Genomic DNA, 67,863 nt, shown 5'->3' with positions numbered 1-67,863 from the left:
ACATTCTTCCAAGTGATGAAATCAAACCTTTCGATGACTGAAAGCTTGCGTAATTTCATTATTAGTTCCTTCTTGCCACTGAATATGTCCCCAGACTTAATGGTTTCACTCTTCCGCAGCTGTGATGGCCTCATAGTCTCAAGTGATGGCTTCATAGTCTCCTGTGATGGCTTCATAGTATCATGTGATGGCTTCATAGTCTCGTACTGAACATTTCCAAAAACTACCAAAATCTGCAGCATCATTCTCTCTGACAACACGCTCTTGATTTTTGTTCACATCGTGACGACCTTTGTTTGCAGTCAATGAGACATAAATACACATTATGTCTTTCTTGAACAATGTGATAAAGCTTGCAAGTTGTCTGTCGTTACTCAAGAAAATCGGAGGAGTGTTGCTAGGCATTTGCTCCAATATACGTTTAGGCAACATATAAGCAAACTCGACCGCTTCCATCTCACTAATCTTGTAATCTTCACAAACCCTGCGGAGAAAATCCTCATATTTCATATCATCTTCAACAAAAAAGCATTCCCCTTCTTACTTGGATCAAGAACGAACTCCCAACCAACATCATCCATCTTCCAATGTCCAAAAAAGTAATTAAGTGCAACATTATCTGCATAATAAAACTTGTGTCAGTAGATCTGAAGACACATTGCAAAAAAAAATTAATTAGAAAGACAACAAGGTATAGTGAATCGTAGCGGCAAGAGAACATCATTATTAAGGCAACCACAAAAAAGACTTCGCTTTTGTTCATAGATCTTTTAACAATGGACTGTTTATCATATCTGGTGTCTCAGATCTGGATTCGAAGTTTTTGTCAATCAAATCGCATATAATTTGTTTGCATTCCTCCAATAAATTAACTTAATTTATCAAATATAAACGGAGATCTGAAAGCAGAAAAAGTAGTGTTGAGGCTTGAATGTATGAACAACTATATATCTAATATGGGAGAGAGCCGGTTAAAGGTTGAAAGTAAATTGTTATCTTTTATGTCTTCTGGTTGGAAAAAGGTTAAATGATAATTTAAAAAAATGGTGAATCTTTTTAACAATTTTCCTTTGGAATGGTACCATTCTCCCTTTTATTTTAGAAAGTAGGGTATTTCAACAAACCATCCTTGTTTTTTTTTCCATTATATAATATATGGAAAATTAGTATATGTAACTAATATTCATATTCATTATACACAAAGCAAATAAATGGAAGATAGCTGAAACCTCGTCTGAATAGTTATATTTTCCAATGTTTACATAATATACACTAAAAAATATTTGAATAATTCGATAAAAAGTTTAAATAAGATTGTGATGGCATAAATATAGTACACATGCATGAATGTAAAAATACGCAAATGTTGCATTGCAGCGGACATTTTCTTAATTTTTACTATAACATTCTCATATCCCAAACTTTAGGCCTCTTCTCATATTAGATTATGTAGTTATTTACTTATTTTCATAATTGACATATTAAATTTTTGAAATCCACAAGAATCAAAGCGTCTATAATTTCTCTTCCGTACATTACGTTAAACGTGATTCATTTCCCAGCTGTAAACCAATGCCACATTCGGCTATATAATTTATCTTTCCGTACACTGATTAATATCTAACACAAATAAGAAGCCTATAACGGGCCTGTCAGTAAGGTGTATCCATAAAAGCTTAAATACCCCATACCAAGTGTTTGGGTATAATTTGTTGGTTTGTTGTTACTTCTCTCCATGTAAATTTAATTTCATAAACAAATTTTACCAAATATAAGTGTGTTTCAAAAAAAAAAAAACAAATTTTACCAAAATCTGATTTCACGTATCCGATTATACAACTCATTTCTTTTCTCCCATTAAGAAGATCTACAATACTCTTATCACTTTCAAAAATGATCTTAATAGAACCGTTACCTTAACAATGCTGCATTGCGATGACAAGGATGTAGAATTTGCTTTTAGTTGCCTACCAAAATTTAACTTCTTTTGCTTGATCCATTCCAAAGTATGCTCATCTATCATTTCTAATGAAAATCTGTCTTAAGTGTGATTGGAGAAACTTCAAGTGCTATAAAGGAGAGACATGACCTTGTGAATTTTTTTTATAAAAACCTACAGAGCTTTTGATAGCGAGATTGTGTGCGATAAAGTGTTGTTTTTGTGCTTGTGGTGTTCAAGCGTATAGGTGCGCTGGAGTTGACGTACATGTTAGAGTGCTTTGGTGTCATTGTTGGATGTGTCAGTTTTGACATATGTGTTCTGTATGTGTGCGACAATGTTCCAAAGATTCTAGAGAACTGAATTAGGCTCAAGGGGAGTTTCATGAAGAGTTTATGCTATAGAATAGATCAGTGATTCAAGATGATCGTGCTAATTTACGTGTTTGCATATTGGTTGTATTTACATTTTTTTTATTATGTGAATTCAACTTCTCATATAATGTGAATTCAACTTCTGGACGTGATGTGGATAGTTGAACTTACAAAAATACTCTCTCTCTCTCTCTCTCTCTCTCTCTCTCTCTCTCTCTCTCTCTCTCTCTCTCTCTCTCTCTCTCTCTTCCCGTACACTCTCTCTCTCAACCTCAAGCGCGTCTCTGTTTCAATTCCGGCGTCTGGTGGCGAGTCCGCGCGCGTGCCGACGCCGGAGGTACCTCTCTCCCCTTTTTTTTCATCTGCTTTTTGCTCTTCTCCCGGATCCATCGTCTTCAACTGATATGCTCTCCGATCTGCGACAGAGGCTCTCTCCGGTGAAGTGCGCCGCTCGCGAGGTCCTCCGACTCCGGCGTGGTCGCTGCTTTGTGGATTCGAGGCGAGGTTCTAGTTGGTGGTTTCGACTACGGTCGGTTCCGTGGAAGGGTCGGCTTTTGGGTTTTGGAGCAGGTCTTTTTTCAGTTTCTAGATCTGCTTCGGGTTTGTCTCCGTGTCGAGAACTGCGGCTTGTCTTCTTCTTTGTCTACGGTGGCTCTGTGCTGGAGTAGGCTTGGTGGTCAATAGACTAAGGGGATCGGTTTTTGCGGTCCATTGCGGTGTCGTAACGGGCTCTCTCCTCTGCCTCTTAGTCACGTGTGTTCCAGTGATTCGTCTCGCCGGAAGCGGGTCTTGAGCGGTCGTGTGCAGGCGGAGATGGCCGACCTCTCAGTTCAGACTTGCGTTGTTTCGTCGGAGGGTTGTAATCAAGTAGTCGTCCATGGCTCTTGTGGACTTCTCGACGCAAATCCCTCACGTCCGGAGTTCTTCGTCCGTGCTCCTTCTCCGGTTTCTTTAGCAATTGCCGAGGCTTTTGCTCTTGATTGTCTCTTTGGTTTTATGTGTTTATGCCCGCTCTGTCGACACCGGAGTTGGGACCTTGCAGCTTGGTATCGTCCCTTTGGTTCTCAAAAGACGCACTTGGCGAGTCGGTTCTCGGGAGTCATTAACCGGCTCGGTGTCTCCTTGTGGTCTTTGCTTGCTGTCCCAAGACCACGCTATTTTTGTTTGAGATAATGTGGTGGCGAGCTTGTCTTCCTTGCAGGTTTTGAGACCCTCTAGATCGGGAGTGGTGGTAAACCCAACCCGCCTTTGTAGTTATGGTGGCGGCAGTGGCGAGTGCTTGCTCGGTTTGGGAGGCGTTTCAAGCATTGTGTGACGTTGTGTACAATCCCGGCTTGCTCGTGGTAAGTTCTGGAAACACTCCCCTATTGTTCGTCGAGCGCCTCATAGACGGTATCTGTTACATGTTCTGTGGAGTTCATCGGAGGCTAGCTACACCGTAGACGACATGAGAATTCCCGGCATCCGAGGAAACGAGGAGAATCTCACCTTCCCGTGACCATCGTCGAGGGTGAGAACGGCATTCGATTCCTAATGATTCCGAAGACGTCTAGCGGAATGTGCCGGGTTTAGTGGGCGGGCGAAGCTAGTTTGTATTAGGATAAATTGGGTTATTTTGTTCAAAGCGGGTCTGTAACCGAAACTGATTTCCCGGTTAAGCGGGTTTTTAATTTAAAAAAAAAAAAAAAAAAACTTCTGGACGTGGCTTTGGAGAGTAAGAAAAACTGACACTTCATTAAAAATTTGTCTTTTTCTTTTCTACACTTTATTCTTAACTCACATGCATTTTTCAATTGGTATCATAGTGGGCCTGTCCGAAAATGTTCAGTAAGGTGTATCCGTAAAGGCTTAAGTAGCCCATACCAAGTGTTTGGCTATAGTTTGTTGGTTTGTTGTTGCTTCTCTCCGTGTAAATTTAATTTCATAAACAAATTTTACCAAAAATCTGATTTCACATATCCGATTATACATTTCACTATGATGTTGTTGATCCACGCTTTATATTAAATTCTAAAAATAATAAAAGTCTCCTTTTTACTTATACTAGGATATGGACCCCCGCGAACCAATGTAACCTAAAAATACATTATATATTTAACTATTTACAATGAAATATGATGATATTTAAAATGAAAATTTCAACTTATAAAGATTAATATATTTATAGAATACACTTATAAAATAAGAAAAATAAATTGTTTCTAACACGATTGTTGAAAGGGAACCATGCTTTGTTATAAATTGTGTTTCCAATTTAAATACTTATTTTGCCAGTAAGATGATTTTAGTATAAAATCCATAATTTTGACTTGGTAACTTCGCAAATAACTAATATTCTAGAAGAATGAAACCATCACATCCCTAATGTACATGAATATCCACATGTGAATTATGAACGAGCAAACATTACTATGTAAAGAACATGAGCCTCCCCACTCATGAATCCTCATGTATTACTAAAACAGAAATCATTAACCTACTCAGACATTAGTCTTGAAAATGCATCATTAGAAGCGCAACAGCAAGAATTGGCCTGCGAGAAACGTATTGAAATGTGACACTGCGGCCAATGGACTCCACTTGTGGACACCTGAGGCAGTAGTAGTCAAGGTAAAGATCAACATGCATTTGTAGATTCCTCTGTCCATTTTGGTTCCTAATTGGGTTCACATATGGCTTTGCAATGGAGACTTCAACAACACCGAACCACAAGGGCAAGTAATTTTTTGAGGGCCATTGTTTGTCTTCTACTTTGCTGAATATTAAGCCAAGTTTAGGGATGAAGAAAAAGGGGCAAATACCAGGCTTTTTATAGATCATTAGAGGCTTTTGAAAATATCCATTTGCTAAATGTCAACATAAGAAGCAGATAATACCCGTTTGCAAATATAAATCTGTTTAGAAATTGAAGAATTGCAGGAACCTTTTCACTATGAGATTAGTTGAATATATCAGCGTAAAACCCAGAAATTTACTAATTTGACAATAACGGTGGTGTGTATGAGGAATTAAAACAACTAAACACGTCAATGTATCAATCTATTTAATATGGTGCATCGTTGTAAAATACATGTGAAAGGGTATATTGTTCATATATATTTTTTAAAAGTTTACGGTGTGTCGGAGAAAAATGTCCTTTCCTTAACAGTCATATCAACCAAATAGGAGAATGTGTCTTTTAAAAATTAAAAGGTGGGTCTGAAACAAGGTCATCTCAGAAAATTTTAAGGCCCTGTTCAAAAAAATATTAACTATATATTTAATGATATAATGAAGTATTTTTAAAACTTAATAGCTTATCTATATATATTTGAAGTTTCTCTTTAAATTATAAACTATAAGTTTAAGAATATATCTAAAATTTTAAAATTTTAAACCAAATATATGTATTTATTTTTAAAAATATCTTAATATTTTTTAGTTATAGAGTCGGGGCATGTTCGACCGCTCCAGTAGCACATGCTATTAGACGGTGCTGGTCTAAAAGGGTGTATCATTTAAAAATTAAAAAGAAACGTGCAAAAGGGTACGTTGGTGAAAGATATGTCATTTACTCAAACTTGTTACATCTGCAAATTTTGGAAGTGCAATCAGTTAAACAGCATTTCAATGTAACATACACAATCTACAAATTTAGTAAAGTAATGATTCAGAAAATTAAACAGACAGATGAGGATAATCAAATTCGGATATTCATATGTACAGCAAAAAATCATAACTTTTCGTTTGGAAAATATTGTTGACTGAAATAATTTAGGCTATTCGAGACTGCGCTTGTTACAAGACGTTCGGTTGACCCGGGGCTAGCGCTGAATCAATTAGGGTGATGTTTAATCTGAGATTAATGGAAACTACTATTTCCTGTTTCATATATATACTTCATAATTGCAACATCAAACGTATATATGTCTCTTGAACTTTTTTTTTGGCTACGCTAGTTTTTTTTTTCCGCTTTTGTGCCATGAATTTGTAATTTACCAATTGCCCACGTCTCCTACCTACTACATCATGCGATTTCCTAACCTAAATTGTTTCCTAACTTAAATTTATGCCGTCTCTGCGATTTTTTTCATTGTAACTTCTTGTTGAATATCTTTGACATTTACACAGTTTTAAAAGACACATAACCAGACACTCGATTCCAAACTACCAGAACCTAAAACATGGAAAATGGATTACATCAATATCCCCGATTTGTTGGCTGGATAAAAACGCCACGTAGCCCACCGGCCACCGGACAGGCTTCTCCCCTCAAATGGCCGTCTTAGCCGCGTTATTTTAGAACCTGTTGTAAATATAACTTCTTCTCACTGATGTTTTGACGGCCATTCAGTCTGGACAGATACATTTTCTATTTGGAGATACACGGAAAAAAAACAAGTGGTTTTGAATAGCAGATCCTATAGGCAAAATAAGAGTTGAAGTCATCAAAAAAGAAAATGTTAGAGATAGATCAAAAGCATAGGAAAGTCAAAGGGAGTCAGAGGCAAAGAAACAACAAACTCACGACGTAGGTTTAGTAGTGGTGAAATCATAAGGAATATTCCATAATGAAAAAAATCTACCTAGAGAAATTTGAAGAAATGATGATAAAACTGAATAAAAATAAGAACAATGATAATTTGATGGGATAAAGAAACAAAATATAAGAAGTGAAGGGCTGTGTCTCAAAAGGTTGCTTAAAATCAGTTGCAAAAAAAAAGGTTGCGTCTCCTAAGAAGTGACGATTCAAAGAAATGGGAGATACCGTTTGCATGAGCATTCATGACGTAAGACTTTTAAATGAAACTATATTTTTATCCGTTAGATTGCATAGCATTAACGATCTCAACCGTATGATCTTATTTTTATTTTACTATAAAAAAAGTTGATGTCATCGGATACAGAATGTGAGTTTGCTATTATATATAGATTTTCTACAGTAAATAAACACACCAAACGACAAGTTCTTCAGCTAACTGAAATTATCTCTTTGAATAACGAGCAGTAAATTATTCGCAATTGAAAGTGAAAATTGAAATGTTTACGAAAGATTCACATGCCTAAACTTTTATTCGAATCACATTTCTAAAACGATTAAGAGTTTTTATTAATAGATAGATCGAAACAACTACAAGCAGCATTGAGGAAAACCTATATATAACAATAGAAAATACTCAGAAAGAATAAAAAAATCAAAAAACAAAATTTACTTCAACTGCAAGCCTCAAAGTCGGAGGGGATAAAAACGCAAACAGATTAAGGGAACAACAAATACAAAAAAGTTAAAAAGATACAGAAATAGACAAAGCTGTTGAAGGCAAATCAGATGTTGATGGTCGCATCCCACAGCCGGAGAACTCCATTCCGGCCACCGCTACATATCCGTTTCCTCTCAAGATCTGACGCCACACATCTCACCTGAATCACAAATCCAATTCAGTCTCATTAAAACACAAAGATACAGCAAAAAATGTAAACTTCTTCAATTAGAGTGAAGGGTGGATCGTCATCATACTACGGCGGCTGTTCTTTGAGGTACTCTATAAAGTTGCCAGCCTGAGATTTTGGTTCCGGCGTTAGAAGGACGTTGGAAAAGAGACACTGAGTTATCTGCTGCTCCAATGCCTAACCAATGTTCACCAGCATTGATTGATAGTACAGAAGAATTATGGAGGGTTATGATCTTCACGCATCTAATGCCATCTGTAGTCTGTAGACAAAGAAAACCAAAGTTTTATGAGATTTCCACCGAGCAAAGTGTCTACAGTTGCAAGTTGTAATAGCACTGCACTATAGAGTGCTACATATAAATATTAACAAAGTGAGTCAGGTTAGAGTTTATAAAGAGATCCTCACCGCCATCATTTTCCCAGAAACGGAGCAATCCATCAGCGGAACCTGCAAGAAAAAGACTACCTTTAAGCCTTGATGTTTATTTGCGAAATCACTGCTTCTCAATAGTTATTTTCAGAATTAGTCTAGTTGATATTATTGGGGACCTGTGATTGATTATTCCTTTGTCGAATGTGGAGTATTCAACAGATTGCACTCGCCCAGCATGGCATGCTAAAACAGCATCGCTCCCAGTTATCAAGGTATCTTCGACCATTCGAATTGATCTGCAGATCTTAAATATCATAATATCCTACAGCAAGTAATAACAAAGGGTTTAATTTCAATCAATTCCATAACAAGTTTAAGCAACCCAACAACCCGCAAATAGAAATCAAATCATTTAAACACTTGTAAGAAAAGAAAAAGCCATAGGTTTCATTAATTGTGTTTATATAAGACCATAACAAATGAAACATGTTGAAGAGAACATTGTGAGGCTCACCGTATCCATTTGGTATGCCCTTTCAGTTTATGCATCTGCCTTCCTGAACGAAGATCCCATATATTCGCGATCCTGATTATTTATCCAATCATTTTAGCTGAAGACGTGAGTGACATTCGATACAGTAAATCCATATATTACTTATGTGTAATATAGCATACGTAGCTATCTCTGCCAGCAGCAGCCAAGATTCCTGTGGAGTCATCACATTCAATCCAAAGAATGGCACTAGAGCATCGGCCAACAGTTGAGACACACATATCGGTTCGAACATCCCACATCTTAACTGTTCCATCATGCCCAGCAGTGACCTGAAATCATCTTGACACAACTAACCTGCAGAATATTTTTGGGAGTACATGAGGGAATAGTTAGAAAAACGTGTTAATAAAAGCTTCCTCCTTAGTGACTTATGACTGACTGATAGGTATTATCTGGTCAATGATATTAACTTCAGAAGTTTAACTTGTTATCGATCACTGTCATTAATAATACTGTGCAGATGCTAGTGGTGGAAGCTCCAACATTTTCCAAATGGGATTACAATGATTGATAGTTATCTGTTTAGTTAATTATCTCCATGTCTATATGTTGTTCTGTGTTGACCACTAATTATTTTACCCTGATGAATTGCGTCCTAATATCTGCAAAAAGCTAAGAGCGGTAGTGGAAACCTGATTATCGTGGCCTTTCAGTTCTTCTAGAAGCTGAAGTGTCTGTTTATCCCATACGATAACAGATTTGATCATCTGATCCTGAAACTATCTTTGCTCTGTCAGGGCTTATAGCACGAACGGTTCTACACCAAAAGTTGAAAATAAAAAGGAAAGGAAGCGCTGTTAAAGAAAACGCAACATATGAAAAATTAACTAAAATCCCACAACTCCTGAGAGGCATCAAGGCCAATAAGAAATATATACCCAGTATGTCTTTAAGAGTCGCTCGAAGTTCAGAACCACGTAGACTTGGATCCCAGATTTTAACCTGCTCAAAATTCAGGAAGCAATCAAAATAGGATACTAGTTGGTTGTTTCCTATTCTGAATTAGCAGAAAGCTACGGTTATTATCTGAATACCACGAAATGAAAAAATGAAAGATATCCTATTTGAGTAAGCGATCATCCTTTGACCCAAATGATCTATATATAATAGCAAATCTGAAATTTTTTAACTGCTGATGTCACTATTTTTTTATAGGAAAATAAAAACCAAATCCCACGGTGAAGATTGTTGCTATTATTAGATCCAACGGATGAGATTTTGTTAAGGATAAAACTATAATGATGTCATCGATTCACTACAATCATCGTCTTCAATCCACCGAATCGTAACTTCTCAAAGGCGCCTTTTACACAAATTGCAAAACCGTTATTATCTCAAGAGTCGTCTCTTTTCGCAAACTCATTAATATAATAAATTCTACAGGTTTGTATATTTCTTGTAGTTCATTAATCGGTTTCTCTCCTTCTTTTCTTGTCTCTTCTGTTTTTTCTTCTCTCTGTTTCCCCCACATCCAAAAATCCTGTCAAATTTTTTTTTCTCTGGACATTCATTGCCGTTGATCAATACCATATTCCTCACGCCCTCACTCCTTCCCACCAATTGCTCTTTGAAATGAAACAAACTTAAAGGAAAACAGAGAAAGAGTAAAAAGGGAATTTAAAATAATGAAACTGATTATGTTTGCCGAAAAACATATTTTGCTTACAAGGGATGACAGATCCTGATGAATGGTATGGTATAGGTTGAGGGACCATCCTTACAGACTCGTAGTCGAATCACAACAGAATAAGGTATGTTTCTATAGCAATAGGTTAAAGGTTTGATTCTTATCAGATGTTGTTTTTGCTGAGACAAGTTATTCTTGCTAAACTGGAAGAATCCTTTTCACAAATTTCAAGAAAACCTATCAGAGTAAAGAGTTCAGGCCACTAATAGTCACAATTTCAGAAAGGGCATGAAATATGTGATCAATATATCATTTGAATATTGGAATATGCTATTTGAGTTTCTGCCAATCACTTAGTCTTTTGAAGTTTTGCTGTTTTCTTTTTTTTGTTGCTTGAATGTTACATGTGAAGATTAGTTAAAGGAACTCATTCAAGAGATTGTTCTGGGATGTAAGAAGTTATTGGGTGTAGACGTGGCTTTTATGCTCGATGTATTTGTTATAACTTGGTGCTTGTCATCACCGAGAAAGCTGATGGAATCATCTACTACGTTCAGTGATTGCAACAGCAGGTTCTTTCTGCTAAGAAAATATCCCAATGACGGTAGAATTTTGAAAAAAAGAATTAGTTTGCTTGAGGTTTTGGTTCTGATGTTTTTTGTGTCAGACTGCTTCATTTTCTACAGTGTCGTTGTCTATCAAACTCAGGACGGTGAAATTCATAACTGAACATTGATAGAGACATGATTCTTGCTTAAGTGGCGAGAAGCTTTGTATCCATCCAAAAACTTGACGATGAAATAATTAATAGCTTGCAAGTTAAGAAACTATGTTAATGTTGTTTTCTCCGTTTGGCTTCTGCGCCGAAGAGATAGTAACACCCTTGTTAAATTCTTTTCACCTGTTTTCAAGGGACGGAACCGGAAATTTTTACCACCAAATCCACAATTCAATCCATTACCACATGTAAGCAACAGCAGTGAAACCTTATATCTCTGACACATTGTTTTTATCTCAACGTATAGACAACACTAGAGAAGTGCTACAAAACATCTTACCAAATTATGATGTGCTCAACTCCAGTAACCATGTCTACTACCTCACTTAAAAGTGGAAGAAAAAGGGACAAAAACTTGATTCTTTTTATCTCTTATCCTTTTTGTCTTCACTGATAACTTTCTTTTACAAATCTTCATGCGTAGCATTAGAAGTTGCCACTTGTTTAGATCCGTTCGTCTAGCTTAACTTTAAAGATTGAAATGGTGGATACCACCGTCATAACAAATTAGAGATAAGTAACCTATTCCATTTTACAACGAATTTAAAAATAGTATGTGCATGAAAACGTCGAGCATATTTGCTTACAGATAGGAGTGTACATTTAATATATAGATTTGTATATCGTATTCTCAATTGCAAATTATAGTTTCAGAATACTATCAACCTGAGATTTGATAAAAGAAATATATTATATTATGTGAAGATATTTGAAATCTATAGAATTTCAAAATAATTTAGAAATATCGAGAAAGTCTACTTTTAACCGGTTGCTGGTAGTATGAAGTTTCAAAAATATTATCTATGGTTTGTTGAATAAATGTTATTCAGATGTACAAGAACTGACACTTACTATATAATGTTTTTCTGAATATATAATTTAATTAGGAAAAAAAATAAATGTTTTGCTGAAAATTTAATTGAATCATTTACAGCAATTTAATATGTATTTTTTTATCAAATGAGACTTTTTATAAAGCTAAGCTTCACTAATGAAGGCTAAGTTTACATATTCTAAGGCTGATTATGCAAGTTTATCAGCAACCCCATTACACAACCCGGCAACGAAACAAAAGCACAGAGAATTAAAGGAAAAGCATGAAGACGAGATAGTCTCCAAAATATTACACAAGAGGAGTTGGAAGTAAGGAGAGAGAACAATTTAATTAAACCAATATAATCGTCTATTATATACTATTATATTTTTATATATAAATATTTTTAAACAATATATTGTTGAGAGTTTCAAAATAAATAAAATATATATATATAGTTATAGATATAAAAGTTTAACCTACGTCAATAAATTTATTTTTGCATATTATATAGTTTACGAATTTTAACCAATTTTAATGATGAGTGATCATTTATTTAAACGAAACAATTTAAGAAATATTTTCCTTTAATTTTCCTATTTAATATAATTTCGTCATGGTTAATTTTATATAATACAGAAATTATAAATTTATAAAAAAATATTATAGACTTTTTCTTTCTTGTTTTATAATAAAATTTTAATTAACATTGTTTTATAATAATATTATACTACTAATTACGCAATTAATTAATGTGTTAGTTTATAAAATATTTAAATTTTTGTAAGATTTTGTTTTCTTTCTCAACATATTTTGTTATAATTAAAAAATAAAATTCAAATTTATAGCTGATTTATGATTAATGTAAATAATCAAATATTTTGTAATAAATAATTCTTTAAATAGTCCTACTATAACTTGTTAATAGTAGATAAAAATAGAACCATAAATTAATAGATTAGATAGAGTAGTATATTGTTGGTTTAATTTAAGTTGTCCGGTTCTAATGTAATAGTAGCGTCTAATATAATTATATTGTAACTAACTCGATATGGTCAATAAATTAAGTAATATACTAACAAATTTGAAACAGTCTAAAGCTTAAATGACAATTTTAATGGAAAATGAAATAAGAGTCTATTTTAATAGAGTAGATTATATTATTGCAACTAATTTGGTAAACATTTGCAAATATAAATGTTCCAACTGTTGAACTGATGCAACAGATGATGATCAACCATTGCAACCCAACATTATTGACCATTTTAGCCTCGATACCATTTTAGCCTCGATACTATATAATATCTGTGGGTATTTTCAAAATCCAACACAAATATGTTTGAAATTAACATATAAAGTTTATTGAAAAATTAATTAAATTATTTATAATTTAAGCAAACCATTGTATTTGTATATGAACATTTGAATTGTTTAAATGCTCCATTGCTGTGAGATAGTTAGCCATTGGATGATCAACCATTATAACTTCTCATGATCAGCCACTATAATCCAATTAACCATAGCAAACTTCAAATTTAAATATTAAAACCTTACGTTTCAATATAAGAAATTGTGAGCATTGACAAATTCTAACATAAAATAAGGGAAAATTCTATTAAAAAAATCTCAACTAAATTTTGTTAAGTTTTTTGATACTCAGATTTCTTTACTACCCAATTTAATACCTCAACTTATTATTTTCCCATACTTTCAAAATCATGCTCATTGTAATACACAAATTGTGTTTATTTAATTGAACTTATTAATAAGTTTCAAATAAAATTTTAAAATCTCAAAAATTCATGAAACAATCTTACAAATTCTAATTTTATTTTAAGTCTTAGAAATAAAAGTAACCAAATTTTAGATAGTCTTAAATTGTGTAATAAAACTTTTAAGTTTTAAATATCAAATTTGGTTTATTTTTGGAAATAGAAAACAAATTTATTTATTTTTTTGTTAAAAATTAAGTTTTTATAAATTTAAAAATTTCTCCATAATTTAGTTAGTTTCTTTTCTATAACTTAATATAAAAGTGGGAATTTAAAAGATTTTTTCTTAGATTTTAGAGATTTTTTAATTTTTGTTTGAAAATTATTGATATTTTGATTAAAATAAAAAAATGTTGGGTATTAAAATGAGCACACTTTATAAAGTTTGTGTATTAAAATGGACAAAATATTTAATTGAGGTGTTAAAGTGGATAGCGAAAAACTTTAGATATTAAAAAGTTAAACAAAATTTAGTTGAAATATTTTTTATGGAATATTTTCCTAAAAACAATATATAAAAAAAAAATTAAAGAAGAAAATAGATAGAAATTCATCACTCTAAATTATTATAAAATGTATTTGGTGAAAATTGAAGTTCTATTTGTATTTATTGTATATTTTCCTTCTATAATAGGACATTTTTTAAGAAAATAAGAGGATATTTGGATGTTTTATTTTTAGAGATATTTCTTATAACCTAAAACTTGACCGATCTTAATTCATTACATTTATATACTTTTACATTTTTTCATATATAATTATTTTAAAAAATATTAAATTTTTTAATATAAATATTAATAATTACATTTACAAATCTTAATATTTTTAAAATACTTTTTAAATAGTTTCAAAAAACATTTTCGAATTTCAAAAATAAAATTTGAAAAAAATATTTTTAAAAAGTATAAAAACTATAAAAAAAATAGAAAAATGTTCGAATTTCAAAACATATAATTTGAAACTATATAAAACCAACTTTTTATTTTTTTATATATATATTTTTTACTTACATCTATACAACAAGAGGTAAAATAATATTTTACCTTTTTAAAGAAACTTTTTTTTGTCATTTTCTTTTTTTTTAATGTTCTTTTTGTGACAAAGTATTTTAAAATATCTATTTAAGAAAATTATTCAATTTTATATGTATCAGTATTATTTTATTTTTAATTTGAAAGCAATAAATAAATAATTATGCTATATGATTTAAAAATAAATAAATTCTATATTTATTTTACAAAAAATGATAGAAAAGAGGTAATACAAATTCATGAAAATCTATATCAATCTAAAAAAGTTATGATCAAATTTTATATGTCGATGTATATAAATTTTCACAATCCACATAATTTTTTAAAATCTATCAACTTTCAAAATTCACAAACTCTACACAAATTCATCTCCCAGTAACCCCCCCGTTATAATATTTTCTAAAAAATGTGTTTATGATATTAAAACTAAATGTGTAATTTCTTCTCTATGATATTAGCTCATCACAAATTTACAAAACCACTAAAATTGTGGAATTTTATACTGAAGACATGAAATTCTACCAAAATAAATATTTTAATTTCAGTGACAAAATTTATAACAAATGCATGGTTCCTTTCAAACATCACATATTATATATTGTATGAATATATTAAGGGTAATTCTCTCAAATATCCGTTTTTAAATTTTTGTCACATACTAGCCATCAAGAAAAAAAATGACCAAAATAACCTTTTATATTTTGAAATTTTTAATATATATTTTTTTTTAAATTTGAAACCCTATCGCAAAATCTCACCCCTTAACTCTAAACCCTAAGTCTAGATTAGTTAACCCTATGGTAAAAATACGTTTTTACCTTTTAATAAAACTTATTTTGGTCATTTTCTTCATTGAATGATTTTTTGTGACAAAAACTTAAAAATGGATATTCTAAAGAATTTCCCGTATATTAATCTTAGCCTCAATTTTAAAGATATTATAAATTTAAAAAAATTATTTTATATATCATCATTTACATTCTAAATATTTATATATATAATTAGTATTTTTAATTATATTTAAAATTAGTACCGTTTCTCCTCCGCGATTCGCGGGGGTCTATATCGTAGTAACATTAATAGCAAAGTAATACACTAATCTAGATAAATGTTTATAGCAAAAGAATGAACTACCCTTTGACCCTCAATGCAATGCTCTTTAGGCCTAACAGAGAGAGGATGCAGCCATCAACACAACACTCTTTAAGTCATCAATGTGTGTGTTCTCAACGACGAAATAAAGAACATGTAAAGGTGCAAAGAAAATTTAACTAAATAATCAAAAACTAACGAATGAAAAAAAAAAAAACATTCGTTTAATCATGCATTTTATACCGACCAGACAGTCTGTACTGCCACTGATAAAGAACCCAGCATCCTCGCGATCGCCAACAAGATCATAGACTTCCCTTCTTGTCACAGAGTGCAAGGCAGTGACAGCACCGCTGTGACCCTTCAGAACACGTACATTGGTCTGAATTTTCTTCTGTGCAGCAGCAGTTATGTCTGTTTTGCCAAGTTTAGTATACTGACTTCAGCAACAACAAGCCAGAATCGCAACTACAAAGGGAGGACCTAATCACGGATATACCTGAAGAAGCATTATCAGAAACCCACTTACGAACACGACTGAACGAGTTCGCTCTTGATGCTGTATCTCTGCTAAACATACTCTGAACCCAACTCCTTCCAGAAGCTTCTAAGGTTGCTGGGTTTCATCAGAGACATCTGCTTTTGGACGTGGTGATGGCAACCCAGAAGATATGGACTGCTGCTTAAATGAAGAAGCACTCCAATAGCCTACACGAAGTTGCTGAACATGCGAAAAGAATCTTCTGAGTTTAATCTGAAACAAAGTTCAATATGCAAAAAGATATATTATGCGTCGGTTAGTGTTTCCAAAGGCCTAGTTAAAAATCTTGAAAATTGTGATCATATGGAGTATTAAGCACGGGGAATATGAGACAAATTTCAATAGCTGCAAAATGAATTAAACAGAACCAAATTACCAGTAATTTGTATCCAAGTTTTTGCTTCTCTGCTATTGTCTCTATCATGTTCCAAGCCTCTGTATCAGGAAGTCCCAAGCCAGCCTGCAAAAGAGCATTAGATATTGTGAGGATAGAGTAAACAAGGGAACTGTAACCATCACATTACGGGGAAACGAGGTGAAGAATAAGTCAGCTCTGAAAATAAGAATTCACCATATGTGATGCCACTATGATTAGTCTGGCTGTGACCAAAGTAGCGTAGTTCACTGATCTGAGAGAGTGCAATAAAGGGTTACACGAATTAGTAATGCCAATGATGATCAAATCAATTGGCAGTATAATGTAAGACACAATGAGATGATTTATGGCTATCCGAGATTAGATTTCAAGTATGTGGACTACAATTGGCAAGTTGACGAAGCATCCTTAAGGAGAAAATTGGGGAAGACACATATGAGCCATGACATGGAAATTACTTAGAATCTATGAGCATTGCAGACAACTACAACAAATACAAAGTAAATTCCTAAATTACTTCTTTGCTCCCCCAAAATTTTCTAACCCTCTAATTTACCAAAAGAAAAACACACTGGAATTCATTATGAAGAGCTCCTTGAGCCAAATCAATAGAAAGACTGGGATGTCAGGGCTAGAAACCACAAGATCATGTATGCTACAGAACAACTTCTACCTCCACAACGAAAACCCCACCGTAAGTTTTAAAATTTGCAGTTGGCTCCATCCGCTCATTTGTTTAATATAGTTCTCAGTGTGCTAATGATCAGGAGCAAGTATACAAAGAAACAATTGATATTATCAAATGAATAGAAGATCTTAAGAAGACTCACTCATTTGCAGGCTGCTCCATGAGATACTCGAAGTAACCTTCCCAGAATCTGTCAAAAGAACTCACAATATGTCAATAACCAATTTTCTAAGCAGCATGCTCGTTGAATTTCATACCTCAGTTCCTCCCAAATGGGTATAGAGATGAGATGGCGCACATAGTCTGAGACATTATTGGCATCCTTCTTAAACATTTCTGCAGAAACTTCAAGTGCATTCTGAACTGTCGATAAATCGTTCCTTGAAGCAGCACGGCTGACAGCCATTTTGAGCTGATTTTAACAAGTAACAGCCAAGACATAAAACCTCAGCAAAGCTAATATATAGTAAGGTCCAGCCAAATTGGCTCAGTGTATATGCCGTACAGTTGCTACGCTTACCGAATTTTTCAGATGCTCTCTTATACACTCGATAAAGCCACTACCACCAATCCCCTCAGCATCAGATTCAATGAGCGCTACATAAGCAAAGTGTGTGTTCAATTTCCAATATAGACAATGAAAGCTCTTTGGTTTTTACAACAGAGAAAAAACATAATAACAATGGCCATTATTTGGGTAATATCTGGCTGATTAAGCATAACAATTTGATTCATTCCGTGGTTCAACAATTTCTTGCAGTGGAGATGTTATGTACATTGTTCACATTCCCATTGATATCAAACATACCCAATATCGTGCCGTATTCGAATGGAGAAAGAGGATCTTCATCTGAACTCAGTTTCAGAAGACGGAGCCATAATCCCTGGAAACCACAAACAAGCCAATGTAATCAGAGAGTGGCATTGGACTTGATCTCCACTGCAACCTTTTAAAATAATTTATTTACTAGGACTGGAATCATGACCAATCCGGGTTATCTACTCTATTAAAATAGAGTCATATTTTTTATCTACCATACACAAGTCTATGTTAGACAATTCTTTAGAAATTTAACTAAACATCCTAAAATTACTCATATATGATATTCTCCTAAAAAAACAATATACATCTAAACAATAACATTTCTAAGAAAAGATAAATATATTGTCATTAGTTAATTATCATTTGATTGTTTATCATATTTAATATATACCATATTTTATATATTCCAGTAACTAATTTTGAAATTAAATAGGATAGCCCAATTCTTTTTAAATTATAAAATTATTTTTTTATATAAAACATAATAAATAATATTTTATTGGTTGTAACATTTTATGTTGATATTTTTAGTAAAAATAAAAACATTAAACTGAAATATAATATATTAAATAAAAAATATTTTAAAATATAACAAAAATAATTTAATTTATTCACATAAAACATTTCGAAAATAAAAATTTCTAAACAAAGAAGCTAATAATTTTTGTTATTAATTCATATAAAACTAATGTTTAAAATTAAACTATTAATTTTGATGTTGCATTTTAAATTAATAAACAAAAATACTTCATTAATATATGATTTGTACAATATCATCAAACAAATTTCAACAAATATAAATTTTCAAAATAAAAATTATATACATAAAATTAATATTAGATATATATCTTTTATAACATATTTTATATTTCAAATATTAATTTAAAAATATAAAATATCCGCACGGATGTGCGGGTTAATATCTAGTTTAAAGTAAATCAACGACCTTTTTCTAAAGCGAAAAATTTAGTGGACGTGCTTTGGATCGTTACATATAGAAGAAAAAAAGTTATTCTGGGGCGATTTTTGATAACAGGCTTACAGTTTTAGTGTAGCTTAGATCTCCAGTAGTTTGGATTCGTTAATATTCTTAAATTTTAACCACCTCTTGCTGGCCTAGTGGTAGGCGGACACCAGCGAGCTAAGCGACCTGGGTTCAAAGGCACCCCACTACGGTTAAATCACTAGGTGGCCACCCGGGCCCACCCTGCTACTTCTGGGGTGGAAATGACGTGGCTGCTGCGGGCCTCGAGAGATGTCTGGGCCCCGGCCTGGGACCCTCGGTTAACAAAAAAAATTATTTTTAAATTTTGTGTTTTACTTGTCAAGTTTGACAGAAATCTGAGTAGTATCAGAGGCTAAGTAAGACCACCACAAGATTGACTTTTTCTCAAGTCGGGTACTAGGCCATGATTATCGGGGTCCGTTACTTGGGTCCTTATGGATTTTGGGCCGAAAAATAAATCGAAAATGGGTTTAATTTTCCGGGACGGGTCTTAACTAAGGTCAATCTTATGTCGTCCTTCCTTGCCACCTGTCGAGTGGAGATGAAGCGGAGACGTCGGTTTCGGGGAAACCCGACTTTCGTTTCCCAAATCGAACTCACCGTCTTCCAATTCTCTCTCGACGGCGACGCATGTGGCGATTTCATCGCTCATCTTTCCCGAATCTCTTCCGAATATCTCCTCTCATCTCTCCTGAATCTCTCCTCTCATCTCTCCTCTCATCTCTCCTCTCATCTCTCCTGAATCCCTCACGAATACCGCACGAGTCAAACCCGAGTCTGTCTCCAACCTCATTCTCCGCCGCTTTCAATCAAAAAGGTATGTGTTCCTCTGTCGTTGTCTATCTAGTTCCTCCGGATGTTGGGTTCGATGATTCTTTGTTGTGATGATTTGTTCGGTAGATTAGATTCATTTTCTCGATGTAGTTGCTCTGAGTCGGGTTTCGTAGATTCGCTTTTGTGATGATATGTTCGGTTGATTAAGTTCAGTTTCTCGATTGTTTCCTCGCATGTTAGTTTCGTGTGAATCTTTGTTGTGATGAAATGTTAGGTAGATTAAATTCTGTTTCTTTATTGAATGATGATGATGATCGTTGATGGTTTCTTTGATATTGTTTCCTTGTAGTTTATATGGTTTCTATAACTTGTTAGGAAACTTGATATGTTTAAGATTTGTATTGAAGTAGAGGTGATAGCTTTGTAGTAGTTGTTTTTGGTTTTTTTGAAGGAAAGTTGATAGCTTTTAAATGTGTATTGAAGTAACAAAACTTATTGGTTACTCTTCTAGCTTTTGATCACACTGTAAACGTTTTGAAAGAGACCTGAGAGCTTCTAAAAGATTAATTGAAGTTAAAAAAAAATTAATATTGATAAGGATTTGAATGTAACTGTTTTGGAACGAGATTGCCATGTTTGTATTTCGGTTTTGAAGTTAGTTTAACGAAATTGTGTTGTCTGCTTGGATTGTAGTTCCATTTGTAGCTTATAAGTTTTGTAATTGTAGTTTATTACTAGAGGTGATAGCTTTCGTACTAAAATTTAATGATCCATTAAACTAGAGCTGATATCTTTGTAGTTGTAGTTTAGTAATAACTTCTGATTAGACATAGGTAGATAATGGTTAGTTGGTTTTGGAGTTATTACTTGTTAAATTTCTCCTATTAAATCCCCTAGAAAACACTTGTGGTTTATTATCTCCAAATCGTCTATCCCTTCTCTTTGAGAACACTAAAACGTTTCCATTCGCTATAATCTCTTCTCTTCTTTTTCCTATGGATCCAAGGAATCCATATAGCCAGAATTCTGGTTATATGGGGCTTCTTAACAATGTTCACAATAATAATGTTCAGGAAAACTTTCCTTATGAAAGTTATCCTTCCACTGTCGACATTGGCGCCTCAGAAATCACTCCTTTTAGTTCCCAACAGTCTGAGGCACCATCCCAACCTCAGGACACACCTGTGGAGCATATGGTGAGAAGGAAATGGACGCCGCGTGATGACGAGGTTGTGATTAGTGCGTGGCTTAACACATCAAAGGACGCCGTTGTCGGAAATTCTATGAAGTTACAGACCTTCTGGAAACGCGTTGATGAGTACTTTGCAGCAACTCTTCATGAGAAGATAGAGAATGTTCATTGTAAGCAGAGGTGGCACAGAATCAATGATCAGACGAATAAGTTCTGTGCCGCATTCGCTGCTGCAGAGAGACAAATAACCAGCGGTCAGAGTGACAATGACGTCCTAAAGCTGGCTCATGAAATCTTCTACTCTGATCAGGGTCAGAAGTTTACCCTCGAGCACCCGTGGTGTGTCCTGCGGCACGAACAAAAGTGGATAAGCCTTAACACACCTACGCCCACCGGTTCAAAGAGAAAGAGTGGGGAGGTCAGTTCCCAAACTTCAAGCGCAGCTGTGGGTGAGGTCAGTTCCGACTCTTCAATGCGTCCTGAATGTATCAAGGCTGCGAAAGCAAACAGGAATATTAGAAAAGGAAAGGCTATTGAGGACTATAAGACCATTATGGAGGGCAAGATGGAAGAACTGGCGAGGAAGGAGAAACTGTCGAAGCTGGCGATATTAGACACTCTCCTTGCTAAGAAGGATCCACCAAGTTTGAGTGAAGAAACTGTTAAGAACAAGCTGTTGGTCGATCTGTTCTAGTTTTACAAGTTCTAAGTCTCTATCTTCTGTAATATGTTTCAAAATGTTGCTTTTGTCATCGTCTAGGTTCTAGTTTTACAAGTTCTAGGTTTGTCTCTTGTGTGATATGTTCTATGTTTGATATAATGATAATTTCCATTTCGTAAAACTCGTATCAGTTTCTGTCTTGTGTTCTAAGCTTGTGAAAAAATATATTTTTGTCTTGTGTTCTAAGCTTGTGAAAAAATATATTTTTGTTTGTGTTCTAAGCTTTTTATTATTTTCAGGACATGGGATTGGATTATAGCTACATGTGGGAACCGAAATTCGCACTGTCTATTTCTGTTTAAATAAGGAAACTAGGAAAAACTTAATTTCCCAGAGGTCTCAGATATCTGTTAATACCACACGCCAAACAATCAGAACACAACAATGACAACGATAAAGTATAAGAAATCGAAAAGAGAGCAAAGTAGATCTTATTCCGAATTCGCGTTCGAGCGTTACAACAAGGTAAGAGCCTGGGCTACGAGAGCTGTTGGCGAGATTCCTAGTTCTAAAACCATAAGACGGCAATAACCTAGTTGAGTCGCAGCTCGAATAACAAAAACGAAAATATGCCTAATTGCTCTAAGTGCTAAGTTTGCTCTGAAAAAGTCCCTCCCCATGCCTCTCGCCTAGGACCCCTTATATACTGGCTCCAAGGTCGGTTTACGCCTTTCCTCTTATGTCCTTAAGCCGCCATAACATAAAAATGGAGATATTTCATTTTTTCCGATCTTCGTAATTATCTTTGAAATTTCGTATTTATCCGCGGAAAATTGACATTTATCTTCCCTTGCGGACCAAGCGTAAACCGACATGCGGTTTACGGGCTGTTGGTTAAGAAATCGCAAGTTGGGCCTCGAGTCGTGTCTTAGGTCTCTTTGGGCCGTCTTTCGACTCGAAGCGTTTATTACGACTTCTTTCGATAAAGAATGAACTTTTCGCGGTTTTTACGGTAAAGTTTGATTGATACCTTAGAAATGGCGGGGAACGTGAGATGGGTTCGCTACGTAGCGACCGAACTTTGGTTCGAGCTCGGTCGCTACGTAGCGACCGAGCGGGATGGGCGTTTGGCCGCTATGTAGCGACTGAGCTTTGGCTCGAACTCGGTCGCTACGTAGCGAACGAGCGGAGCACGTGTTTGGTCGCTGCGTAACGATCCCTCTCGAGCTCTTGTCTGATGATTCGCGTTTCTTCCGCAAAGGTTTTTCGTAAAAAAGAATCTATTTCGAAAATATATTTGTCGAAGAATTCTCCTACGTTTTTCTTCTTCGAGGATTTGGGCGTTAACTTTGTCGTAACCGTTTTTGACCCCAACAGTTAGCCCCCCAGCACATTGGGAACATGGATCTCTAGCGAGGTCCCAATGCGTGGTATGGCGAGTTTGGACGAGATTGGTGTATTTGAGCGAAGTTCGTGTCCAAAAATCCGCAAGTAAATAATAATTTCTCTTGCCTATAAGAAGGGAGGCAACTTCTTCATAACCTTCACACTTACTTATTCTCATAGAGAGGTTTTTCTTGAAAAGTTCTTTCTCTTTCTCTCTGTCATTTCCTCCTTGATCTAAAAAACAAAAACACGAGATGTCGAGTAAGAAGAGGAGTTCGAAGAAAGGGTCTTTGCCCGCGAATGTTTCTGAAGAGCTTCAAGTGCCGAAGATGGAATTCGTTCCTCATTCGGTAGACCCCGCCAAGAACGAGGCATAGTGGGTGGCGTGTTACGGTTCGATCACGCCTCCCATAGAAAAATCGTTCCCGGCCATGAACCATCGTCCGGTGGAGGCAGGTGTGCCGAGTAGGAGCACTAGCGGATTTCTCGAGGTCATGCGGTCGTTTTACCATATTTCGGACGCGGTGGAATTCAGGATTCCTTGTCAAGGAGAGTGCGCTAGTAGTCCCCCGGAGGGCTTCTTTACTTGTTACGAGGCATTTGTAGTGCATTGCCGTTAATGGTTTCCGATCCCCGAGATCATCGTCCGTGTGTTTGATCGTTTTGGGGTGACGATAAGCCAACTGAATCCTCTTAGCATCCAGCACCTCATAGGGATCCTGGTCCTGAGCTACGAGCATGGTCTCTCTCTCACCGTTGATCATTTCGAAGCGCTTCTTTGATTACAGATCATCCGGGACACAAACACATACAGGCTAGTTCCTCGGAACTTCATGTCAGTGGTAAAGGGGTTCACTTCTAACTTCAACTCGTGGAGGAAGTTTTCTTCTTCGTTCGTGTAGACGCAGCGTCTGTTGAGGAGAGTTGTATCTCACTGTTTCGGAGGTTGCCGAACGATCGTCCTTTTATCAACCCTCTTGCTCCGTTTCCTGAGGACATTATTGCGATGAGGGATCTGCTCAGGAACGGTCCTTTTTTCTGGACTTCCTTTACGCCGAAGAGAGTTCGAAAGGCGCTGAGTTTTGCGCGTCCTGGTCCTACTTTGGGCGGAGAAGCAAGGAGTGATTCCGAACCTGAAGACCAGGGTCCCAACGCTGCTCCCACGATTGTGACAGGGCCGAAGCCTTTGAGGGGGAAAGATATTGATCTCGGCGACCTGGAGTTTTCGGTGGACGACTGCATGCTTCCAGGATGGGATCCGAACCTTGCTTTTTGCGATGGAAGTGGTACGAGCGAGGTTCCTATTCCGGACTTCGATGATTTCTTCGCTGGTCTTCCGTCGGGCTTTGACGCTCCTCAGGCCACTAGCGAGTCAGGGAGGCCAAAAGTTGTTGTGGAAGGATCTCGCATCATTAACGGGGTATAAATTTTACGAATTCTGACGGTCGTTATTATTTTTTGCTTATAACGTGTCAATCGGTTTTATAGGGTTTGAACTTGCTTGGATCAGCCATTGAGGCGAGCCATAGAGAGGCCATGATCTATCGCTTTAAAGCGGAGAAGGCGGAAAAGGATCTTGCTCGCATGCGAGACGAGATGTTGGCGCGAGACGCTCAACTCGCTCGTGATCATGCCAGAGCTGTTCGCAGGGCGGAACGGAAGGGTAAGAGGGAAATTGTCGAGGTGATGAAGACTCGCGCTTCTCAATTCCAGGTTGAGTACGGGAATCTTAAGGGTGTTTTCAACTCGCTGCGCGACTTCCTTGAGTGTCGCGGCTCCGTCGGGAGCCTTTGGAAGACGCAGGAAGATGACTATGTTTTCGAGAGGGAGATGGAGTTAATGAAAGGTGGCATGAAGGATCATGCTCACGCTGAGGCGACCATTCCTCCGATCGACGGGAAGATCCAGGGATTCTGGGATCCCATCCCGGTTTCCCCTGATACCGTAGAAACTACGACTGATTTTGCCGGTGACGATGAGGAAGTGAACTTTCCCGCGGATGCATTCGGAGATTCCTTGTCCGGGAGTTTTAACTTTGACCTGTGAGCGTTTTGATGGGAAGAAGTTTTTCCCTTTATCTAGTATTTAGCGGCCGAGTGTGGCCTTTGTTCACATATGTCTGGCCGAATGTGGCCTTCAAACTTTGTACGGGCCTTTTTTTTTTGGCCGCTTTTATCGGGACTGGACGTTGGTGGCCTTGAACCCCTACCGCTATGCGGTATATATAATGGATGTCTGTTTGGGTTACTTTGTTTAGAGTGGGTTTGAAGTGAACATGAGTTGTCGTCTCATATTTATCATCGTTGAGGCGTTCAATCTGTTAGTTCGTTCGAGACGTGAGTTTTCGTAAAAAGTATTTACGATTTTTCGGGAACGTTGAGATATGAACGAAGAGACATGTTTTAGGAATCTCGTATCGTTTAGATATCATGTCTTTGAGATGTTTGAGACCAATGCGATGGGTTTAGGGCAAGACCTAGGTTTACTCTCGGTTTTAAGGTTTATGCGGTGACTAGCCGGCTATCGGTTTTCCTGTTGCGATTTCTACCTGATCCGTACCGATTTAAAGTCCGCGATAGGTTCTCGGCTTATACGACTTGTATGGTACGAATCGAGCATCTTTCTAGAGACAATTTTTAAGCCAACTGGAAGTGCTAGACCAAAATTTCGGATTTTTTTTTGTAGCGCGCTTTCGTCCTTGTGTTGGACGTTTGAAGATCAAAAGAGTGATCAGGTTGCGTTTGTTTAAGACGGCTGATGTGTTCGTCGGGGCCAATCGACGAACGGAGTGTAAGATTTGTAGTGGTCGCGTTCGGACAATTTGTTCGTATCATCTCGATTTTTAACTTGGCGACGTCTCGCAGTTATTTCGAAGACTATACGTATATTTTTGAAGTAAGATTCTTTTGTGATTTTATCTTAAAAAGAGCGACGCATATTTCGTAAAAAATTTCAAAATCTCTGTAGAATTCGATTACAATAACGCATCTTTTCCATGTGGGAGAATACGAGTATACGCACCCACTCCCCCCCTTTTTGGAGAGGGGGATAGCTGAACTCGTCCTTCGACGAGCTGCCTTCGTACCCTTTTCGAGGATCAAGCCATCTCGAAGTTCTGTTTTACGCCGCGAGCGTTTTTACTCGGCAGTTGTCGCCGTGCTGACCGCCTTGATCGAGATGATCGTGGCAGGGTCAGTGTTCTCTTCCGGATGTTCCGGTTGAATTGCATCGTCGGCTTCGGCCTTTTGTTGAGTTTCGACACCCGAAGCGTCTTTGTCGGCAGACGATGTGAAATCGTCTTTTCTCGAAACGTTGTTGGTCGAAGATTTATCGATCTTCGTGTGTTTGTGATTTGCCGTTGCAGAGGTTGTCATCTGTCTTAACTTGTGTTCTGCAAGGAAGCACAGTCGCGACTGTTTCTGACATCCCCAGATAGCTGCGACTCCGTTTGGGGTCGGGAATTTGACGCCCAGGTGGTACGTCGATGGAACAGCTTGCATAACGTTGAGCCACGGGGTTCCCATGATCACGTTGTAGATGGCAGGATGATCGACTACCGCGAACTCTACGATTTTTGTGACCTCCTTGGCCATGACAGGTAGCTGAATCGATCCGAGGGTCATCGATACTTCGCCAGAAAAGCCTGTGAGCGGTTTCGGAGTTGGAGTTACTTCTCCGAGTTCGATGCTCATCCGATTGAGAGTGTCACGGAAGATTACATTAACCGTGCTACCCGTGTCAATGAGTACTCTTCCGACTTCCAGGTCTCGTATGACAAGGTCTATGACGAGCGGATCGCAGTGAGGCTGATCAATCCCGCTGGCTTCCTCCTTTGTGAAGGTGATTGAGCAGTTCTGATCATCTTTGGTAGGAGACCATGTAGGCCAGTTTGCGCTCGACTCCGCCTTCCGCTGGTAAGCCGTGATGGCGGAGACCGTATCGTTGCAGAATTGCGATCCTCCGATGATCATGTTGACTCTACGACGATTGTTATCGTTCCCTTTGTCGTCTGGCCTCCTGCCGCATTTATCCCCAGATTGGTTTCTTTGGAGGGGATCTCTCCGCGGGAAGATTTCTGTCCGGCTTCGGGGGGCGATCGGTCTCAAGGATGAGATCTTTCACGCTGGTCACTTCCGAGAGTTCTCCGGCTAGTAGCTTCGCGGCCAGCCTTGCTCCCAAGACCTTGCAGTTAGTTGTGGAGTGTCCTCGGGACTGGTGGAACTCGCAGAAGGTGTTTTCATCATATCCTTGATTGCGAGTCCACGTATTCCCCGTGGTTCGGCCCTGGTTCGAGCTGATCGCGTAATTGTGGCTCCTTGGAGTTCTTCCCCCTCGTGATGGACATACTTGTCGTTACGAGGGTTCTTCTTCCTAGTTTTTGGGTCTACATCTTTTGAGGACGATCTCGCCGACTTATGCTTCTGCGATAAGATTTTTTGTTTCTTCCTCGATCATGATGTAGTCCGTCGCCTTGTGGAGGGCGTCTTGGATCGTCAGCAGTTTTTTGAGGGATATCCATTTTCTGAATTTCGACTTGTACCAGAGCGCCTCTCTGAGCGCATCGATAGCCACCTTGTCGCTTATCCCGCTGACCCTGGACATTACCAACTTGAACCGGCTGATGAACTCGCGGAGGGGTTCCTCTTCCCTCTGGGACAGACTCCAGAGATCGACATCGGAAGTTTCTCTATTTATGAACATAGAGTATTGCTTGAGAAATTCCGATAGAGTTTCGTTTGAGGTGCGCGAACCATTCGAGGGCTGCTCCTTCTAGATTCTCGACGAACAGGCGGCAGTAGCCGGTGTCTCTCTCGCCGTCCTTCAGCCTTGCTCTTCCCATCGTGATGTGGAAAGCCTGAAGGTGCGCTCTCGGATCTGTCGTACCATCATACTTCGGTACTTTGATTTTTCTTGGATCGGATACCCTCATATCTGAGATGCGAGCGGTGAAAGGGGTCTTCCGAGCCCCTTCCAGCAGTCTGTCAATATCGGGGGCCGCGCTCGTAGCGTTATGGATTTAAGATTTTACGGCTCTTACTTTTGCCGCCGTCTTGGTGATGTAGTCGCGAAGATCGCGTATATCCGACGTCTCGTTAGCAGGTTTCCGCGCTTGTCGGCGTTTACTGCGAGTGAAATCGGTTTGTTTTTCAGCCAGCTCTTCCTGTTCGTTCCAATAGAGGATTTCCTCCTCTTCTGTCATTGGTTTGTCGAACGGAGAGCTTTCCCAAGTGAATCGGCTTCTGGTCCTTCTTGGATGTCTGTCGGCGTCTTCAACAATATTGTTGGAGACATCGCTGGATCAAGGCGACTTGCTCGACTCCGTTGTCCTCCGAAGCCTTCGCGGGAGGCGGAGGGCTTTCGGAGTTTCCCCTTTCGACGGGAGACTTCTCGCTAGGGTTTTGACCCAAAGGTCGTTCCTGGGCGGCTCCAGGCCTGTTGAGTGGGGTCGCAAAGTCGAGTCTTTTCCCGCGGACTTTAGTGGTTCAACGGGGGCGGATTGCTCGAGTCCTTGCCGTTAAAGTTTCAACTTGTTTGGTCAAGGTGCTCACGAGCTTATCCTGTTCTTCCGACCTTTTTTTGTAGGTGACGAACATCTTTTTAAACTCCTCGAGCGCCGCGGCGTTGGCTGGTGCGTTGGCCGCGGATACGTCCGCTGCGGGAGTATGGAGACCAGTGCCGCTGCCTCCGTTAAGAGGAGTCTGCACGTTATCCGTGTCGTCAGTTGACATGTCTGGTTGAGCGTGATGTGGTTGAGAGTTAGATTGATCCGTACCACCCCCCCTCCTTCTAGCGCCAAACTGTGGGAACTGAAATTCGCACTGTCGATTTCTGTTTAAATAAGGAAAGTAGGAAAAACTTAATTTCCCAGAGGTCCTGATGTATCGAGTTTTAACCCGATTATCTAACTGCAAGTGCACAGTAAAGTACGCAGTAGTAATGCGGGATCGAATCCACAGGGACCAATGATCACACGTAGAGTTGCAGACAAGTTAATAGCTACAGCGAACGAATATATATTTTTGATGGTTTTTATTTAATTTTCTTTAGTGTCACAAAACATAAACAAGCTGTAAAAAGATGATTTAAACGATTTGAAAACTATTTTAAAGCAAACGTTGGGCATTGGGAATTCTCAGGGATTTCTTTTTAATCAAAATACAATTAATGGCAGACACATGGATATATTAAGAACCGTCTAGAACTCAAACACGATATTAGAATTAACCTACTTCCGTAGCGCTAATTCTCTATGTTATAGAAATCTCCACACTAACTTCCGCTGAATTTCAATTTCTAAACAAGCATTAAGAACAGGTTCAATATGTTCACAAAGCGCAATAACATCAACTTCCGAGGGTTAAGGACACTTTGCTCATCTAAAGCATTTTCGGAAGTTCAAACAATCACTTTCGGTGCATCAAAAAATCTGATATCATGAACTAAGTGATCAATTCAGTTCAAGCAGTAAGAAATCCATTAGATGAAGAACCAAAACGTAATCCCTTAGTCTACACACGTTTTATGAATCAAAACATCAAGAAATCCCCTATGAGAACCCTTGAACCCAACTAGATGACTACTCACACATAACTAAGTAAGAACAACACGATTTTGATGAAGGAAACATGATAAGATTGTATTAAAACAGAGTAAAGGTTCAGAAGATCTTCTCCAAATGGTTTTGAGATGAACTCCTTTACAAATCTTCACAAATCACACAAAACAAGTTACAAAACTCTCAAATCTCTCTCAAGAACTTGTAAATCTCCTTCTTGGTCGTCTCTAATCTCTTCTGAGTCCCAAAAGTCCTCTCTCCTCGTCCATTATTGAAGGGAGTGGGTAAAAAGGAGTGAAAAGCTCATTGGTGCGTGTGGAGCCCGTAGAGCGTGGGATCGGTCGATCCTCAGTGGTCGGATCGGTCGATCTAGTGCATGAAACCGTACGGCTTTTCTTCTTAGCTCTGGATCGGTCGATCCACAGACAATGGATCGGTCGATCTATGTCATGTGCGATCAATACTTCTCATTCGGTCCATTGTTCGGTCCATCTTGCTTCTGAATAAATCCCGAATGCGTTCTTTTCTTGCAAGCTATCTAGTAACCTGCATATTACACTTAAGAACACCAAAACGCATCAAATAGACCAAAACATTAATTAAAACCGACCATTTAATTGCTCCAAAACGAGTTTAGAACCGTTAAAATCACGGAATATCAACTCCCCCAGACTTGAATCTTTGCTTGTCCTCAAGTAAAGAGGATCAAAATTTGGGAGCTCGCTAACCCTCAGTAGACCTTACCTTGTGATTTCGCTAACCACTTAAATCAGAAACTGTCAAGGCATTCATTCCAAATCCCCACCAAGACCGCGCAAACCTTTCCATATTTCAGACCTGCAAGTCTCAGTTTCAAGTAATCAACTCTTTACATTCATTAAAAAGGGCGTGACCTTTCCACCAAAGATATCTCCATCAGGTATAACGGGCTCGGTGTTTGGGAGGCTGTCTTAGTGTTTAATTAGGTGAGGCTCAAGTGTTTGTGGGTATCAGCGATAACAAAAAATGCAAAACATTATGCAAAATCGCTGGAGAAACCGAGTATATTGATAACCACGTTTTCGAACTGCTCAAGTCTCAAATGATCAAAACCCAACAAATCTCAAACTCTAACCCCAAATTTAAACAACGCATCATCTCTGGTACAAAAAATAAAAATAAATGTCTAAATCAAATCTACTGAATGAGATATAAACATGAACTCTCTTTTTTTTTTTTTAGAATCGACCGATTACTTGCAAATGTTTTGTGGTGATCAATCGATTCATATCTGATTTATTTATTTATTTATTTTTATTTTTTTTTGATATTTCAGAACGAAAACTTATACAAACCGAAATCGAATATATACACTGCGATGCAATCACACACTTTCAACACCCAATTTTTCTATTTACACCTCTAGACACACAGGTCTGTGTCTAACCACCTAAATGTTCCGATCCTACCTAAGCAGTCGGATGAACCATGTCTACACTAATCTCTCCATTGTTTTTGCACATGTATGCACATATGATCAGTGTGTAAGAATGCATGGAGATGAAATAAAAGGGTAAGGTGTAGGTGTGGTACCAAACTATTGATGAGTCTGGCCATTCAGGATTATTAAAGAGTGGTAAAATGTGGTAAAGAAAATCCTGAATGTGTATATGGTGTACCGTTTCCTGATGTTGATTCCTGGTCAAAAGAAATTAAATTCATTAATGGTCAAAAATAGTTGAGTCGATTACAATTCACCAAGACTTGATAAAAGATTTAAGGAGAGGTTGTTTGGTCAAGTGGTTCCTCGGTTTGTCTGCGCTAACAGTCCTGAAAAATGGCCAATATGAAATGTAATGCACAACACACAAGGAAATAGTCTAATAATCATCACAGGGTCTGATAAAAATGCGTAGAGAGTTTTTAAAACACAAGCAAATCCGATAAACTAAGAAAATGAAAGAAATAATGCAATATGGTACATAAGTAGCATCCTTGGTGGCTTCGCCCGGGTATATTAAGAACCGTCTAGAACTCAAACACGACATAGAGAATTAGCGCTACGGAAGTAGGTTAATTCTAATATCGTGTTTGAGTTCTAGACGGTTCTTAATATATCCCTGTGTCTGCCATTAATTGTATTTTGATTAAAAAGAAATCCCTGAGAATTTCCAATGCCCAACGTTTGCTTTAAAATAGTTTTCAAATCGTTTAAATCATCTTTTTACAGCTTGTTTATGTTCTTAATATATCCCCGGCAACGGCGCCAAAAACTTGATGTATCGAGTTTTAACCCGATTATCTAACTGCAAGTGCACAGTAAAGTACGCAGTAGTAATGCGGGATCGAATCCACAGGGACCGATGATCACACGTAGAGTTGCAGACAAGTTAATAGCTACAGCGAACGAATATATATTTTTGATGGTTTTTATTTAATTTTCTTTAGTGTCACAAAACATAAACAAGCTGTAAAAAGATGATTTAAACGATTTGAAAACTATTTTAAAGCAAACGTTGGGCATTGGGAATTCTCAGGGATTTCTTTTTAATCAAAATACAATTAATGGCAGACACAGGGATATATTAAGAACCGTCTAGAACTCAAACACGATATTAGAATTAACCTACTTCCGTAGTGCTAATTCTCTATGTTATAGAAATCTCCACACTAACTTCCGCTGAGTTTCAATTTCTAAACAAGCATTAAGAACAGGTTCAATATGTTCACAAAGCGCAATAACATCAACTTCCGAGGGTTAAGGACACTTTGCTCATCTAAAGCATTTTCGGAAGTTCAAACAATCACTTTCGGTGCATCAAACAATCTGATATCATGAACTAAGTGATCAATTCAGTTCAAGCAGTAAGAAATCCATTAGATGAAGAACCAATTAAATGGTTCTAAACTCGTTTTGGAGCAATTAAATGGTCGGTTTTAATTAATGTTTTGGTCTATTTGATGCGTTTTGGTGTTCTTAAGTGTAATATGCAGGTTACTAGATAGCTTGCAAGAAAAGAACGCATTCGGGATTTATTCAGAAGCAAGATGGACCGAACAATGGACCGAATGAGAAGTATTGATCGCACAGGACATAGATCGACCGATCCATTGTCTGTGGATCGACCGATCCAGAGCTAAGAAGAAAAGCCGTACGGTTTCATGCACTAGATCGACCGATCCGACCACTGAGGATCGACCGATCCCACGCTCTACGGGCTCCACACGCACCAATGAGCTTTTCACTCCTTTTTACCCACTCCCTTCAATAATGGACGAGGAGAGAGGACTTTTGGGACTCAGAAGAGATTAGAGACGACCAAGAAGGAGATTTACAAGTTCTTGAGAGAGATTTGAGAGTTTTGTAACTTGTTTTGTGTGATTTGTGAAGATTTGTAAAGGAGTTCATCTCAAAACCATTTGGAGAAGATCTTCTGAACCTTTACTCTGTTTTAATACAATCTTATCATGTTTTCTTCATCAAAATCGTGTTGTTCTTGCTTAGTTATGTGTGAGTAGTCATCTAGTTGGGTTTAAGGGTTCTCATAGGGGATTTCTTGATGTTTTGATTCATAAAACGTGTGTAGACTAAGGGATTACGTTTTGGTTCTTCATCTAATGGATTTCTTACTGCTTGAACTGAATTGATCACTTAGTTCATGATATCAGATTGTTTGATGCACCGAAAGTGATTGTTTGAACTTCCGAAAATACTTTAGATGAGCAAAGTGTCCTTAACCCTCGGAAGTTGATGTTATTGCGCTTTGTGAACATATTGAACCTGTTCTTAATGCTTGTTTAGAAATTGAAACTCAGCGGAAGTTAGTGTGGAGATTTCTATAACATAGAGAATTAGCGCTACGGAAGTAGGTTAATTCTAATATCGTGTTTGAGTTCTAGACGGTTCTTAATATATCCCTGTGTCTGCCATTAATTGTATCTTGATTAAAAAGAAATCCCTGAGAATTCCCAATGCCCAACGTTTGTTTTAAAATAGTTTTCAAATCGTTTAAATCATCTTTTTACAGCTTGTTTATGTTTTGTGACACTAAAGAAAATTAAATAAAAACCATCAAAAATATATTTTCGTTCGCTGTAGCCATTAACTTGTCTGCAACTCTACGTGTGATCATCGGTCCCTGTGGATTCGATCCCGCATTACTACTGCGTACTTTACTGTGCACTTGCAGTTAGGTAATCGGGTTAAAACTCGACACATCAAGTTTTTGGCGCCGTTGCCGGGGACCATTTGGTCACCCTAGAGTTAATGATCAGTTTAAGACTATAGCATTTTTATTTTGTCTAATGTTTCTGTCTTTCTCTTTCTGTTTGTGTTTTCAGGTGAATGAGCGGATTTCATACTAGAAGCAAAGGATCATCGAATTTAATACCTTTGGAGTTAGAGCTCGGCCGCCTAGAGAGACAAGTGAAAAAGAAAAGACTTGAGTCCGCTGAAGAGGTTGAAATGGCTGAACACCAAGAAGACCAGTTTCAGGACAACCCGCAAAATCCAATTCCTGTAGATGAACGAGAAGGCAACAATGCTGGTGATAATCAGCAGGCTGGTGTAGCTGCAAGACAACAGGCTGGAGACTATGGCATGCCTAGGATGACGCTTGCACATTATGATACACCAGATGCATTCTATGCCGATCGTTCTGGGATTCGCCCACCTCCCATTGAGAGAAGAGACTTTGAGATCAAGACTGGTCTCATTAATTTGGTGGAGAAAAATCCGTTTCATGGAAACCCGTCTGAGGACCCGATGTATCACTTGGAGCATTTTGAGCGAGTCTGTGACACCAGCAGACATAATGGAGTTCCTCAAGGCGCTTTGAAATGCAGGTTGTTCCCGTTTTCCTTAGCTGATAAAGCTATCAGATGGTTAAAGTCCATCCCTCCAGGATCTCTTACTACATGGGAAGAGACAAGAGCTGCTTTTCTACAGCATTTCTTCACCAAGTCAAGGTCCACATATCTGAGAAGCAGAATTGGAAGCTTTCAGCAGCTTGATTCAGAAAGCTTTCATGAGGCTTGGGAGCGTTTCAAGGAGTACACACAGGACTGCCCTCACCATGGTTACACTGATGTGAGCTTGCTGAACATTTTCTATAATGGAGTTCATGAAGAGAGTCAAGATGCCATGGACACAGCAAGTAATGGTGATTTCATGACCAAGACTGTTGAAGAAGCTTACACCTTGCTGAACAACCTGTCATCCAGCAAAGCAAACCGCAAGTCAAGGTTTGACACCAGCCAGAAGGGTGTTGGTTATGAATCCAAGAAGATAGATGAGCTGAATGCCAAGATTGAGATGCTTCTCAAGAGAGATCAGAAATCTGTGAAATTTGTGGAGGAGCAAGGCTATCGTTCCTCACAAGAAACTGTTGGTGATGATTCAGATGATATGCAAGCTGATGTGAACTACATTGGTGGTCAAGGAAACTACAACAGAGGCTACAATCAGAACCTTGGATGGAGTCAAAATCAGCAAAATAATCTGTCTTACCGGAGCAACAATGTGGAGAATCCACAACATCAGTCCTACCCTCAGGCAGGAAACAGGCAGAACCAGAATCAGAACCAGAGTGTGTTCAACCAAGGATATCAGAACAGAAATCAATATCAGGGGAACAACTCGGGCAACTCAGGATTTCAGCAAAGGCAGCAGTACAACAACTACCAGAATCAAGGGAATGCCTCTTCGTCACAGTCTTCTCAGGATAACGAAATTAAGAAGATGCTGCAAATGGTGCTAGAAGGTCAGAAGAATAGCACTGCAGAGATAAACACCAAGGTGGATAACATGTATGGAGAGCTTAATGGGAAGTTTGAAGCTTTGAACACCCATTTGAAAGTTTTGGAAAAGCAAGTTGCTCAAACCGCCTCCAGCAGCAGAACAGCACCTGGATTTCTACCAGGGAAGTCAGAGACGAATCCCAAGGAGTTTGTGAATGCTGTAACACTTAGGAGTGGAAAAACGATTGAGGGATCGAATAAGAAAGAGATCGACCGATCTCAGGAACAGATCGACCGATCCAAGGGGACGGAGATCGACCGATCCGGTCCATGTGGATCGACCGATCCCGTGTCAACGAAGCCAAATTCCTCTGAACCTGAAGAGGTGTATGTGGCGCCTCCTGCTTATGTTCCTAAGGCTCCATACCCATCCAGACCAAGGCAGAAGATCAAAGAACGTGAGTACGAGAAGCTAAAGAACCTTGTTGGGGAGTTACATGTGAGATTGCCATTCGTTGAAGCGGTGAAGATGGTACCTTCTCTTAAAAGGTACATGAAGGAGATTCTTACCGATAAGATGAGCCTAGAGCGTGGTGTGTTGATGCTCAATGAGGAATGTAGCGCAGTTCTACAAAATGTCATGCCTAAAAAGCGTGAAGATCCCGGAGCATTTGTTCTACCATGCCGCATTGGATCACTTACCTTTGAGAAGAGTCTCTGCGATCTGGGTTCAGGAGTGAGCCTAATGCCTTTCTCTGTCTCTGAGAGGCTAGGCATGACGAACTACAAACCTACAAGGATCTCCTTGGTCCTTGCTGACCGATCAGTGCGAAGACCAGTCGGTGTACTAGAAAACATCCCTGTTGGTGTTGGAAAGGGATATGTGCTTACCGATTTTGTAGTTCTGGAGCTGGAAGAGGAACCTAAAGATCCTCTCATTTTGGGCAGACCGTTTTTAGCTACTGCTGGAGCCATGATTGATGTACAGAATGGGCATATAGACTTACGTCTAGGAGACATGGCGATGAGATACAATGTGGAGAAGGTGCTGAAAAATCCGACTATTGATGGACAGACTTTCTGGGTTGATACATTGACTGAACTGGTGGAGGAAATGGATGAAGAGTTGCACACTGATGATCCTCTACAAGTCGCATTGACCCAAAGGGAGAGTGAGTTCGGGTTCATGAACCAAGAAGTGGTTGGATTTTCTGAGATTTTGGATTCAGCCTCACCGATTGAGAAGCATGTCGCCTATGTCAGCCTTGAAGACTCAGGCACCGATAAAACCGTCAAACCGTCATCCTCCCAACCAGATTGGAGTGAGGAGAATGCTCCAAAGGTGGAACTTAAAGCCCTCCCAGCTGGGCTGAGGTATGCATTCTTGGGACCGAATTCCACATATCCTGTTATTATTTGTGCTAACCTGAATAATGTGGAGACCGCTTTGCTTCTTTCAAAATTGCGAAAGTATAGAAAAGCATTGGGGTACTCTTTGGATGATATTACAGGTATTTCTCCAGATCTTTGCATGCACAAGATTCACTTGGAGGATGAGTCAAAGACGTCCATAGAGCACCAGCGAAGACTGAATCCCAAACTGATGGAAGTTGTGAAAAAGGAGATTCTAAAGCTGTTGAGTGCAGGGGTGATCTACCCAATTTCAGACAGCACTTGGGTGAGCCCGGTTCATGTGGTTCCTAAGAAGGGTGGCATCACTGTCATCACAAATGAGAAGGCTGAGCTGATTCCTACCAGAACAGTCACAGGGCATAGGATGTGCATTGACTACAGGAAGCTAAACTCAGCCACAAGGAAGGACCACTTCCCACTTCCTTTCATTGACCAGATGCTGGAAAGACTAGCCAACCACCCCTACTACTGTTTTCTCGATGGCTACTCCGGGTTCTTTCAGATACCCATTCATCCAGAGGACCAAGAGAAGACAACATTCACCTGTCCATACGGTACTTTTGCCTACAGGAGAATGCCCTTCGGATTGTGCAATGCTCCTGCCACTTTCCAGAGATGCATGATGTCGATCTTTACTGATCTTATTGAGGACATTATGGAGGTTTTTATGGACGATTTCTCAGTCTACGGTTCTTCATTTACCGACTGCCTTGCTAATCTGTGCAAGGTGCTGGAAAGATGTGAGGAGAAGAACTTGGTGCTAAATTGGGAGAAGTGCCATTTCATGGTGAAAGATGGCATTGTTTTGGGTCACAGGATATCAGAGCAGGGTATCGAGGTTGACAAAGCAAAGATTGAAGTTATGACCAGCCTACAGCCTCCTAGGACAGTGAGGGATATTCGGAGTTTTCTGGGACATGCCGGTTTTTACAGGAGGTTTATCAAAGACTTCTCTATGATAGCGAGGCCACTCACCCGTCTGCTGTGCAAAGAAGCGAAGTTTGTTTTTGATGCTGACTGCCTCGCTGCGTTTCAGATTCTCAAGAAGTCTCTAGTCAGTGCTCCCATTGTGCAGCCACCAGATTGGGACTTGCCATTTGAAATAATGTGTGACGCAAGTGATTACGCGATTGGAGCTGTTTTGGGGCAGAGAAAAGACAAGAAACTCCATGTGATCTATTATGCCAGCCGAACGCTTGATGATGCTCAAATCAAGTATGCTACCACTGAGAAGGAGTTGCTGGCAGTAGTTTATGCTTTCGAGAAGTTCAGGTCCTATTTGGTGGGCTCGAAAGTAATTGTGCACACAGATCATGCAGCCTTGAAGTACCTGATGACGAAAAAAGATGCTAAACCGAGACTCTTAAGGTGGATCTTACTGCTACAGGAGTTTGATATTGAGATCAGAGACAAGAGAGGAGCAGAAAATGGAGTGGCAGATCATCTTTCCCGAATGAGAGTGGAAGCTGAAACACCACTGGATGATACATTACCCGAGGAGAATGTCTATGTGATCACCTTGCTGGAGGATGAGTATTTGGATCAGGCTGATTGCTGTGTCATGAGACAAATTCAGGATGATCTCCCATGGTTTGCAGACTTTGCAAACTACCTATGTGCTGGAATTGAACCACCGAACCTGAAGGGGTATGAGAGGAAAAGTTCATGAGAGATGTGAACCACTACTACTGGGATGATCCCTTCCTCTACAAGAGATGCTCAGATGGTTTATTCAGGAGATGTGTTCTGGAGAATGAGATGCAAGGGATTCTTTTCCACTGCCACAGTTCAGAATACGCAGGCCATTTTGCAACATTCAAGACGGTTTCTAAGGTCCTGCAGGCTGGTTACTGGTGGCCTACACTTTTCAGAGACGCCCATGAGTTTGTCTCAAAGTGTGATGCATGTCAGCGGAAGGGCAACATCAGTAAGAGAAATGAGATGCCCCAAAATTTCATCCTTGAAGTTGAAGTTTTTGATGTATGGGGAATTGATTTTATGGGCCCTTTCCCATCTTCTTATGGAAATGAGTACATCCTGGTTGCGGTTGATTATGTCTCCAAGTGGGTGGAAGCAGTAGCCAGCAAGACAAATGACTCTAGTGTTGTCAAGAAAATGTTCAAGACAGTCATTTTTCCAAGATTCGGGATCCCGAGAGTGGTTATTAGTGATGGAGGCTCTCACTTCATCAACAAGACGTTCGATAAACTGCTGAAGAAACATGGAGTAAAGCATAAGGTAGCTACACCTTATCATCCTCAGACAAGTGGGCAGGTTGAAATATCGAACCGAGAAATCAAGGGGATTTTGGAGAAGGCTGTAGGCAAAACAAGGAAAGACTGGGCTGTGAAGCTTGATGACGCCTTATGGGCGTATAGAACCGCCTACAAGACTCCCTTGGGCACCACTCCTTTTAATCTGGTCTATGGAAAGTCTTGTCACCTACCTGTGGAATTGGAGTACAGTGGTTTTTGGGCAACGAAGTTGATGAACTTCGACATTAAAACCGCTGCAGAAAGGAGGATGGTTCAGTTGAACGAGCTGGACGAGATTCGGTTGAACGCCTATGAGAACACCAAAATCTACAAGGAAAGAACTAAGGCGTGGCATGACAGAAAGATAATCCCGAGAGACTTCGCTGCTGGAGACAAAGTCCTTCTGTTCAACTCTAGACTCAAGCTATTTCCTGGAAAGCTTAAGTCTCGTTGGTCCGGACCTTTCACCATCACAGAGGTTAGACCTTATGGAGCTGTTGTCTTGGAAGAGAATGGGAGGAAGTTCACAGTCAATGGCCAGAGGCTAAAACCTTACTTCACAGATGCAAAACCCGAAGAAGGAACCAACATTCCTTTATCGGAACCTGATCTCGCCTAAGGACAACAAAATAGTCAGGCTCGCGACTTTAAACAAGCGCTGAGTGGGAGGCAACCCACATGGTTTGATTTTCTTTCTCTTTTGTGATTATGTTTTCTTGTGTGAATTGATTTTTGGTTGTGTTTTTAGATGATTTTCAGGCATGTATCACGATCAGGCAGAGATCGATCGATCCAACAGAAACAGAACGGGCGATCCATGTAAGAGATCGGTCGATCCGGGTGAGGTAGAGCGGTCGATTCAGGAGAAGATCGGTCGATCCGAATCGTATGGATCGGACGATCTAAGGTAAGTATTGCCCGGTTTGATTTCACTTAATTTAAACCGGAAAACACCCATAAAACACCCAACTCGCGAAAATATCGATCAAAACACATAATATTTCATCTTCCTCTCCTCTCAAACTCTCTCAAACCTCTCAAGAACACCAAATTCGATTTCCATCATCTCTCATCCGATTTTTGTAATTCTTGGTGCTAAACTCATTAGTTTTTCAAGCTCTATCCGTTCCGTTTCTACCATCAGTTTTCATCAAGACACAGGTATGACTCTCTAATTTTGGAATCTAAAATCGCCCTAGGGTTTGATGTTGGGGAATCTCCGAATTCTAAATAGAATGGCATCTAGGATGGTTTATTTGTGATGATTATACTCATGGGTTACCTTGATTGCCAATTTCGTGGGTTGAATTGAGATTTTAGAGAAATAATTTCCAATGGTCATAATGTTGATAAAAGTTCAAATTAAAACTGAAATTCGAATTGTTTGAATGAAATACTTGAATATCCATGATGATTAACACTTTGCAGCATGATTTCTTTAAGCATTTATGAATTTGGAACTGAAAAATAAAAATTTTATTTTTGGAGTTTAATTGAAAAACGAAAATTGGAATGGAGTGTGATGTGTTATCTTGAGTTTTGAGAAGAGATGTGTGCTAAATATTTACATGTTTAGGGGATTGATCAGAATTGATTTTATAAGAGTGTTTTTCTATTTGTCTCTTACTTGGGTTTTGATGAATTAATTTTGCAGATAATGCCTAAGAGACAGAAGAAGAAGGGTGAGCGTGGGAGTTCCTCGGTACAGACTGCTAGGCTCAGCACAAAGGGCAATTTCAGAAAGACGGATAGGTCTCATCCTGCGAATCGAGAGATAACCCAGCAGTGGGATATACATGATGATGATTTCTACGAGCAGATGAAGGGAGTGGAAATATGTCCGTCGCGCTTCGCTCACAGAGACACTACAGATGCATTGGGGATAACCGAGGATATTAAAGCCTTGTTCGAGAAGATTGGCCTGGGGTACATCTTCGATCTCCACTGTGATTGCTATGCTGATTTGACCAGGCAGTTCCTCGCATCAGCCCGCCTCTACCATCCTGACGAGGACAACCCGGTAGCTGATAAGGCGATGTTCTCCTTCATTGTGAACAGGCAGTTCCACTCCATGACCATCTTTCAGCTGTGCGACGTCTTTGGGTTCGAGAAAGGACGTCAATCTTGTGTTCCTGACTTCCCGGAACACAATGATTTCTGGAAATTCATCACTTCAGGAAACTTCATCTCTAGAGAGGCCAAGCAAGCTAGAATTCGTAGCCCTGTTCTGCGATATGCAGTGAGAGTGATCAGCAGTGTTATCTATGGGAAGACAGAACCCGCTGCAGTGACAAAAGATGAGCTAGCTCTTCTGTTCATCGGGGCTGGACACCTATGGCCTCAGGGCGCAGACATTACCTATGTTAGCGGGAAGGACATAAACATAGGAGCTGTGATCGCGGAGAAGCTTGCGTACTTCAAAGTTTCAGACACGAAGAGATGTGGGTTTGGAGCGGTCATCGCACGGATCTTAAGGCAATGTGGAGTGTTTCTTCCACCTTTTGACAGAGTGGTGGATAAGAAGGGGAATCATCAGAACTTTTTCGACATGAGAGCACTCATTAGCAGCCACTACCTCACCGGCCCTTGGCGAGGTAGCATCGACAAGTCAGCCCCTCATATCTACCAGTTCCATGACCCACAAGGGAGAGAGCAATTTGTCAAACTACCCTATACCGCCATCACCGCGCTGACTGATCCAGGTGCTCTCATATTTCTACCACCGCCTGCATTTCTCTGCGCCAGACCCGCGACACTGAAGAAGAAAGGAGTCGCATCATCATCGACACACCAGCAGGCACCACATGATGATATAGAGGAGGAGCCTGAAGATGAGGAAAGTCTTTTCCCCACGGATTTCACTCCGTATATGCTGCCACCAGCACCTCCCGCTACTGCATCCGCTGCTGAGATCAACGCTTGGTCCATCAAGAGCCATCAAACCAACAACTCCATACTGCTGAAGATGTGGAAGGGAATCTGCAACATTAAGAAGGGATGCGCATCACAGCCAGCTGTTTCTGGAGATAGCGATGACGACTCAAGCGCTCACGACACCGCTGCTGGACCTGAGGCAGCGGAGGACTCTGATGATGATGGAGCATTGGAGAGGCGCTCGAAGAGGCGCACTGACCGCAACGCCTGATCGGTAATCTCTCTTGGAATTATTTTCACACCGAGACGGTGTGAAGTAAGTCTGGGGGAGGATGCTACTTATGTACCATATTGCATTATTTCTTTCATTTTCTTAGTTTATCGGATTTGCTTGTGTTTTAAAAACTCTCTACGCATTTTTATCAGACCCTGTGATGATTATTAGACTATTTCCTTGTGTGTTGTGCATTACATTTCATATTGGCCATTTTTCAGGACTGTTAGCGCAGACAAACCGAGGAACCACTTGACCAAACAACCTCTCCTTAAATCTTTTATCAAGTCTCGGTGAATTGTAATCGACTCAACTATTTTTGACCATTAATGAATTTAATTTCTTTTGACCAGGAATCAACATCAGGAAACGGTACACCATATACACATTCAGGATTTTCTTTACCACATTTTACCACTCTTTAATAATCCTGAATGGCCAGACTCATCAATAGTTTGGTACCACACCTACACCTTACCCTTTTATTTCATCTCAATGCATTCTTACACACTGATCATATGTGCATACATGTGCAAAAACAATGGAGAGATTAGGGTAGACATGGTTCATCCGACTGCTTAGGTAGGATCGGAACATTTAGGTGGTTAGACACGGACCTGTGTGTCAACATTTAGGTGGTTAGACACGGACCTGTGTGTCTAGAGGTGTAAATAGAAAAATTGGGTGTTGAAAGTGTGTGATTGCATCGCAGTGTATATATTCGATTTCGGTTTGTATAAGTTTTCGTTCTGAAATATCAAAACAAAAAAAAAAAAAAAAAAATCAGATATGAATCGATTGATCACCACAAAACATTTGCAAGTAATCGGTCGATTCTAAAAAAAAAAAAAGAGAGTTCATGTTTATATCTCATTCAGTAGGATCATTAACTCTTGTTTTTTTTTTTTTAGAATCGACCGATTACTTGCAAATGTTTTGTGGTGATCAATCGATTCATATCTGATTTATTTATTTATTTTTTTATTTATTTTTTTTTTTTTTATATTTCAGAACGAAAACTTATACAAACCGAAATCGAATATATACACTGCGATGCAATCACACACTTTCAACACCCAATTTTTCAATTTACACCTCTAGACACACAGGTCCGTGTCTAACCACCTAAATGTTCCGATCCTACCTAAGCAGTCGGATGAACCATGTCTACACTAATCTCTCCATTGTTTTTGCACATGTATGCACATATGATTAGTGTGTAAGAATGCATGGAGATGAAATAAAAGGGTAAGGTGTAGGTGTGGTACCAAACTATTGATGAGTCTGGCCATTCAGGATTATTAAAGAGTGGTAAAATGTGGTAAAGAAAATCCTGAATGTGTATATGGTGTACCGTTTCCTGATGTTGATTCCTGGTCAAAAGAAATTAAATTCATTAATGGTCAAAAATAGTTGAGTCGATTACAATTCACCGAGACTTGATAAAAGATTTAAGGAGAGGTTGTTTGGTCAAGTGGTTCCTCGGTTTGTCTGCGCTAACAGTCCTGAAAAATGGCCAATATGAAATGTAATGCACAACACACAAGGAAATAGTCTAATAATCATCACAGGGTCTGATAAAAATGCGTAGAGAGTTTTTAAAACACAAGCAAATCCGATAAACTAAGAAAATGAAAGAAATAATGCAATATGGTACATATGTAGCATCCTCCCCCAGACTTACTTCACACCGTCTCGGTGTGAAAATAATTCCAAGAGAGATTACCGATCAGGCGTTGCGGTCAGTACGCCTCTTCGAGCGCCTCTCCAATGCTCCATCATCATCAGAGTCCTCCGCTGCCTCAGGTCCAGCAGCGGTGTCGTGAGCGCTTGAGTCGTCATCGCTATCTCCAGAAACAGCTGGTTGTGATGCGCATCCCTTCTTAATGTTGCAGATTCCCTTCCACATCTTCAGCAGTATGGAGTTGTTGGTTTGGTGGCTCTTGATGGACCAAGCGTTGATCTCAGCAGCGGATGCAGTAGCGGGAGGTGCTGGTGGCAGCATATACGGAGTGAAATCCGTGGGGAAAAGACTTTCCTCATCTTCAGGCTCCTCCTCTATATCATCATGTGGTGCCTGCTGGTGTGTCGATGATGATGCGACTCCTTTCTTCTTCAGTGTCGCGGGTCTGGCGCAGAGAAATGCAGGCGGTGGTAGAAATATGAGAGCACCTGGATCAGTCAGCGCGGTGATGGCGGTATAGGGTAGTTTGACAAATTGCTCTCTCCCTTGTGGGTCATGGAACTGGTAGATATGAGGGGCTGACTTGTCGATGCTACCTCGCCAAGGGCCGGTGAGGTAGTGGCTGCTAATGAGTGCTCTCATGTCGAAAAAGTTCTGATGATTCCCCTTCTTATCCACCACTCTGTCAAAAGGTGGAAGAAACACTCCACATTGCCTTAAGATCCGTGCGATGACCGCTCCAAACCCACATCTCTTCGTGTCTGAAACTTTGAAGTACGCAAGCTTCTCCGCGATCACAGCTCCTATGTTTATGTCCTTCCCGCTAACATAGGTAATGTCTGCGCCCTGAGGCCATAGGTGTCCAGCCCCGATGAACAGAAGAGCTAGCTCATCTTTTGTCACTGCAGCGGGTTCTGTCTTCCCATAGATAACACTGCTGATCACTCTCACTGCATATCGCAGAACAGGGCTACGAATTCTAGCTTGCTTGGCCTCTCTAGAGATGAAGTTTCCTGAAGTGATGAATTTCCAGAAATCATTGTGTTCCGGGAAGTCAGGAACACAAGATTGACGTCCTTTCTCGAACCCAAAGACGTCGCACAGCTGAAAGATGGTCATGGAGTGGAACTGCCTGTTCACAATGAAGGAGAACATCGCCTTATCAGCTACCGGGTTGTCCTCGTCAGGATGGTAGAGGCGGGCTGATGCGAGGAACTGCCTGGTCAAATCAGCATAGCAATCACAGTGGAGATCGAAGATGTACCCCAGGCCAATCTTCTCGAACAAGGCTTCAATATCCTCGGTTATCCCCAATGCATCTGTAGTGTCTCTGTGAGCGAAGCGCGACGGACATATTTCCACTCCCCTCATCTGCTCGTAGAAATCATCATCATGTATATCCCACTGCTGGGTTATCTCTCGATTCGCAGGATGAGACCTATCCGTCTTTCTGAAATTGCCCTTTGTGCTGAGCCTAGCAGTCTGTACCGAGGAACTCCCACGCTCACCCTTCTTCTTCTGTCTCTTAGGCATTATCTGCAAAATTAATTCATCAAAACCCAAGTAAGAGACAAATAGAAAAACACTCTTATAAAATCATTCTGATCAATCCCCTAAACATGTAAATATTTAGCACACATCTCTTCTCAAAACTCAAGATAACACATCACACTCCATTCCAATTTTCGTTTTTCAATTAAACTCCAAAATTAAAATTTTTATTTTTCAGTTCCAAATTCATAAATTCTTAAAGAAATCATGCTGCAAAGTGTTAATCATCATGGATATTCAAGTATTTCATTCAAACAATTAGAATTTCAGTTTTAATTTGAACTTTTATCAACATTATGACCATTGGAAATTATTTCTCTAAAATCTCAATTCAACCCACGAAATTGGCAATCAAGGTAACCCATGAGTATAATCATCACAAATAAACCATCCTAGATGCCATTCCATTTAGAATTCGGAGATTCCCCAACATCAAACCCTAGGGCGATTTTAGATTCCAAAATTAGAGAGTCATACCTGTGTCTTGATGAAAACTGATGGTAGAAACGAATAGAGCTTGAAAAACTAATGAGTTTAGCACCAAGAATTACAAAAATCGGATGAGAGATGATGGAAATCGAATTTGGTGTTCTTGAGAGGTTTGAGAGAGTTTGAGAGGAGAGGAAGATGAAATATTATGTGTTTTGATCGATATTTTCGCGAGTTGGGTGTTTTATGGGTGTTTTCCGGTTTAAATTAAGTGAAATCAAACCGGGCAATACTTACCTTAGATCGACCGATCCATACGAGTCGGATCGACCGATCTTCTCCTGAAATCGACCGCTCTACCTCACCCGGATCGACCGATCTCTTACATGGATCGCCCGTTCTGTTTCTGTTGGATCGATCGATCTCTGCCTGATCGTGATACATGCCTGAAAATCATCTAAAAACACAACCAAAAATCAATTCACACAAGAAAACATAATCACAAAAGAGAAAGAAAATCAAACCATGTGGGTTGCCTCCCACTCAGCGCTTGTTTAAAGTCGCGAGCCTGACTATTTTGTTGTCCTTAGGCGAGATCAGGTTCCGATAAAGGAATGTTGGTTCCTTCTTCGGGTTTTGCATCTGTGAAGTAAGGTTTTAGCCTCTGGCCATTGACTGTGAACTTCCTCCCATTCTCTTCCAAGACAACAGCTCCATAAGGTCTAACCTCTGTGATGGTGAAAGGTCCGGACCAACGAGACTTAAGCTTTCCAGGAAATAGCTTGAGTCTAGAGTTGAACAGAAGGACTTTGTCTCCAGCAGCGAAGTCTCTCGGGATTATCTTTCTGTCATGCCACGCCTTATTTCTTTCCTTGTAGATTTTGGTGTTCTCATAGGCGTTCAACCGAATCTCGTCCAGCTCGTTCAACTGAACCATCCTCCTTTCTGCAGCGGTTTTAATGTCGAAGTTCATCAACTTCGTTGCCCAAAAACCACTGTACTCCAATTCCACAGGTAGGTGACAAGACTTTCCATAGACCAGATTAAAAGGAGTGGTGCCCAAGGGAGTCTTGTAGGCGGTTCTATACGCCCATAAGGCGTCATCAAGCTTCACAGCCCAGTCTTTCCTTGTTTTGCCTACAGCCTTCTCCAAAATCCCCTTGATTTCTCGGTTCGATATTTCAACCTGCCCACTTGTCTGAGGATGATAAGGTGTAGCTACCTTATGCTTTACTCCATGTTTCTTCAGCAGTTTATCGAACGTCTTGTTGATGAAGTGAGAGCCTCCATCACTAATAACCACTCTCGGGATCCCGAATCTTGGAAAAATGACTGTCTTGAACATTTTCTTGACAACACTAGAGTCATTTGTCTTGCTGGCTACTGCTTCCACCCACTTGGAGACATAATCAACCGCAACCAGGATGTACTCATTTCCATAAGAAGATGGGAAAGGGCCCATAAAATCAATTCCCCATACATCAAAAACTTCAACTTCAAGGATGAAATTTTGGGGCATCTCATTTCTCTTACTGATGTTGCCCTTCCGCTGACATGCATCACACTTTGAGACAAACTCATGGGCGTCTCTGAAAAGTGTAGGCCACCAGTAACCAGCCTGCAGGACCTTAGAAACCGTCTTGAATGTTGCAAAATGGCCTGCGTATTCTGAACTGTGGCAGTGGAAAAGAATCCCTTGCATCTCATTCTCCAGAACACATCTCCTGAATAAACCATCTGAGCATCTCTTGTAGAGGAAGGGATCATCCCAGTAGTAGTGGTTCACATCTCTCATGAACTTTTTCCTCTCATACCCCTTCAGGTTCGGTGGTTCAATTCCAGCACATAGGTAGTTTGCAAAGTCTGCAAACCATGGTAGATCATCCTGAATTTGTCTCATGACACAGCAATCAGCCTGATCCAAATACTCATCCTCCAGCAAGGTGATCACATAGACATTCTCCTCGGGTAATGTATCATCCAGTGGTGTTTCAGCTTCCACTCTCATTCGCGAAAGATGATCTGCCACTCCATTTTCTGCTCCTCTCTTGTCTCTGATCTCAATATCAAACTCCTGTAGCAGTAAGATCCACCTTAAGAGTCTCGGTTTAGCATCTTTTTTCGTCATCAGGTACTTCAAGGCTGCATGATCTGTGTGCACAATTACTTTCGAGCCCACCAAATAGGACCTGAACTTCTCGAAAGCATAAACTACTGCCAGCAACTCCTTCTCAGTGGTAGCATACTTGATTTGAGCATCATCAAGCGTTCGGCTGGCATAATAGATCACATGGAGTTTCTTGTCTTTTCTCTGCCCCAAAACAGCTCCAATCGCGTAATCACTTGCGTCACACATTATTTCAAATGGCAAGTCCCAATCTGGTGGCTGCACAATGGGAGCACTGACTAGAGACTTCTTGAGAATCTGAAACGCAGCGAGGCAGTCAGCATCAAAAACAAACTTCGCTTCTTTGCACAGCAGACGGGTGAGTGGCCTCGCTATCATAGAGAAGTCTTTGATAAACCTCCTGTAAAAACCGGCATGTCCCAGAAAACTCCGAATATCCCTCACTGTCCTAGGAGGCTGTAGGCTGGTCATAACTTCAATCTTTGCTTTGTCAACCTCGATACCCTGCTCTGATATCCTGTGACCCAAAACAATGCCATCTTTCACCATGAAATGGCATTTCTCCCAATTTAGCACCAAGTTCTTCTCCTCACATCTTTCCAGCACCTTGCACAGATTAGCAAGGCAGTCGGTAAATGAAGAACCGTAGACTGAGAAATCGTCCATAAAAACCTCCATAATGTCCTCAATAAGATCAGTAAAGATCGACATCATGCATCTCTGGAAAGTGGCAGGAGCATTGCACAATCCGAAGGGCATTCTCCTGTAGGCAAAAGTACCGTATGGACAGGTGAATGTTGTCTTCTCTTGGTCCTCTGGATGAATGGGTATCTGAAAGAACCCGGAGTAGCCATCGAGAAAACAGTAGTAGGGGTGGTTGGCTAGTCTTTCCAGCATCTGGTCAATGAAAGGAAGTGGGAAGTGGTCTTTCCTTGTGGCTGAGTTTAGCTTCCTGTAGTCAATGCACATCCTATGCCCTGTGACTGTTCTGGTAGGAATCAGCTCAGCCTTCTCATTTGTGATGACAGTGATGCCACCCTTCTTAGGAACCACATGAACCGGGCTCACCCAAGTGCTGTCTGAAATTGGGTAGATCACCCCTGCACTCAACAGCTTTAGAATCTCCTTTTTCACAACTTCCATCAGTTTGGGATTCAGTCTTCGCTGGTGCTCTATGGACGTCTTTGACTCATCCTCCAAGTGAATCTTGTGCATGCAAAGATCTGGAGAAATACCTGTAATATCATCCAAAGAGTACCCCAATGCTTTTCTATACTTTCGCAATTTTGAAAGAAGCAAAGCGGTCTCCACATTATTCAGGTTAGCACAAATAATAACAGGATATGTGGAATTCGGTCCCAAGAATGCATACCTCAGCCCAGCTGGGAGGGCTTTAAGTTCCACCTTTGGAGCATTCTCCTCACTCCAATCTGGTTGGGAGGATGACGGTTTGACGGTTTTATCGGTGCCTGAGTCTTCAAGGCTGACATAGGCGACATGCTTCTCAATCGGTGAGGCTGAATCCAAAATCTCAGAAAATCCAACCACTTCTTGGTTCATGAACCCGAACTCACTCTCCCTTTGGGTCAATGCGACTTGTAGAGGATCATCAGTGTGCAACTCTTCATCCATTTCCTCCACCAGTTCAGTCAATGTATCAACCCAGAAAGTCTGTCCATCAATAGTCGGATTTTTCAGCACCTTCTCCACATTGTATCTCATCGCCATGTCTCCTAGACGTAAGTCTATATGCCCATTCTGTACATCAATCATGGCTCCAGCAGTAGCTAAAAACGGTCTGCCCAAAATGAGAGGATCTTTAGGTTCCTCTTCCAGCTCCAGAACTACAAAATCGGTAAGCACATATCCCTTTCCAACACCAACAGGGATGTTTTCTAGTACACCGACTGGTCTTCGCACTGATCGGTCAGCAAGGACCAAGGAGATCCTTGTAGGTTTGTAGTTCGTCATGCCTAGCCTCTCAGAGACAGAGAAAGGCATTAGGCTCACTCCTGAACCCAGATCGCAGAGACTCTTCTCAAAGGTAAGTGATCCAATGCGGCATGGTAGAACAAATGCTCCGGGATCTTCACGCTTTTTAGGCATGACATTTTGTAGAACTGCGCTACATTCCTCATTGAGCATCAACACACCACGCTCTAGGCTCATCTTATCGGTAAGAATCTCCTTCATGTACCTTTTAAGAGAAGGTACCATCTTCACTGCTTCAACGAATGGCAATCTCACATGTAACTCCCCAACAAGGTTCTTTAGCTTCTCGTACTCACGTTCTTTGATCTTCTGCCTTGGTCTGGATGGGTATGGAGCCTTAGGAACATAAGCAGGAGGCGCCACATACACCTCTTCAGGTTCAGAGGAATTTGGCTTCGTTGACACGGGATCGGTCGATCCACATGGACCAGATCGGTCGATCTCAGTCCCCTTGGATCGGTCGATCTGTTCCTGAGATCGGTCGATCTCTTTCTTATTCGATCCCTCAATCTTTTTTCCACTCCTAAGTGTTACAGCATTCACAAACTCCTTGGGATTCGTCTCTGACTTCCCTGGTAGAAATCCAGGTGCTGTTCTGCTGCTGGAGGCGGTTTGGGCAACTTGCTTTTCCAAAACTTTCAAATGGGTGTTCAAAGCTTCAAACTTCCCATTAAGCTCTCCATACATGTTATCCACCTTGGTGTTTATCTCTGCAGTGCTATTCTTCTGACCTTCTAGCACCATTTGCAGCATCTTCTTAATTTCGTTATCCTGAGAAGACTGTGACGAAGAGGCATTCCCTTGATTCTGGTAATTGTTGTACTGCTGCCTTTGCTGAAATCCTGAGTTGCCCGAGTTGTTCCCCTGATATTGATTTCTGTTCTGATATCCTTGGTTGAACACACTCTGGTTCTGATTCTGGTTTTGCCTGTTTCCTGCCTGAGGGTAGGACTGATGTTGTGGATTCTCCACATTGTTGCTCCGGTAAGACAGATTATTTTGCTGATTTTGACTCCATCCAAGGTTCTGATTGTAGCCTCTGTTGTAGTTTCCTTGACCACCAATGTAGTTCACATCAGCTTGCATATCATCTGAATCATCACCAACAGTTTCTTGTGAGGAACGATAGCCTTGCTCCTCCACAAATTTCACAGATTTCTGATCTCTCTTGAGAAGCATCTCAATCTTGGCATTCAGCTCATCTATCTTCTTGGATTCATAACCAACACCCTTCTGGCTGGTGTCAAACCTTGACTTGCGGTTTGCTTTGCTGGATGACAGGTTGTTCAGCAAGGTGTAAGCTTCTTCAACAGTCTTGGTCATGAAATCACCATTACTTGCTGTGTCCATGGCATCTTGACTCTCTTCATGAACTCCATTATAGAAAATGTTCAGCAAGCTCACATCAGTGTAACCATGGTGAGGGCAGTCCTGTGTGTACTCCTTGAAACGCTCCCAAGCCTCATGAAAGCTTTCTGAATCAAGCTGCTGAAAGCTTCCAATTCTGCTTCTCAGATATGTGGACCTCGACTTGGTGAAGAAATGCTGTAGAAAAGCAGCTCTTGTCTCTTCCCATGTAGTAAGAGATCCTGGAGGGATGGACTTTAACCATCTGATAGCTTTATCAGCTAAGGAAAACGGGAACAACCTGCATTTCAAAGCGCCTTGAGGAACTCCATTATGTCTGCTGGTGTCACAGACTCGCTCAAAATGCTCCAAGTGATACATCGGGTCCTCAGACGGGTTTCCATGAAACGGATTTTTCTCCACCAAATTAATGAGACCAGTCTTGATCTCAAAGTCTCTTCTCTCAATGGGAGGTGGGCGAATCCCAGAACGATCGGCATAGAATGCATCTGGTGTATCATAATGTGCAAGCGTCATCCTAGGCATGCCATAGTCTCCAGCCTGTTGTCTTGCAGCTACACCAGCCTGCTGATTATCACCAGCATTGTTGCCTTCTCGTTCATCTACAGGAATTGGATTTTGCGGGTTGTCCTGAAACTGGTCTTCTTGGTGTTCAGCCATTTCAACCTCTTCAGCGGACTCAAGTCTTTTCTTTTTCACTTGTCTCTCTAGGCGGCCGAGCTCTAACTCCAAAGGTATTAAATTCGATGATCCTTTGCTTCTAGTATGAAATCCGCTCATTCACCTGAAAACACAAACAGAAAGAGAAAGACAGAAACATTAGATAAAATAAAAATGCTATAGTCTTAAACTGATCATTAACTCTAGGGTGACCAAATGGTCCCCGGCAACGGCGCCAAAAACTTGATGTATCGAGTTTTAACCCGATTATCTAACTGCAAGTGCACAGTAAAGTACGCAGTAGTAATGCGGGATCGAATCCACAGGGACCGATGATCACACGTAGAGTTGCAGACAAGTTAATAGCTACAGTGAACGAATATATATTTTTGATGGTTTTTATTTAATTTTCTTTAGTGTCACAAAACATAAACAAGCTGTAAAAAGATGATTTAAACGATTTGAAAACTATTTTAAAGCAAACGTTGGGCATTGGGAATTCTCAGGGATTTCTTTTTAATCAAAATACAATTAATGGCAGACACAGGGATATATTAAGAACCGTCTAGAACTCAAACACGATATTAGAATTAACCTACTTCTGTAGCGCTAATTCTCTATGTTATAGAAATCTCCACACTAACTTCCGCTGAGTTTCAATTTCTAAACAAGCATTAAGAACATGTTCAATATGTTCACAAAGCGCAATAACATCAACTTCCGAGGGTTAAGGACACTTTGCTCATCTAAAGCATTTTCGGAAGTTCAAACAATCACTTTCGGTGCATCAAACAATCTGATATCATGAACTAAGTGATCAATTCAGTTCAAGCAGTAAGAAATCCATTAGATGAAGAACCAAAACGTAATCCCTTAGTCTACACACGTTTTATGAATCAAAACATCAAGAAATCCCCTATGAGAACCCTTAAACCCAACTAGATGACTACTCACACATATCTAAGTAAGAACAACACGATTTTGATGAAGAAAACATGATAAGATTGTATTAAAACAGAGTAAAGGTTCAGAAGATCTTCTCCAAATGGTTTTGAGATGAACTCCTTTACAAATCTTCACAAATCACACAAAACAAGTTACAAAACTCTCAAATCTCTCTCAAGAACTTGTAAATCTCCTTCTTGGTCGTCTCTAATCTCTTCTGAGTCCCAAAAGTCCTCTCTCCTTTCGTCCATTATTGAAGGGAGTGGGTAAAAAGGAGTGAAAAGCTCATTGGTGCGTGTGGAGCCCGTAGAGCGTGGGATCGGTCGATCCTCAGTGGTCGGATCGGTCGATCTAGTGCATGAAACCGTACGGCTTTTCTTCTTAGCTCTGGATCGGTCGATCCACAGACAATGGATCGGTCGATCTATGTCCTGTGCGATCAATACTTCTCATTCGGTCCATTGTTCGGTCCATCTTGCTTCTGAATAAATCCCGAATGCGTTCTTTTCTTGCAAGCTATCTAGTAACCTGCATATTACACTTAAGAACACCAAAACGTATCAAATAGACCAACACATTAATTAAAACCGACCATTTAATTGCTCCAAAATGAGTTTAGAACCGTTAAAATCACGGAATATCAAGTCCCAGATATCTGTTAATACCACACGCCAAGCAATCAGAACACAACAATGACAACGATAAAGTATAAGAAATCGAAAAGAGAGCAAAGTAGATATTATTCCGAATTCGCGTTCGAGCGTTACAACAAGGTAAGAGCCTGGGCTACGAGAGCTGTCGGCAAGATTCCTAGTTCTAAAACCCTAAGACAGCAATAACCTAGTTGAGTCGCAGCTCGAATAACAAAAACGGAAATATGCCTAATTGCTCTAAGTGCTAAGTTTGCTCTGAAAAAGTCTCTCCCCATGCCTCTCGCCTAGGACCCCTTATATACTGGCTCCAAGGTCGGTTTACGCCTTTCCTCTTCTGCCCTTAAGCCTCCATAGCATAAAAATGGAGATATTCCATTTTTTCTGATCTTCGTAATTATCTTCAAAATTTCCTATTTATCCGCGGAAACTTGACATTTATCTTCCCTTGCGGACCAAGCGTAAACCGACATGCGGTTTACGGGCTGTTGGTTAAGAAATCGCAAGTTGGGCCTCGAGTCGTGTCTTAGGTCCCTTTGGGCCGTCTTTTGATTCGAAGCGTTTATTACGACTTTTTTCGATAAAGAATGAACTTTCCGCGGTTTTTACGGTAAAGTTTGACTGATAACTTAGAAATGGCGGGGAACGTGAGATGGGTTCGCTACGGTATTCGGAAGATAGCATCGAAGGGTAGACGAGAATGCATGGACTGAAAATGCAGGGAACGTGAGATTGGTTCGAGCTCGGTCGCTACGTAGCGACCGAGCAAACGCTCGGTCGCTAAACCGAGCTTCGGCTTGAGTTCGGTCGCTACGTAGCGACCGAGCGAGTGCTACAAGGTCCATTGAATTAAGAAGAAAAAATGGTTTCCAAAAATGGACAAAAGGGAATAAGAGTACCTAAACGGGATGGGCGTTTGGCCGCTATGTAGCGACTGAGCTTTGGCTCGAAGCGGAGCACGTGTTTGGTCGCTGCGTAACGATCCCTCTCGACGTATTTCTTGTCTTTGTGATAGAGTTTGGGTTTCAAATCTCTCACAATAACACAAATCTCTATCTCACAATGTAAATCTTTTTTTTTAATGTCCACAAAAATTGTGATTCACATTAGTTTATATAATTCTAATTTATTCTTTATGTGATGTAACGATTAAGCTACCATGGATATGATATGAACCAAAAATCTTATTTCCTTTCTCTTAGAGATTAAGTTAATTCCTGGAAGCTTCTCTATTATTAATAATATGAAACCCTTATATAGAGATACAACTTTGTAAAATATGGAAAACTCTTAAACTAATATAAAAATGAAAACTTCAAAACCAATTATTAAATAGAAAATTACCAAAACTCTTAATGTAAAATATCCTAATCTATCTAACCATAGTCACGTATCATTATTCCCCTCTTCCATTCAGAGCTTGTCCTCAAGCTCCAACTAATGATATCTAGACAGCCATATGGTAGCAACCACTTCTCTGACTCTCTGTTGTTTGATTCCATTAGGAAGCTAAATTTTACCACAACTGGTGCTATCGTTGATTTCTTGGAGTTCAGAGATCATTCAGATTCTAACACGAGTATGTTGTTAGATTGTAATACAACCAACAATGGACCTTGCTGCAATAGTGTCTCTGACTCTATGAGGTTAGACTCCTCTGGCTCCGAAAATACAAGTAGCTCTAGGCTTTCCATCAAAATAATTGTCTCCAACTCTACTTGTTTTTTCATCCTCTCTTGCTTCAACGTCGCTTGAATGTTTTTCGCAATCCCCATTATCTCACCAAGTTGTGCAATCATCTTGTCACAACTCACAGATATGGATTTCTAGAAATCCTTGTCTCCCATCGGATCGTTCGGCTCTGATACCAAATTGTTATGAACCAAAAAGCTTACTTCCTTTTAATCTAATCTCTCTTAGAGAAAGTTAATTCTTGGAAGCTTGTCTATTATTAATAATATGAAACCCTTATATAGAGATACAACTTTGTAGAATATGGAAAACTCTTAAACTAATATAAAAAGGAAAACTTCAAAACCAATTATTAAATAGAAAATTACCAAAACTCTTAATGTAAAATATCATAATCTATCTAACCATAGTCCAAATTGTTATGAACCAAAAAGCTTACTTCCTTTTAATCTAATCTCTCTTAGAGATTAAGTTAATTCTTGGAAGCTTGTCTATTATTAATAATATGAAACCCTTATATAGAGATACAACTTTGTAGAATATGGAAAACTCTTAAACTAATATAAAAAGGAAAACTTCAAAACCAATTATTAAATAGAAAATTACCAAAACTCTTAATGTAAAATATCCTAATCTATCTAACCATAGTCACGTATCAGGATATATATATACCTGCTCCAGTTCCCCACAGCTTCACCACCTCCAAGCCCAAGTCATACCCACATTAACTGAATCCACATAACACCAACGCTTATAATAAATGAAAGCAAGGTTTAGAATATTGACAAGCAACTTCATAACGAAATAACAACGACATTGTTTCTACCCCTGAAACCAAGTAACAAACTTTTTATTCACTTACAAGAGCCATGACTTGAGCTGCGTCTTGTCTCTTCCAGTATTCCTCTGTACTACCTACATATACACAATAACCAATGATTAAATCAGAGCCTAGAACTTTCCAAACACTCACGAGCTAAGCATACAATGAACAAAAGAAAGAAACTCACCATTCTCCAAAAACATGGTCGGCTTACTAGTTATTGGTCCATGATGAGTACCTTCCAATGTTATCTACACACCCACACACAAAAAAAGCAATCTCCTTCACACTTCATTCTCCACAGAAAAAAACAAAGAAAAAAACAAGAAATGAAACCTCAAACTCAGGAACTAAGCTATAAGCTTCAGCCATTTTCTTCAAGAGGCGAAGCCACGGACCAATTCTAGGGCTCGTCAACGCCGCCCACCCTGGCTTTCCTCCTTGCGGCGGTGTGACAGACTCACAAGCTGTCATCACCTAACCGATCTATCTCAACTTTAATTTACGGTTTAATAATCATAAGGGGTTTGTCCTTATTGCTTTTGTCTTTATCTTGCCAGCTAACGAGTTGTATGCGACCGTTGGTGAACGTCTTTATGTACTGCGTGACTGCATTTGCAGTATCTTATCAAAGAAAGTATTATTCAGCTTATCCCCATTTTCTTTCTAACGCTCCTTGAGCAAAGTTCATACTATCATCATAATCTTGTTCCTTCAAGGTGGTATTTCTATCTCAGATCATTTTCTAGGCTTGATTTATCCATTCTTAAGTTCTCGGTGAACTCTAGTTTGGTTGTTACTCTGTTCTAACGTTTACTATCACATTGGTATCAGAAGTGATCGATTCTCGGATCTACAATGATGGTAGAAACCCGACTCCAGGAGCGTTCGTTGACAGAGCAGGTTGACGAGATCCGGTCCTTACACGACCTCCTCACCGCCGAACTCAAAGCTCGAGCCGATTCTCTGGATTCACGATTCGACAGACTCGAAGCAATGATGTTTAACAACGTATCTCAGCTTCAAGCCGCGGAAAAAGCCCCCTTAGACCCTGGTCCCTCACACCCACCCACGCCCACCCCAAACACACCCAACCACTTCCCAAATCAACCCCCTGACCCACCCGATACCCCTGGCTATTCCGACCATCGTACCGGAAGAACCCCAGCCCCTCACAACGGGCTTTCCTCTCGCCTCTCCAAAATAAAGTTCCCATCTTTTGATGGCTCACACCTCCACGACTGGATCTCAAACTGAGAGCAGTTCTTCGACATCGACGGCACCGCCCCGGAGTTGAAGGTCCGTTTAGCGTCGATGCACCTCACCGGTAAAGCCACCCAATGGCACCACAACTACATGAGCACTCGCTACGGTATCTTTCCTTCATGGACTGAATACATTGTGGCCATCTCTTGCCGTTTCAGCGAGCTCTACGACGACCCATTGGCTGAGTTAGTTGAGTTGAAACAAGGCTCTGACTCGGTAGTTGACTTTCTTGATAAGTTCGAAACCGCTCGGATGCGTCTCGTCCTCCCCGAAGCTCACGCTCTAAGCATCTTCTTGGCCAACCTTGTCCCTTCATACTAGACAGTTTGAGGTCTCTTCAGTGGCTGGTGCTGCAAAAATCGCCACGCTTCATGAATCTTCCCTCCTACACACCCCTAAACCTGCACCAAAGACCCACTTCAATCCTAACTGGAAACAAAACCAAAACACCCACCATAAAACCTCTCCTACCCTAAACCCTTACTCCCCACCCCACCACATAACTTCCTGGACTTGAACGTCGCCAGCGAGATTGGTTGCTTGCTGGAGAAGTCAAAACCAATGGACGCTACAGCTGCAAGTGCAGCAACTTTTCTTGGAAAGTCCAAGGCTACTCCTACACATCTGAGATCCGCACTCTCCCGCTTGACTGCTGGGATTTGGTTCTAGGAGTGCAACCTTTGGGATTTCCTCAACCCACGCATGGAGTTTACACTAAATGTAAAGAAAAATGTACTCAGAGGCGTCACGAAGAACAGTTGCAAAGTCAATCAAGGGCAGTACCTTCAACAAGTTGATGCTGCAACAAACTCAAATAGCTGTTCTTCAGATCAGAGAAATCACCGATGACAACTCACCGAGCCTCAACCCGAGCTGCTTGCTCTCTCATCTTGCTGCACCACACAGTGAAATGGAGACTAACCCCAACCTGCAAGCATTATTGAGTGATTTCTCAACCCTGTTCGACGAACCAGTTGATCTTCCTCCCTTCTGTGATGGTTTCAATCACCGCATTCCACTGGAACCAGGTGCCAATCCAGTAAACCTCAGACCATACCGGTACACGAAATGCTCGACAAAGGGATCATTCATGATCATTCAATGCAGCACAAGCCCCTACGCCTCTCCTGTTGTCTTGGTGAAGAAAAAAGACGGAACTTGGAGGCTCTGTGTAGACTTCAGAGGGCTCAATAAACAAACCATCAAAGATAAGTACCCCATACCTTTGCTGGAGGACTTACTTGATGAGTTGGGCGGTGCAAAATACTGACCTCCGCTCAGGCTTCCACAAGCTCCGAATGTCTACAAAACTGCTTTTAAAACCTACTCAGGACACTACGAATATCTAGTGATGCCTTTCGGCCTCACCAACGCACCTTGCACCTTCCAGAGTTTGATGAATAAGGTATTCGACAAGGTTTTAAGGAAATTCGTCCTTGTGTTCTTCGATGACATTCTTATATACAGTCGCTCCTGGGACGAGCACCTTCAACACCTAAGAGACGTCTTTCAGATCCTCTCACAACATCAGCTGTTTCTCAAACCCTCCAAGTGCACGTTTGGAGAAACAGTTATCGAGTATTTGTGCCACTTTATCTCTGCAGAGAGTGTGAGCACCGATCCTAGCAAGATCAAAACTATCGAGCAGTGGCCAACACCTTCTTCACAGAAGCAACTTTGCAGTTTCTTGGGTCTGGCAAACTATTACAAGCGATTCATTCAAGCATATAGTATCATTGCCAAACCCATGACGTCTCTCCTCAAAAAGGATGGTTTCTGTTGGAACCTCGTTGCAACAAACGCTTTCAACAAGTTAAAAACTACATTAACCACAGCACCTGTCTTGGCATTGCCCAACTTTGCAAAGACCTTTGTGGTGGAAACAGATGCGTTTAACACAGGGATTGGTGCGGTCTTGATGCAAGACAGTCACCCCATCTGTTACATAAGCAGAGCCCTCGGTCCACGCCATCAGGGCATCTCTGTCTACGAGAAAGAACTACTTGCGGTGGTCTATGCTGTGCAAACTTGGAGTGCTTATCTCGCCCATAAACCCTTTATCATCAAGACAGACCAGCAAAGCCTCAAATTCCTGATGGAACAGAAGATGACAACTCCTTTTCAACACATGTGGCTGTCTAAACTAATGGGATACACATTTGAGATTCAGTATAAACAGGGGAAAGAAAACGTTGTTGCTGATGCATTGTTAAGAGTATCTGGTTCTCAACTACTCCATATCACGCTATCGCAATCTCATCATAGTTTCTTCGATTCCATCAAGCTCTTATGGGAAACAGACCCTAATTTGAAGAAGATCATCTCTGAGATGCAAGCAAATAAAGCCTCTCACCCGTCATTTACATTTGTGAATGGTGAATTGCGCAGGAAGGGTAAACTGGTTGTGGGCAACAACGAAGAAACTAAGCTTCACATTCTGAAATGGCTTCACGACTCTGTGATTGGAGGCCATTCCGGTAGAGACACTACGTTGCAAAGAATCAAATCACTCTTCTACTGGCCCCGTATGAATGTGGAGGTACATGCTTATGTTAGAAACTGCGCAGTCTACCAGAAGAACAAGAATGATTTGGCTGCGAAACCTGGCTTACTGCAACCCCTACATGTCCCTAATGGAGTGTGGGAATACATTGGAATGAAATTTATCGAAGGTCTGCCCCCGTCTGGAGGTAAACACTGCATACTGGTTATTGTTGATCGTTTGAGTAAGAATGCACACTTCATCTCTTTGTCTCATCCGTACACGGCCATTGATGTAGCTCAAGCTTACCTTGACAACATCTTCAAGCTCCATGGCTTACCCAAAGACATCGTTAGTGACAGAGACCCAACGTTCCTCAGCGAAGTATGGAGAAAGTTGTTTCGTGTGCAAGGAGTCGACCTGAAGCACTCGACTGCTTACCATCCTCAAACGGATGGCCAAACAGAGGCAACAAACAAAACTCTCGAGACTTACTTACGGTGCATGACCGCTGAAGCACCACAATCTTGGAGCAAGTGGTTTCCTCTCGCCGAGTGGTGGTACAATACAACGTACCATTCAGCTATCAAATGCACCCCTTTTGAGGTGATCTATGGTCAGCCTCCACCAACTCACCTCCCCTATCTTCCGGGTGAGAGCTCCTCTGCAGTAGTAGACCGCAGTATGCAGAAGAGGGAGGAGATCATTAACATGCTTAAGTTTCATCTGCTTCGCGCCCAGAACAGAATGAAGCAATCCGCAGATTCACGCCGCTCTCACAGGGAGTTCAAAGTGGGAGATCACGTCTATCTGAAACTGCAACCTTACCGCCAAAACACCATGAAGAACAGAAACATTCCACACAAGCTGTCTCCTCGCTTCTATGGTCCTTTCCGCGTGTTGGAAAAGGTTGGTCCAGTTGCTTACAAGCTTGCCCTACCCGCTGAAGCAGCTATACATGATATATTTCATGTCAGTTAACTCAAGTTGTGCCCAAACCCACCTACTGCTACACCTATGTTACCACAGTATTGTCAGGAATTGGGAAACTCTAAGGAACCAGACTGTATCTTGGAGAAGAAAATGGTTAAGCATCGCAATGCTTCAGTTACTAAGGTCCTGGTGCAGTGGAAAGGATACCCCCCTGAGCAAGCTACTTGGGAGTTCTATCAGGATTTCATCGCCCAGCATCCGCAGTTTGATCCTTGAGGACAAGGAACTTCTGAACCGGGGAGTAGTGTGACAGACTCACAAGCTGTCATCACCTAACCGATCTATCTCAACTTTAAGTTACGGTTTACGTCGGTTTAATAATCATAAGGGATTTGTCCTTATAGCTTTTGTCTTTATCTTGAACGTCTTTATGTACTGCGTGACTGCATTTGCAGTATCTTATCAAAGAAAGTATTATTCAGCTTATCCCCATTTTCTCTCTAAGGCTCCTTGAGAAAAGTTCATACTATCATCATAATCTTGTTCCTTCAAGGTGGTCTTTCTATCTCAGATCATTTTCTAGGCTTGATTTATCCATTCTTAAGTTCTCGGTGAACTCTAGTTTGGTTGTTACTCTGTTCTAACGTTTACTATAACAGACGGTGATTCTTCTTCCTTCAGGTGAAGCACTCCTACACTCAAATCAACAAAAAGCATTGTCCTTTATACAAAAAGGAGAAGAACCCAGATCGAAAGTTTGGATCTTTAAGCATACCAATGGGGTGAACAGTGAGGGCAGGACGGTTCGAGACGGCGGTGTGACGGCTGAGGAAGATGACTTCGTCAACAGCTATGCTGGCCGCTTCTTCCCACCATGAATCCAGATCGTCTTCCTTCACTATCGATCCGTCGTGTTGGATCACTCTCGTTTGCTTGTTAACGAAACTCTTCATGTCCTGAAGTAAGAATCCGACAAGAAGTTAGTTAGTTCAGACGAGAGAAAAAGCTAAAACGACGGTGGAGAAGGGATAATGACGTTACCGGCGGCAAGATGGGTCCGGCGGTCCATCCCGGCATGGCGAGAAGCGCCGCCGCGGGATTGATTGACGCTGGGTCGGAGGTGGTGGTTACGATCAGTGTCACCGTCTCTCTCTTTGCTAGTGTAACGCGACAAGTGGCGCTTAGAAGCGATTTGATACAAGTTGCGTTTGTTTGGAAACTGAAGCGTATAATGTTTTGGCTGCTTATTTTCAAAACCGTATTTCTGTTATGAACCAGATTGTGGAAGACTAATAACCAAATAAAAAAACCCTAAAACCCTAATCCTAGCTGGCGATCCGACGAACCCTAAACTCCGATCGTGTCTCTTATTCCCGCATCTGTTCCAGCTCGCGTCCCCAATCAGCTTCAGCCCAAGGCGTTCCTGATCCTAGCTCAGACGTTCGTGACCCGAGAGCAGCTCCAGCACGCGACCTCTTTCTCGTTCGCGACAGCATCAGATAGCTCGCGTCCGACGATCAAAGCATTCCTGATCAAGCAACAAAGGACGGCCGCGACCCGATAGAAGCGACTCGATCCATTCCAGCTCGCGTCCCGTTCGTGTCCAGCTCGCGGCTCAACTCCTTTGGTGGTCCGATTCAACAATCATCTAAGGTTAAAAGGTAATTCAAAACCTAAGAACCCATAATCGAACATGGATTGATTGATAAAGAATGAATCCCTAAAACTGTAATCTTTATGAATCAAAACCATAGGGTAATAGATCAAAAATCCTAATTGAGTAAATCGAAGCTCTAAAAGTTCGATACCCCAAACCCTAAATCATGTTCCTACATGATTAAAACCCCAAATCGGTTTTTACAAGTTAAAATCCGATAAACCCTAACCCTATATCTATAAACCCTAAATAATATAAGTATCAGAATTAATTATACTATAATTATCAAATCACATATTAAAACCCTAATCAAATATTTTGAAATCAAAACTGTTTTCGGTTTTGATCATTGAGGTTTTAAATCTGATTGAATCTGATGCTATGTTGCTAGAATTGTTTGACCGTTAAATTGATAGATTTATTTTCTCATCCTGCTTTGTTAATTGTTTATCTGATTTAAAATTGTTTAAACCGACCAGTTTGTTAAAACATTGATTGAATCCGATAGGTTGCTAGCTTGTTTTGCTTATATAATCCGATAGGTTGATAGATTGATTGAGGTTTACTTGTTTAAAATCTGAATGATCTGATTGCATGATTCTTGAGGTTTAATATCATCTGCTAGGATTGATAGTTTTGTAATCTGATATGTTTTAAATAGAAACCCTAAATAATCCGTATGATAGGTTATATTGATCTGATTTGGATGTCTTTGAGAATTGAGAATCCGTATGCTAGGTTGATAGATTCATGATAAAATCTAATGTCTTGAGGTTTAAGATTGTATGCTAAGTTCGATTAAATTGATTGATCTGATTATATGTTTTCGAGGTTTGATAAATTCGAATACTAGATAAATTATTTACACATGGTTTATGCTAAGTACCAATCAGCCTTGAAACTGATTCATTGAAATTCAAGGTTGAAATCTATATTCTAGTATTGCTAAAATCAGCCTTCAAACTGATTCATTGAAATTCATGCTTGAAATCTATATTCTAGTATTGCCAAAATCAGCCTTGAAACTAATTGAGTGATTAATAAATTTTTTTACTAGTCTTGCTAAAATTCATTGATTGTTAAACCCTAATTGCATGATTAATTTAATTCATTTTTGCTAGTCTTGATAAACCATATTATTATGAGCACATAGAAATAGTATTGCCGAGACTTGCTAGAAATTGACTGATTGATTAAATGCCTTTAAGATTGATAGTCTCATTGTACTCACAAGATTGAAATCTAAATTGATTCTTTTTAAGAGTAAGGCCGCATGAAAATTATACCTAAATATTGAGTGATATATGATTTGAGATGTCAAAAATCAACCTGGATTTTGCTGCCCTAAATCTCTCTGGAGATAATTATTTACGGTGGGCATTGGATACAAAGATTATTCTAAAATCAAAAAGACTTGGTGAATGTATCATAGAAGTCAATAATGCCAATGAGAAAAATTGATACATGAAAATATTAATTATTAGCCATCATCTTATTAAGAGTCTCAAAGATCAGTATCTGACTATAGAGAATTCTCTAGACTTTTGGACATAGTTAAAAATCGAGATATGATCACCAAAGAACGGTGTTATTACCAAAGGCCCTATGATTGGAGGAATCCCAGAATCCATGACTATAAGTCCGTGGATGAGTCTATTGCTAGTTGGGCAAAATAATGGATTACTGATGAGAAACAGTGAATTGAGACCTCTTGGATTAACACCATTACCTGATACCAATAAAGCCGCAGAAGAAAAAAAAAAGGTAACCACGTCCAGAATGATAGACCACACAGTCATGGCTGTGGAGAGTGGAAAGGACGTGGCCATGACCACTATAACACATTTAGCCGTGGGAATCACTATGGCAGAGGCTGTGGGTATCAACCCAATTTGAGCCATGGTCAAAGCAGTGGCAATGGTATATCCTTTAAAGCACAAAGCTCGACCAAATCAGTGTGCCATAGATGTGGAATGGGGAACCATTGGGCTAAGATATGACGGACTCCCAAACATTTTTGTGACCTCTATCAAAGAGAGTCTGAAAGGGAAGAATCCTTAAACCCACTTGGTCTATAAAGATGGTGAAAATAATTTCGAACATGATCAAGATGATCTTATGGAATATGAGACTTATTATTGCCTAAAAGAATCAAGTTGATAATCTGATTTCGACATCAAACTTGTGTGATTGCTTTGCTTGTATGCTTTCTCTGATTTTTATCTCCTTGAATTTATTTCTATTACATTGTCTACTTAGATTAAATGAATGAATGATTTTTCTATATGAGTACACTGAAAAACGCCAATATAAGTACTAAAGCAGGTATCGCCAGTCTGAAAGAAGACTATGGCTAGGCTAATATATTATTGCCTAATGGTATGCATCTAGAAATCAGTGATGCCTTATATTCACCCAGCTCTAAGAGCAAGAGCAGTCTATTGAGTTTTAAAAATATAAGAATGAATGGTTTCCATATTGAAACAATGGGCGAAGGAAACAAAGAGTTCCTTCAGATATATGTATAAAATCTCCCAAGACCATAATAAGTCCTAAAGACGATACCTGCATTCTCTACTGACCTAGACTATGCATAGATCAGTATGATAGATGCTAAAAGCCTGCAAAAATATACACTTTATGGCACGACCGGATTGGTCATCCTGGTCCAAACATGATGCAAAAATTGATATTCAAAAGGCACACATTAAAAGATAAGAAGAGTTATCCCAAAGAATCTCATGTGTGTAGCATGTACACAAGGGAAACTCATTAGGCCATCACCAGTAAAACGGCTACGAGCCCCTTTTTTATAAATAAAGACTATATGTCTAGATAATACTGGTGAATACATGTCCCAAGCGTTTAAATGATTATGGTATGTCCATGGGGGTAAGTGTGGACAATTCTGTGATACATGTCTATACCAAGAACGGCTTGGCCGAAATCTTTTAAAACGCAAATAGCTGATTGATAGACCATAACTTATGAGGTCAAAACTCCCATTCACAGCTTGGGTCACACGAAATTTACATGCACCTAAGTTAATACGCATCAGGCCATTTAGTGAGCATAGATATCCCCTATCACAATTATTAACATGTCAAGAGCCAGACATACCCCATCATAAGACATTTGGATGTGCTGTCTATGTACTAATTACTCCACCACAGAGAACTAAGATGGGACCTCAAAAGGAGGATGGGGATATATGTTGGATATGATTCTCCCACAATAATAAAGTACTTTGAGCCAACTATGGGGTGGTTATATTTGAGGCCAGGTACACGGATTATTTTAAGACCAGGAGGAGAAAAAAAATAATAAAGCTGGTAAAAGAATGGTAAAAGAAATAGAATGGAATCAACCATCAATGTCTTGGCAAGATCCTCGGACTAAAGAATGTGAAATAGACGTCCAAAGATTATACATTTATAAAGCTAGCTAATCAAATGCCAGACACATTTGCTGACCCGAAAAAGAATGACTAAGTCATATATAAACCAGCTTGTAAAGCACCAACGAATTTGATGTCCAAGAAGAGACACAGTCAAGTTGCTACAGAGTCTAGACAACGTATGAAACGTGGTAGACCAAATAGGTTCCAAGAGATAAGAATCCTCGGAAACAAAAGAAAGGTGCAGAAAATGATAATCAAAATCCAAATCCGAAGTTAGTAAGGAAACCATCCCAGACATGGAGATAAGGCCGGCCGGCTCTAAGGTACAGGTACCAAAACATGTAGCTTGGGACGCCAAGCTGCAAAGTATTAAAGGTCCTGATAATAATGAATCTCAATCGATTATATCATGTCTGGAACATAATGGAACCAATAAGGAATGTCGACATAAGATGATTTATTTGCATACAAGGTAGCACTTGAATTTATGAATATAAGCGAGGATCATGAACCCACGTCAATATAAGAGTGCGCACTCGTAGAACAGATTGGATTGAATGGAAACGTGGGGTTAAATAATTTAAGGAAGAAAGACGTATTTGGCCATATGATTAAGACACCATATGATGTTAAAACCAGTGGATATAAATGGGTCTTGTGAGGAATAGAAATCGTGAGATATAAAGCTGATGTTGCACAAGGATTCTCACAAAGACCAGTAATAGATTATGAGGAGAAATACTCTCATGTGGTGGATGCAACTACTTTTAGATTTCTCATAAGTCTAGCTATATAAGAGAGAAAATTAGACTTACAGCAAGTTGATGTAATGACTGCATATTTATATGGTCCACTGGATAATTAAAGTGCTAGAGGGTATTGAGCTGAAAGTACAGCAAGTTCTCGAGAACATATTGATAATCATCAAAGTATATGATCTGAATATCCTAGGAACCTGTGGATACAATTTCCCAAACAGTTGAATATCTCAAGAAAGAGTTTGAGATGAAAGATCTTGGAAAACAAAGTTTTGTTTGGGATTACAGCTTGAGTACATTAACAATGAAATCCTTGTGCATCAAATAGTATATACAGAATAGGGTACTCAAGAGATTTAATATGGACTATTCTCACCCATTATCTAGTACATGGACGTGAGATCACTTGTTTTGGACACTGATCCATTCAGTCCAAAGGTGGACGATAAAGAAGTCCATTTAGTCCTGGGATGGACGATGCAGAAGTCTTGTTTTAGACACTGATCTGATTGGTCCATAAGAAGGACGATGAAGAAACCTTTGATTTTGGTTTATTTTATACTAACCAGTCCAAAGAGGGGTTATTTGGTTTTGTTGATTTGTTTTCAGACATGTTATGTTTTACACATAGTGGTACACGCATATCACAGCAACATCATCCAAGATTTCGTGTGTGTGTATTTGAGGTCGATGACTCAATATGTTCGATCAAATTATGGCATGGCCGATGGTAAAGAAGAACCAACTATCATGTTCGAGGACGAAGCATATTCTGCCCAAGATCTTCATCACCCACGGATTGCAGAAAATTGGAGAGGTCCAATGGACCTTCAGTAATGTCCAAATCAGGGGGAGTAATGTGTGTTTTACTCTTTTTCGTTCACCATGGTTTTGTCTCAATTGAGTTTTCCTTGTAAGGTTTTAATGAGTCAACATTAAAGCACATTACAAGCTCTAAATGATTATGGCATCCAAGGGAGAGTGTTATAAACTAGATTGTGGATGACTCATAACCAAGAGATTATGATTTGTAATATTTCCATTTATCTATAACGGTGTAATCTCCTATATAAGGAACCTCTATGTTATGAATAAATATAGATTTTTCCATTACTTTTAT

The 67,863-nt window shown here is 39.9% G+C and overlaps 4 protein-coding genes, 2 non-coding genes and 1 pseudogene across 6 annotated transcripts; 3 read left to right on the top strand and 4 right to left on the bottom strand.

The window, feature by feature from the left end:
- Positions 1-7,358: 7,358 nt before the first annotated feature.
- Positions 7,359-18,579, bottom strand: LOC106350918 (annotated as a pseudogene).
- A 2,412-nt stretch (positions 18,580-20,991) lies between these two features.
- LOC106350917 (glutathione S-transferase T3-like) lies at positions 20,992-21,882 on the top strand. The gene has a single exon (XM_013790747.2). It carries the CDS (start codon positions 20,992-20,994, stop codon positions 21,880-21,882), a length of 891 nt encoding a protein of 296 aa, XP_013646201.2.
- Positions 21,883-34,745: 12,863 nt separating this feature from the next.
- Positions 34,746-34,852, bottom strand: LOC125590877. The gene has a single exon (XR_007326879.1). It is a non-coding gene; the product is annotated as a small nucleolar RNA R71 (small nucleolar RNA).
- Positions 34,853-37,286: 2,434 nt separating this feature from the next.
- LOC106408152 lies at positions 37,287-40,323 on the top strand. The gene is made up of 3 exons (XM_048762266.1): positions 37,287-37,730; positions 37,845-38,583; positions 38,895-40,323. Exons 1-3 carry the CDS (start codon positions 37,287-37,289, stop codon positions 39,794-39,796), a joined length of 2,085 nt encoding a protein of 694 aa, XP_048618223.1. The 3' UTR covers positions 39,797-40,323.
- Positions 40,324-45,616: 5,293 nt separating this feature from the next.
- Positions 45,617-49,086, bottom strand: LOC125590605. Its single transcript, XM_048764228.1, has 3 exons — positions 48,643-49,086; positions 47,788-48,528; positions 45,617-47,469 (listed from the first exon to the last, which is right to left on the bottom strand). The coding sequence occupies exons 1-3, from the start codon at positions 49,084-49,086 to the stop codon at positions 46,576-46,578; spliced, it is 2,079 nt and encodes a 692-aa protein (XP_048620185.1). The 3' UTR covers positions 45,617-46,575.
- Positions 49,087-51,520: 2,434 nt separating this feature from the next.
- Positions 51,521-51,627, top strand: LOC125590876. The gene has a single exon (XR_007326878.1). It is a non-coding gene; the product is annotated as a small nucleolar RNA R71 (small nucleolar RNA).
- A 4,487-nt stretch (positions 51,628-56,114) lies between these two features.
- Positions 56,115-57,577, bottom strand: LOC106392801 (D-aminoacyl-tRNA deacylase-like). The gene is made up of 4 exons (XM_048762267.1): positions 56,584-57,577; positions 56,435-56,498; positions 56,287-56,339; positions 56,115-56,152 (listed from the first exon to the last, which is right to left on the bottom strand). Exons 1-4 carry the CDS (start codon positions 56,719-56,721, stop codon positions 56,138-56,140), a joined length of 270 nt encoding a protein of 89 aa, XP_048618224.1. The 5' UTR covers positions 56,722-57,577; the 3' UTR covers positions 56,115-56,137.
- Between the last annotated feature and the right edge of the window lie 10,286 nt (positions 57,578-67,863).

The sequence above is a fragment of the Brassica napus genome, chromosome C7, assembly GCF_020379485.1.
Source record: "Brassica napus cultivar Da-Ae chromosome C7, Da-Ae, whole genome shotgun sequence".
Taxonomy (NCBI): Eukaryota; Viridiplantae; Streptophyta; class Magnoliopsida; order Brassicales; family Brassicaceae; genus Brassica; species Brassica napus.
Note: the sequence above shows the minus strand (reverse complement) of the source record. Positions and strands in the feature narration are given on the sequence as shown.

Excerpts from the sequence above, each read along its gene's own strand:
- LOC106350917 (XM_013790747.2), top strand. The coding sequence starts at position 20,992 with ATGGATCCAAGGAATCCATATAGCCAGAATTCTGGTTATATGGGGCTT.
- LOC106408152 (XM_048762266.1), top strand. The coding sequence starts at position 37,287 with ATGTGCATTGACTACAGGAAGCTAAACTCAGCCACAAGGAAGGACCAC. Across the intron at positions 37,731-37,844 it reads TGAAAGATGGCATTGTTTTG|GGTTTTTACAGGAGGTTTAT; the intron begins GGTCACAGGATA and ends CTGGGACATGCC. Across the intron at positions 38,584-38,894 it reads GAAGGGGTATGAGAGGAAAA|TTTTTGATGTATGGGGAATT; the intron begins GTTCATGAGAGA and ends TTGAAGTTGAAG.
- LOC125590605 (XM_048764228.1), bottom strand. The coding sequence starts at position 49,086 with ATGTGCATTGACTACAGGAAGCTAAACTCAGCCACAAGGAAAGACCAC. Across the intron at positions 48,529-48,642 it reads TGAAAGATGGCATTGTTTTG|GGTTTTTACAGGAGGTTTAT; the intron begins GGTCACAGGATA and ends CTGGGACATGCC. Across the intron at positions 47,470-47,787 it reads AGGGGTATGAGAGGAAAAAG|GTATGGGGAATTGATTTTAT; the intron begins TTCATGAGAGAT and ends GAAGTTTTTGAT.
- LOC106392801 (XM_048762267.1), bottom strand. The coding sequence starts at position 56,721 with ATGACAGCTTGTGAGTCTGTCACACCGCCGCAAGGAGGAAAGCCAGGG. Across the intron at positions 56,499-56,583 it reads GCTTAGTTCCTGAGTTTGAG|ATAACATTGGAAGGTACTCA; the intron begins GTTTCATTTCTT and ends GTGGGTGTGTAG. Across the intron at positions 56,340-56,434 it reads GACCATGTTTTTGGAGAATG|GTAGTACAGAGGAATACTGG; the intron begins GTGAGTTTCTTT and ends GTGTATATGTAG.